The sequence below is a fragment of the Columba livia genome, chromosome 11, assembly GCF_036013475.1.
Source record: "Columba livia isolate bColLiv1 breed racing homer chromosome 11, bColLiv1.pat.W.v2, whole genome shotgun sequence".
Classification (NCBI taxonomy): domain Eukaryota; kingdom Metazoa; phylum Chordata; class Aves; order Columbiformes; family Columbidae; genus Columba; species Columba livia.
Window position 1 is genome coordinate 5278048 of NC_088612.1, and position 60168 is coordinate 5338215.

The 60168-nt window shown below is 46.0% G+C and overlaps 2 protein-coding genes across 4 annotated transcripts; one reads left to right on the forward strand and one right to left on the reverse strand.

Annotated features, from left to right (window-relative positions):
* The first annotated feature begins 569 nt into the window (after positions 1-569).
* Positions 570-6015, forward strand: RLBP1 (retinaldehyde binding protein 1). Its single transcript, XM_065076557.1, has 8 exons — positions 570-845; positions 1656-1699; positions 1984-2112; positions 2402-2603; positions 3631-3809; positions 4481-4639; positions 5287-5397; positions 5508-6015. Exons 2-8 carry the CDS (start codon positions 1688-1690, stop codon positions 5664-5666), a joined length of 951 nt encoding a protein of 316 aa, XP_064932629.1. The 5' UTR covers positions 570-845; positions 1656-1687; the 3' UTR covers positions 5667-6015.
* Positions 6016-8475: 2460 nt separating this feature from the next.
* ABHD2 (abhydrolase domain containing 2, acylglycerol lipase) lies at positions 8476-48578 on the reverse strand. 3 transcript variants are annotated; one of them, XM_065076553.1, is made up of 12 exons: positions 48481-48578; positions 47697-47779; positions 38560-38646; positions 37499-37699; positions 27309-27484; positions 25922-26089; positions 22879-23062; positions 19197-19289; positions 17388-17498; positions 16062-16131; positions 15110-15194; positions 8476-14091 (listed from the first exon to the last, which is right to left on the reverse strand). In XM_065076553.1, exons 4-12 carry the CDS (start codon positions 37690-37692, stop codon positions 13895-13897), a joined length of 1278 nt encoding a protein of 425 aa, XP_064932625.1. In that variant the 5' UTR covers positions 37693-37699; positions 38560-38646; positions 47697-47779; positions 48481-48578; the 3' UTR covers positions 8476-13894. The 3 variants fall into 3 exon arrangements, with proteins under 3 accessions (XP_064932625.1, XP_064932626.1, XP_064932628.1); XM_065076554.1 differs by having other exon boundaries at positions 47697-47774; positions 48481-48530; XM_065076556.1 differs by lacking the exon at positions 47697-47779 and having other exon boundaries at positions 48481-48568.
* Between the last annotated feature and the right edge of the window lie 11590 nt (positions 48579-60168).

Consider the following 60168-nt stretch of genomic DNA (forward strand, 5'->3'; position numbering starts at 1 on the left):
CTGGGATGTCCCAAAAAACCTTGTTTTGCCATCCCACTGCACCCACGTGTGGGCTCAGCGTAGTTCCTACCACATCCCAGGGCTTCCCTCCCCTATGGGTCCACAGCACCACCCTGGGGGTGAACAGGGTTCCAGTTCCCAGAGCTCCAAGCAGGCAACCATCACTCAGGGGCATAATAATAAATAAATTAAAAAATATATCTGCCCATGGCTTTTTATTTAATTTTAAAAGATGACAAGGGCCCTGTATGGGTGCTGGTTTGGGTGACTTCACTGGGGAGGAGTTGCAGAGCCCCAGGTGGGACCAGCCCCAGGAGCATCGTCTTGCATGGACCCATCCCCACAGCTGGACCCTGCCCATGGAGCCAAATTCATAGTGGGACCTTGCCAGGCTTTTTGGGGCAGAAGCTGGGAGAAAGACCTGGCCCGCTGGACCTGGGGGAGCCGGCGGGGGTGGCAGGCTGCCCACCGCCTGCCTCTGCTCCTGCTCCGTACTAATGAGTAAGTTACACAACGAGAAGCTTTTATACTTCGTTAATCAGGTCCGGCATCCCAGCCCGCCCCTCCACACACACAGTCGGGCTGGCTGGCAGAGCCCCGGCTCCTCCTTCCCTCTCCTCAGCTGCCTTTTGTAATGTTTTAATGGGGTTTCTTGCCTGGGTTGTGCTGACTTAATTACAAAGCTGCAGTGAGTTGATGCCTTGTGACAGTCTAATCCCAACCCGGTGACTCTACAAAGCTTTCACTCAGCTTTCTTGTGGTCCCACTCCAGCCTCGCCATCCGTGCATCCGTCTCAGCCCCGTGCACTGACCCGCTGCGGACAGTTCAGCTTTTCCTCTCCCTGGTGAGTATCAGGGACTTTTTCCACCTGAAATAACTGCATTGGAGACCATCATAAAGTCCTCCCTCAGTCTGGCATCTCCAAGGCTGGGATTGCTTTTAGTGCCTGGAAAAAGGGGAGCTTGTGGGGAAGAGGATGCCCCTGGGAAGTGTTTGAAGCATCCCTCATACAGCCTAGTCTCAGAGCTGGTACTATGGCCAGACAGGGCAGTGCCAGGCAACAGAGGGGGGATGAAGGCAGGCTTCCTCCTCCTCATGTGCAGGAACAAGCTGTTTCACCCAGAAGGCATCAGAAAGCTGCCAAGAGGCTCACAGTCCAACCTTGCAGCTGGTAATGGGCTCTTGGCTGAAGCAGAGGGGTTCAAGGGTTTGGGAAACATTTTGGGTATAACAGGGTGGTAGAAATAAAAGGCAATAAAAGCATGAGCTGGCTGTCAACTTGGGCAAAGCTGGGGTCTCACCTCTGCCTGCATGAAAGCAGTCTGAGATTAAATGGCACTGCGTGAGTCCATGGCATTGAGGGTCCCCATGAGATGCCCCCAACCTCCAGTGGAAAGGCAGATCTGGGAAAAAAAGGATGAAGGTGTCTGATGACCAATACCCACATTTTTAAGTGACTTTCACAAACATCCCTGGTGTTTCTCAAAGCTGCTCAGCCTCCGGCAGGCAGGCAGGGATAAAGGCAGTATGTGATGGAGCTGATGAGGGTTGGGGTGTCCTTGTCTGAGCAAGTGAGGCATGGGACGAAACACAGGGGATGCTGCGGAGGCTATTGGGATCCCTGCTGCTGCTGATTTCTCCTTCCTTCTCCCAGTGTCGTGTGGCCAACGGAGGACAGAGGACAACATGTCTGCAGTTGTGAGTACTGTTCCTGCATCACGCTGTCCCCTGGGCTCTGAGCATCCCCACCCCACAGCACCAGGGTGAGGCACACCCCACGCACCCCTTGCCTCCCCAGAAGATCTTATTTTGTATTGGGAAGCCTGGGTGGCACGAGCCCATCCCCATCCCATTGCACCCCTTGGGGTGTGTGTCCAAAGGCTCTGCCCTTCCCCATAGCCCCTCTAGCCAGGGGGGCATGCAGTGGGGCAGGGGATTGAGGGTCTGGCCGGTGAAACCCCACATCCCCTCCTCGCCCCCAGACCGGCACCTTCCGCATCGTCTCCGAAGAGGAGCAGGCACTGCGCACCAAACTGGAGCGCCTCACCACCAAGGACCATGGCCCTGTCTTCGGGAGGTGCGAGAAGATCCCCCCGCACACCCTGCAGAAGGTAAGGGTGGCTGTGGGGAGGGGGGGGCAGGCACTGCCTGCTGGTCCCGCTCCTTCTCAGGGGCCAGAGGAGACGGGCGATGGGCACTTGTGTTTGGCGGGGAGATGTGCTTACTCCAGAGGATCTCTGAGCAGGGGACCTGGGGGACCCTGCCCTCCCCACACCAGGATGCTGCAGTGAGCATCGCTGCACCCCATCCAGCTTTTGGGTGCCTAAATGATCCCTGGGGTGCTTTTGGGTGCATAGGGGGGCATCACTAAGCTGGATCCCTTCCCTGTACCCCCCCCAGGCAAAGGATGAGCTGAATGAGACGGAGGAGCAGAGGGCGGTGGCGGTGAAGGCACTGCGGGAGCTGGTGCAGGAGCGGGCAGGCGGCGAGGAGGTGTGCAAGGCGGTGGCCGACAAGGTGCAGGGGAAGGACGACTCCTTCTTCCTCCGCTTCATCCGCGCACGCAAGTTCGACGTACACAGGGCCTACGACCTGCTGAAAGGTGGGGAGGAGTCCCAGGCAGTGACAGCGGACGAGGATGGGGGGACACATCCACCTGCAGCTCCCAGCCCTGTGCTGGAGCCTTCCAGGCCCCTGGACTGTGCCAGCAGAGCAGGACCATGGCGCAGGATGGGGATGAGGAGAAAGGACAAATAGACAAAGGCAGGGCTGGGGATGCAAAGAAAAGAGTTGGGATGGGGAAGGAAATAAATAAGGGTGGTACCAGGCACCCCACAACATCAGGACAGTCCTATTCCTTGCTGTTTTACTGAACAAAATGGAAACACAGCTGGTTTGGGTTGCATCCCCTTGAGACGTCCATGCCCTATACACACCCCTATGTATCCCTGCAAGGAGCCAGTCCTGCACCCATCCTGATGCTTCTGTGCACGGGTGGGCTCAGCACCCCTGGGACCCCTCGGGGGCTGGAGCAGGTTGGGGGCTGTGTCACCCCCTCCACACCATGACAGTGACCCATTGGGATGGTAGGGGAGTGGGAGGGCAGCCCAGGGGGTGGCTGCTGGTGGGGACCTGCCTGGCTCTGGCTCTGATCTTCTTTGTGTCTGCTTGGGGGATAATGAGTTGTAATTATCAGTGCTGGCTCCCAGACAAGCTGTTTTGTGCGCCTGCATTTTCCCAGGACGAGATTCCTTATTTTGTGCCCACAGGGTGCCAAGGGAGGGGAGCTGGGGGATGTCACCCGTATGGGGAAGAAAGGGAGATGGGAAATAAAGGGGAAAAAGCTTATCTGCTTATTGAGGTGTTGGAGGGAAGGCAGGCATGGGCAGCCCCTGCCATGGGGAGGAGAACACCAAGTGTGCTGTGGTCAGGGCTGAGCTCTTCTCACCCCCTTGGCTGGAGAAGACCCACATGGACTCTGGGCACAGCTGGTCCCCAGCTCTTGGGCTAAGGACCAACATCTCACCATCACCAGCCTGCCCTGTTTCCAGTGGTTTCCCCAGCACTGCCCTGGCTTCCTGAGGCCAGGTGAGCAGCCCTTGTCCTCTCCGATTTCTGCATCTCTCCAGGCTATGTGACCTTCCGCCAGCAGTACCCCGAGCTCTTCGACAACCTGACCCCCGAGGCCGTGCGCAGCACCATCGAAGCTGGTTACCCTGGCATCCTGGGCAACAGAGACAAGTACGGCCGGGTGGTGATGCTCTTCAACATTGAGAACTGGGATTATGAGGAGATCACCTTCGATGAGGTCAGTCCAGCCCAGCCATCACTCCTGGAGCAAAGTGGTCCCACTCCTGGGCTTGTCCCACTCAGCGCAGCATCCCTTACACACACGTTTATGTGTATATGTCCACACACAGCCTTCAGCCTCCCAGGTTAAAGCAAATCCGTAGCCCTTTGAATTTTTCCTTCCAGGGAGCCTGGGAGACCATGGCCCATCCCTAAGGGCTCCCCTTCCTTCCCTCCAATGTGGGGCAAGGTGCAGGCCAAATTTGGGGTGTGCATCCCCCAGCTGAGGTAACACAAGGTGAGGAAAAGCACCACACCCTTAAATCAAGTTGCTTTAGGAAGGAGGGACTTGCAGGACAGAGGAGGAGACTGAGGCATGGGGCATGGAAAAGCCTTCTTGGCAAAATGTTCTCCAGGCATGTAACTCACAAGTTCTCCCAGCTCCTGTTTCTGCTCAGCTCTGGTGGTAACATGTAACTGATATAACTGATCCAGATCTGAGAGGCACTCACCTTGAAAGGAGAATGTGGCGGTTGTTGAGCATCCCTCAAAATGCTCTCCCTGCTCTGAAGACCTGGGGCTGCCTGTGACAAGCAGACCCTGCCTAACTCTTCATTGGACTCTTCCTGGGAACCTTCTGGGGTCTATGGGAGGTGAGACCTAATACTAGCTCTCTCTCCTCGCCATTAGATCCTTCGTGCCTATTGTGTTATCTTGGAGAAGCTGCTGGAAAATGAAGAGACACAGATCAATGGGTTCTGCATCATTGAGAACTTCAAGGGTTTCACCATGCAGCAGGCATCAGGGATCAAACCCTCTGAGCTCAAGAAGATGGTGGACATGCTGCAGGTGAGGTGGCAAAGTTTGTGCCTGGCAGAGGGGTCCTGGGGGAGCAGAGAGCTCAGGGAAGGGTGAAGGCAGAGCTAGCATGGTTTGGGATTGCCACCACACTGGCAACACAAGAGAGCACTGTGGAGAGGCTGTTCCCCATCACATGCTCCTTTCCTTGCCAGCTAACTGGCTTAGTCCTGCAAGATGGATTCTGTTTTCCTGGTCCCAGCTCCCTGTCCTCTCAACTGGCCAACCAGAAGCAGTACCACCACTCCTTGCAGCATCCTACAATATGGCCTGAAGGCCTTTCCCCACCACCTTCTCAGCCCAGCCTGGCCCAGAGACTCACAGGCACCCCAGGATTTCTGCCCTTGGACCAGAGGCCAAAGACACTTGGCCCTTGCCAGGGAAGGAGGACAGCTAAGATGTTGACCTTCTTGTGGAGTGGGAGCAACAGGCTGTCTGAGAGGTTCTTCAGCTTCCCTGGTACTCCAGGGGATGAGATAGTCAATCCTCTGTGTCAGGACAAAAAAGTGGCCATCAAAGAGAGAAGGGAAGGTTGGGCAAGGGGAACCGTGGCAGTGCTGGGGTGTCCATTGCTGCCCACCCAACTCTGCATGGCCAGCACCCTCTGTAACCATCCATGTCTGGGTTTGGGATCCTAGGACTCCTTCCCAGCACGGTTCAAGGCTGTCCACTTCATCCACCAGCCGTGGTACTTCACCACTACCTACAACGTGGTCAAACCATTCCTGAAGAGCAAACTGCTGGAGAGGGTGAGTGCAGGAAAGGGACCCGGAGGCAGAGGTACCTCCCTGGGTGAGACAGAGCAGCTGGGAAGAGTCACCCCGGTCCTCTGCTGAGGGCCATTCTCATCTCCCTCCAGGTCTTTGTGCACGGGGAGGAGCTGGAGTCCTTCTATCAGGAGATCGATGCTGACATCTTGCCAGCAGACTTTGGTGGCAACTTGCCCAAATATGACGGCAAAGAAACTGCAGAGAAGCTCTTTGGGCCCCGCATTGAGGCTGAAGACACAGCTCTCTAAACCAGGGTCTTCTCCACCTCCCCTGTTTAACAGGATCAGAGGTGGCCCTCTAACCCCCACCACCTCCTTACCGTAGCTTTGGTTGAATGACTGCTCGTGATGAGGCACTCCAGGTGTGTCGCTCCATGCCTGTCCCTCCCCTCCCCAAACTGGCAGCAGGCTGCCCACAGCCCTGTTCCCCCCGGGGCAAAGCATCCTTGGCAGAGCATCCTTCCCTCAGGATCCAGCAGAGAAAGGCCACCAGCCACGTCCTGCAGCATGCCCTGGAGCTGTGATGGGAGGAGAGGAGAGTGTCTGCTCTGGGAAAGGAAAGCTACAGCAAGAGAGAAATAAAGTGTTTGACAGTGGAGCTCTGAGGTCCCTTGTGGCATGTGGCGAGGGACAAGGGTGCAGCTTGTTGCGCACAGGTTCTAAGGAGGCCAGGAGTATCAGCACTGTCCCCCATCATTGACTGCCCTTTGGCACAGGGGCCAAGGAACCAGCCATCTCCATCCTCCCCAAGTCCCAGAATGAGCCCCCTGTCACCCAGGCAAGGATCCGCGATTCTCAGTCATCCACTCTAACCAGGAAAGAGAAAACAGCCCAGAAGATGCAAACAAGAAACCAACCAGCGGCTCAGGTGGAGCTGGCTCTGCCTAATCCCAGCTCAGTCAGGCAGGGAGGAGGAACAGAGGCTGCAGGAGATGGATTTTAACTGCAGGACAGTGAAAGACAAGCAAAATATACCCTCCTGAATCCCTCAAAAGCCTCAGCTCAGCTGGTTTTCCTAGCACTACACTGTGAGAGGGAGCTTGGTTGGGGAAACCCCACCAAAAGCCACCACAGAGGACAGAGGAGGGTCCTCACCTGGCAAACAAGCTGTGCCTGATGCTAATTAGCCCTTGCTAATATGGAGTCGGCAAAACAGGGGTGGTGAGGAGGGTGGCAGAAGTAGCTGTTTCAGGGAAGGGAGCCTATTCTGGGTCATGAACCAGGCATCTCCTCCAGGGAGTTGATCTGATACCTGTTTCCAGACCATCTTCTCCCCGCTTGGTGAGCAGTAGGGCTCAGAGGAGCAAGTCGCTGGTCTCCTCCCAGGTTAGCGGCTTCTCCAAGCTGGTCCCGCAGCAGGCCCCATTTCACCTCCCAGCTCTGCAGCTACGCACGGGCACCTTTCATCAGCCAAGCAGAGGACCAGATGCCCACCAGGAGTCGGCTGAGGTGAAGGGTGCTGACAAGAGCCACATTCATCAGGGCACTGGCTCGGGCTCAAACCAGACAGGATGTCGGCTCCAGAGCTGTGGGGAGGATGGGGCCTGTCCGGGCAGAGGCGACTGGGGTTAAATCAGTTTTCTCCAGCCTCAGCAGCACGGCTGGTCCATGCACAGTGGGTCCAGCTTCAGGCTGCACCCACCTTGTGTGAGGACCCAGAGGGAGAGCGAAAGGCACCTCTCTGCTGCGTTTTGGCTCCGTGATGTGTGGTGCTTCCCATGGGGCTGGGCAGCATCTGGAATTGACCCAAGGAAACCGCATGTGACAACCACACAACCATCAGGCCAGTGCAAACATGCCAGCAGAGCTTGCTTGGGACACAGAGCAATTTCAGCTCGCTTGTAAAGACAGAAAAAGACAAATAAAACCCCAGCCTATATGCACAGATGGGAGCACCACATTGCTGCCTCTGGGATTTGGACTGGGACAGCCACAGCTCTTGGGAGGTCCCTGTGGCTGCTCACCACTGTGGGGACAAATTGTCAGCCAGGAGCTTGCTTTGATGGGGATAGAGAACAGCACAGCAAACAGAGCAGGGAGCACAATCCACACTGGCCTCAGCTCACCCCATAGTGACTCTCACCAAGCCAGGAGGGAGTTTTCAAGTAGATATAACAGCTAAATCACAATGGCCAATAAACTAGAGTTGGAGCACAACACATTGCCTCCCAAAGAGCAATTCTCATGGCAGGGAAATAGCAGCAATGGTCCTGGGCCAGCCCAGCACCCAGACAGCTCATCAGTCACAGTTACCTTTCATATGTGTCTCACTTGGTGTCTAGGTAAAGAAACCAAACCAAAACAAAAAACACCCACCAGTGAACTCTAGTATCAGTCAGGGAGTGCTTTTAGCTGGGCTTTTCTATGGCCTGGCCTCAAGCAAGTGGTTAACCCTTTAGATGTCAGTGTCCCAGCCAGAGATGCTGTTGTGTGTTTGTTTTTTCTGCCAGCTGTTGGAAGATTAGGAGCTCCACTCAGTCTCAAATAAGGATAAAATAACAGATGGCTGTTTGTGTAGAGACATGAGCCAAAGGCTTTGACACCCGCTCCAGGGAAGCTGTCACCCCAGAGGAGAGTCCTTGTGCATCCTGCAGAAAGGGCCATGGCTTTGGGTCTTAGTCCTGGCACAGCCATAGGTCCATCTCTGGACAATTCCTCCAGCCAGCAACTTAGCGATCCTAGGGGCTGACACAGGACTGTCAGAACCTGCTCTTACCCCCGGCCCTTCTTCAGCATTTTCAGGGCAGGCATTCTGCTTTTTAAGCTGATACCATCTCTATTCTCTATTAGAGGCTTCAGTGACCTCTATTGGCCAGAAGACAAAAAAAAAATCCACTAGGAAAGGTTTGAGCAGCACTGGGGCTTGTGCCACATGCTGCAAGAGAGAAAGGGGGGAGAAGATGAAGTCACCCCTCAGTTAGGGGTTACCTTGTTGGCCCAATATATTCCCATATTAGATAATCCTCACCACAGAGGAAGTAAGGAGGCATGGCTGCTTCACCTGTCAAGAGAGATCTGGACATCACCACCCAAAAACATCACACACAGTCACTACATGTAGCACTGACTTCAATAAGTCCTTTATTTTTAAATAAAGAAATCCCACTGAATCAAAGATAACAAAATTACATTTTGTTTTGCAATGACCTCCATTTTACACCACACAGAAGAACAAAAATTAAAGAAGTCAAAGACACTGTTATATATTTATATATAATTTTAAAGGTAAACATCAGCAGATATAGAAAAATTGCATTGCTAGTTGCAAATCATCTCCCCTGCAGCTCTCGGCTCCAGAGAATCTGACTCAGAACATGGCAGCAGGGAGGGTGTGTTGGTACACAAGCTTTTTCAGGGCAGCATTTAGAGATGGTTCCAGAGTACAGTGTTGTCAATTTGAAGAATACTTTCATAGTAAACTGCTCATCAAGAACATCAGAAGTCACTGAGCCTGTTCTAACACAGCTGCATGGGCAAAACGAGAAGGGCACAGGCCGGTTTTTCCTGAGCTCTCCACACAAATCCTCAGGTCGGGATTCAGAGAAAGGAGTTATGCTTTCTCAATAAGAATGTCTAGTGATCTGTCATGGGGAATCACGGTCAAGCTGTCAAGTGACACGATGAGAAAACGTGCTCCTTCAGAAAGCTGTTGACTTGGGCTAAGCAGTAATGTTTGGTTATATCAAGTACAAATGGGTTTTGTTTGGCTTTTTTTAAGGCTTCCCAGTTAGCAGGAGCCATCGGAAGGGTCAGCATCCCAGTGGAGATCCTAGAAAAACGCTCTGTACCTAATCAAAGCTCTTGCATGACCAATGTGAGCTTGTCATTCGGACAGAAGCAAGACAGCTTTGTGTAGAGCAACCTTGTGTGATCAGCTCCTTGCTGGCATTAAAGCCATCTGGATTAGGCAAGGCCTTTGGGTGAGAAGGAAAGACACCTTTTGCAGATGCACAGCTGGAGCTTTTGGAGAACATCAGAGAGACTTGGAAAAAGATCAACACCAGCAAATCCAACCTGATAAATGTTGCTCTGGATTGCAGTGTTTGTGTCCATTGATTGACCAACAAAAACACAAACACAGATATTCAGGATAACCCTAGAAATCTTTCCACCAGGCCAGTGTAACAGTCACTTCCAGTGATAAGAGGAGGACAGCTGCAGGGCACCCCTTCCTTGAGTGAGTGTTGCTCTGAGTCATGATAAACTCAGAGGAAACTAAGTCCTCACACCAAGAGGAGCTGTTTGCTTTTCACCCAGAAGCCATGAAAGAGACACTGACACTGTTTTGAGTCACTGTTTTGGGCCCTGGGACCCACCCAACAGAACCACCAAAGGAGTAAGGACACACAGAACATGAGTCAAGCCGGAAATAAGATGCTCATTGCAACAAATTATACATGCAACAGTGGGCTAGGGACTTTCCTGGTCTCCTAGAAAAAGGATGTGAAGAACTTCAATAAGCTCCAGACAGGCATAATATTTCTAGAAAAACTTGGAAGTAATTCAGGTGTCTAAACTGTTTGGCAATTAACCCTGAAGCTGCTATTCTGCTCTTTCTTTTGAGATGCAGTCATTTAAGCAATTTACTTCCAGCTACACTTCTGGATATTTAATAGACATAAGAACTTTGGGATGAAAGGTAACAAGTCACATTAAGCAAAGCAAACCCTCCCTCTATGACTCAATCCCTACTGAGGAACAGAGAGCTGAAAAATGATCCACTGCTTATATACATTGGTATTTTAAGCCTTAAAATAGACTGTAGCTAGTTATAGGCTGCCCACAACGGTCCTTTAGGTCAGCGCACACTTGTACAGTGTGCGTTGCCAGAGGCGTCTCACTACCTTGTGTCTGAAAATTCCTTTACTAAAAAGCAAAGCCCCAAAAGCTCTGACAGGGCTGTTACTGAAGTCTCTAGATATGCTGATGTCAAGGGAAGAGGAGAAAAAAGGGCAAGGCACCACGTGTCAAAGGGCTGTGGTCTAGGAACTTGTGACAGACCCAGGACAGATGACACACAGGCAGCTTGGCTAAATTCAGTACTAGAGAGAATAGTTCCCAATATCTTCGCTTAATGCCCTGTCTTTAACTTACATCTTCATAAAGAGAAACCGCAGAAAAATGCGCAGGAAAAGACCGCAGGGAAATTCAAGTATCTGTCTTTACAGCGCAACTACAACACTGTCAGACCCATCTGAAAACACCTTCGATTTAGAAGGTAACCAAGGGACCATTACAAATTGCTGTGAGATCTGATGTAGTGGAAACTGCAAGTTCCTTATGTCCAGTAAGAGCAAGTCCCAGCTGCTCACCTACAAGCTTCAGATCTCTCCAGACACTGACAAAGGTGATGGTTGGACAAGCCTAACCAAACAGGAATAGTTCTGCAACCTGCAAACCAATTGAGAGTCTTTAGGGTTTATGTTCAAGTGCTGCTTACATCCAGTGATGGGAAAACAGGAAAGGTGTGTGCTTTTTCTTTAGAAATGCTTTTTCTAATCCCAGTTTGAAACTAAACAGAGCACATGATATAGTCATCATGCTGTAATCTTGAACTGCACTATCAGCCTGCACTGTCACAATCTACAAGTGCACACTTCAGCAGCCTCATGTGTCTTGACAAGAGATTAAAAAGACACCTTCACCTCTAAGACTTCAAAATTCAGACTGCATTTAAGGTTGAGTTCACTGGGCAGATTAAGACCACCTGCCCATATCACAAGACTAGTATCACCTTATTTTTGGAGAGAACTGTATTCCAGATTAGGATTGGACAGAGTGCCATGCATCTTGGTGCACCAGCATTAAAAAGGTAGCTTCCTCATACCTCAGAAACAGAAAAACATGTTTGAAGGCCTGGCCCATCAAGAATGATCTTTACAAAAGGGAAGGATGAAGTGTTTTTTTCCAAGAAAAAAAGCTTCCCAGGACAAAACTCCATTTTCAGAGGGACTGGCACAACTTAGCCAAAAATCAAAGGCAAAACATGTGCTCTGCCTCAGCATTCACCTTCCCAGACAGTACCGAGCCAGATCTGGGGTCCTGGGATGGAAAGTAGAGCTTCAGACACTTGGGGAGCTGGACAGAGAGCCCCTGATTTGATAAGGCTCTCGAGTTGAGGAAGGCAGATATTCTGCTCTCAAAGGGGGTCACTGACCTTTCTTTCATCGGTATCCACATGCTGGGTTATACAATGGGCTCTTCACTTCAACAGCAGTATCAGTACCAAGGACAACTTGTGTTCTTCTGGAGCTGTCTGAAGCCAATACTCATCTCAGCAAAGTAAAGCCGGACTGAGGAAGGAGAGTGGTGTTTCCTCAAGGCCTGTGTAAGCCACAGCTGTAGCATCCCATGAAAGCTGAAACACTTCTGAAGTTGTAACCCACTGAAGATAACAGCCACATCCCCCTATTGGATCTATTTGGTGTATACAAATGGTGTTTTACACTCTCCTCCGTTGAAGCGAGAAGATATTTAAGTTGTATCTGATGAATATTACATGAACAGCTACTTAAGCAAAAAAATCTGAAGTGTCTTGTGACATTTTGGTAACATACAGATGCAGTATGAATAAGAGGATAAAAACAGACAAAATGTCCATCAGCTAAGAATATCCTTGCTAACTGATGCCCTAAAATAGTTCTTAAGGAACAGCCACAAGCATGGCCAAGTCTTGCTATAGCTTTATCTTGCCACATCTTTGAGAAAAAGAGGCAACATGGATTTACTAACAAGGAGAACGTGCAGATAGCCACAGTTCATTGTAACAGGCCAAGGTGTCTGGCCTAAGGCAAATGAAAGGAATTTCCTGATATGATAATGCACCTTTGCTACAATAGTTAATTATTGCTTTATTAAAACAAAACCCCTAAAACCTCTCCAACCTACTGAAGCACAGGAACAGGGCAGCCCAGAAGGCTTGTTCCCCGATATTACCAGTCTCACAGCTTGTTTCACCTTTAAGCTATAAGCTAAAGTGCCTGCAACACAGTCCAAGGCTGAAGCAATAAAGTGCTAACTGATGTGGGAAAAGAACTTCATTGACACTGTGATAAAAGTCCTAAGGATGGATTAATGAGACAATATTGACAGAACAAACAGTAAAAGGAAAAAATATTTTGACCACAAAGTTTCTCCAGATTGTCATGGGACAACTTTCCTTCCTGGGGATAGACCAGAGTCTTTAACAACCATCTTGGCACAGACCAGAACAGCCACTTGAGGGAAAAGCACAAGCGAGTAGGCATCTTTCTTGCAAACAGCTTTCACACTTCACTTTGCATGTTAAAACTAGAACTGGGTGTGGAAAAGGAGTTCAAGCAAGGAAGAGCCCAGTGTCTTACTGAAGCCAGTAACCCTACAGCATTTACACAGATATGGAAGTAGTCAGTAATGCAGAGATACCATTTAAGTTGTACAGGGCTAGAAACATCCAGTTCCCCATCAGCTGCAAGGCAAGTCATGGGTCTGAAAACCATTTGATGCTTTGAAAGCTAAGGGGAAAAATTGTGTTATGATTAACCCTGACATAAGGGGAGTAAAACTACACAGATAGCTTCTCCTCAACAAATTAATCCCTAACAGAGTACATAATTCTCTACAAAATATTCTCAAAAAGAGACTGAGCTCACAGAAAGATCCTGCAGATTCTTAATCACTGGTTTCCATTTGGAAGCCAGAGCCAGCTTTAAAAAGCCCTATGTCAAACAGAAAAAATCCAGTACTAGAAAGATTACTACATTAAAAAGTGTCAAAGGTGACAAGAAGGTGACTGATCTGGTCTTGGTGCAAGAGACCACATTTACATAGAAACATTAACTGCTATTACCAGCCCACAGATTTTCTCTACTTGGAGTCCCAGCATAAAGACACCAACTCACAGATAGCTGAAGCATGGAAAAGTTCAGTGTTTTTCAACTGATTCACTTGTGTAAGTGCATTCCTAGGAACTAAAAGGCTTCCCTTGAAGTGCAAGGCTGGAACTCCACTTGCAGTCAACCATCTGTTTTCCAAGTCACACTTTAGTGGCTTACAGACTGAACCATTAGCTGGCTTGTAGCTTGGTACAAGGTTTTGCCAGCACCAGGACAGAGGAGACAATCATAGTCACCCTGTCATCTACACCTAAGCAAATGCTGCAGACCAAGTTTTTGACCAGCAGGTGAAGATATCTTCACATTTGAAACTTCTGCTATATTAAAGCAAGCAGTCTTTAGCTCAGTAACCCTGTAAGAAGTCACAGTCAGCAACCTAATTCTTCAAGCAGAGCAGTAAATTACAAACCCAAGTGACTATATATGCAAAGACGCTCTAATCAAACATTAACCTCTGCTTTAACTCCACTCTGGAAGAAAACATTGTGATCAAACCCCAGCCATAGTATATCAAGGAGAATGGAAACCTGAAGCAGCAGGTGAGGGAACAACATGTTCCCAAAGGGAGAGACATAGTGAAGTGATCCAGAGTCTTTGGATCTATTACTCCTGGCCAGATACAGGCTGCTCTGTGTCCGAGCAGTGAGACTTTGTTTTCTCCCACTGGCAGATGGCGTTGGCGTACTGCACCACAAGCTTATCCATCCAGGTGAGAGGTTCTGGGAATAGTACAGATCCTTCAAAAAACCCCAGGTGGCCTCCATGAAGGGGCAGCACATGCATGACATTTTCCCGTTTCTCTGTAAAACAAGAGGAAGCAAAGTTTCAGAAAGTGAACATCCTAGAACTGAGAATGAAACCATATTAAGTTGTGATAATCAACTCTATCCTTGGCACAGCATCTCAACTATAGGAAAAATTGTATGTAGGAAGCAGAAATCTACTAAAGAAGACCACAGATACTTTGAAGTTCAAAGCACATAACTTTACTGTTTCCCAGAACAGGACAGTCTGCAGGAACCAATCCCAGCCAGTACAAGAAGGTTGCCCAAGAAATGCCCTTACAGTAAAACCTTTATTGCTGTAAGTATGCTCATTCTTTAACAAACGAACACCTTTAAGTCATGAACACTGGAATCAGGACTGTTAGCATCATGTTGAGCCGCACCAAAGCTCTGACAGTGCATCAGCCACCCTGTTCCATGTACAGTGAGAAAAATCCCCATGCTTGCTCCTGTCTGGAAGCAGCTACGGATAAATTCTCTGCTCATGCTTTCAACCAGGAAAAGAATAAACTTCCCTCCCTATGCACCAACTGCTCGTGTGATGAAGCAGCAGCCAGCTCACTCTTACGAACTTCTGAAGGTAATTTACTTTTTTTTTCTAAACTGAAGAACTTTCAAGGGTTGTTGAGTACCAAATAACACATCCATGCATGTGCCCCCCACCCCTTCATCAGCAGAAGGGGCTGTTCATCTGCACTCAATCAAGACTATCACTGTAATAACCCATCTTCCTACTAAATCCCAATGAGGAATGAAGGCACAAGGAAGCATTTTTCCATTCTTGAATATAATGTGCTGGCTATCAACACAAGCCAAAACAGCAGGAGGTGCCTGAAAAGACTCAGGTTCTTCCTGCTCAAGGTTAACCTTGTTAGTTCTAGTGACTGGTGATTTAAAGAGGCTTGGTACATCTCCCACAGGATTAGAGATGTAAGGAGGCAAGTCAAGCTGCTTTGAAATCATGGCTCATGATGTGATAAGGAAGCTGCAGGTACACAAATATGCACAGCTGGAGCAGACTGCTTCAACATACCTGAAAGAGCTCTTGGAATTGATAGAAGACTCTCATGCACAAGAGGGTCATCAGCAGCATTAACCAACAGAAGGGGAACATAGATCTGCATCAAGAAACATGGCAGAAAAGGAAAAAAAACAAAACCAGTAAGGGCTTGGTATTTAAATTTCAGGTTACCAACTGTAAAAGCATCTTAGCTTAACTCAATTAAGACATCTTATTTCAGATTTGTCCTGTACCTGGAAAATCAGCAAAAAAGCAGAAAGAGTTGAAGTGCAAGAGTGGTAGCTTTTCACCAATGGAGTACTCTGCAGCACTTGATTTTTTTTTTTCCCCCGTACTCAATTGTATGAAATGGGCAGAGGTGCATCAGAGCAGATACAGATAGAGTCACAGATCTTTCCCATTCTCAGAATTCAAATAGCTACACCTTTTTCTGCTCTCTATTGCTTTGCACATCAGGGAGTTAGTGCCAGCTCCATTATGGACACCTTGGTTTAAGTCCAGGAAACTCCCTTGGAACATCTCCATTCTCTGGCTCAGTAGATCAAGGAAGAATTAATCTTCCAGTCACACTTCTGCAAAACTTTGGTCTGCTAAACATCTGCTGCCAGATAGCATCCCAAGTCTCTCCTACAGTATCTAGTAAGTCTTGTCTTCCTTGCAACTGCAGGCTCTGCACCACCACCTATTCCCCACTTTATCCTCACACACTCAGAGGTTCAGCTGAATTAATGGCTTTACCTACATCACTTGGGTGGTGGTACCTGTCAGTTTTGAGCTCTTAAGATCATTTAGCTCCAGTATTGAAGGTAGCAAGAACTGAAATACCACTCCAATATACTGTGTGTGATTATTTCTGAAAATCCCAGCTAAGAGCCGAGTCTAGGTATTGGTAACAGAAGTCACAGTCGATTCTCTCCAGTAGGAAAACAAAGGTACAAGAGCAGTCTCTATTGCAAGAGCTTACCCCATGCAAGTAATGCAGGCAGCTTTCTTCTTCATAGTATTCCTTCAGGGAACTGTAGCCATGGAACTTCCTGAAATACAGAAGACCTGTCATTGCAATCACCTGCTTCTAGCACCTACATGAATCTTACTTTCAAGTGAGGCCATACATGCAGAGATAGGAATGATGCCTCAATTTCCATGCACAATGCTTTTTTCCTACCCAATGCTTCTGCAAAACCCACCTTTGGCAGCACATGCCTTTATGCTTTCCGTGCTTATTCAAACATGGTAATAGTGTGGGCAAGTTAAACATGCAAGTTGAAGTCTAGCAGTCTACAGCACATTTCTTTTAAAGTATCCTATTTCACTTAACTAATTGTACGTATGGAAAAAGTTATGATCTTGTGCATCTTTACCTGAAAGCCTTTTCAAATACAAACCCACCAGTTTATGAACCTCAAACATACTGGACAAAAGGGCCTGCCTAAAAGGCCAACCAGAATTCACTGTGCTTCCAGTTCTTTGCCAAGTCCTTAGCTCTCCATTCCAAATGAAGAATTCAGTAAACCTATACTCAAGTGCATTTATTTTTTTTTTAACTTAAGAGGCAACATAGCTGTTGGCCCAAACTAGAAAGGCCTTGGGGTGAAGGACAAGCAGGGAGATTTCCCTAGGAATGGCTTTTAAAAAGCAGCCAGTAATACTCCCAGCCTGCCAAAAGTGTTATAGCTGTATAGCCAACAGTTTACAGCCTCATTTTGGAAGGGTATCAGTGCCTGGTAGAGAACATGCTATGATACAAACACTGCCACTGAAGAAAGTGCTGTGTTGTTTTCAAGGACAGAGGCAGCAACAGGCTACTGCTTAATTAAGCAGAGAGCTTAATTTAGGTAGTGGTATGACAAGCAAAAGAAGTTGTACCATTTCAGCCAACCCTAATGTTTATTGAGAAGGCACAAATAGTTTTTTTTGGGGGAAAGATTTGTTTCAGAATTCAAGCAGGGCTAAGGACATTCATGAGCAGTTTGAGCTGTCTTCCACATTTTATACTGGTTTTTGGTAGAGTTTGCAGCACAGTTGGCCTCTTTCAAGTTATTGAAGGCTGCAGATTCACATTTACTGATAAATGCCTTCTAGATGATTTTACAGAAGCTGTGACTGTCAATACTAAGTTGTTTTTCTTTTTGGTAAGTTTTGTTCAATGTGACGGCAAGGAAGAATTTCTGAGGTTGTCAGCACTGTATTTCAGACTCCTAGAGGCACAGCAAGGGCTGTGCTAGAGCAACACTTGAAAGAGAAGGTAGTTTCAGAGATCTATATAGGATCAGATAATCACCCTTCATACCTCATAACGCTATCATCAATTTGCATGAGGGATGTTGCTGTATAGAGTTTGCTCAGATCAGTATCTGACAGGCTCTGTGGCTTCTTTGTGTTATCTCCAAAAAGAACTTGCCTGAAAAAGTAACAGAAACAAAAACATCCAAGTAACATAAAAAGGGGCAACAAAGCCACGACCCATTCAAGGGCAACTAAGTTTACCAAGTTTGCCAAAATAATAATAATAGAACTGGGCTACATGTATGTGAGGCTTTCTTGGGAACAAGCACAGCTTCTTTGTCCACCTCCCTTCACACCAAGGCATAACAGAAACCCTAACAGCCTCTTCATAAAAAAATAATTTCCTCTTATATTGAAAAACTGCACAAGGGACCTCTAAATGGAATCTTCCCAGAACAGACAGTGTTCAGGGTATTTGGAACTGAGGCTGGGTTAGAGGGAGGGTTCTCTGGCTTCAGCCCAAACCTGTGGGTGGCTCGGGTGAGAGCACTTGCAGTCCTGGGCATAGCATCTCCTTCACCATCTGGTTCTGAAGTCTCCCCAGCACACATATTGGGTTAGCTCACACAGCAGGAATTACTTGGGGCATTACCTTAGCAGAAAGCTATTTACTATGGACACTTGTCATAATTAGTTGTTGCCCTCAGGAGAGGATGCGTTTCTTTACCAGAACAAACTGCTCCTCTAACAAACAGAACAAAAGCCACAATTTGGAAAGGAGTTTTTATTCCCTTTCAGCAGCAGCTGCAGGGCAGAGTGGGAGGGAGGGAAGGTTTGATTTGGGGGAGCTGACTTAGAGCACAAGCAATTATAGAAAAAAGTTTACTTAACAGATTTGCCTTCAAGCCAGCACTGGCTCTTTCTGGGTCATGAATTTAAGTACCATTTAATGGGGGCTTACTTAACTTCACATGTTAAATTTGGTCAAGTTGTCTAAATATTTGTCATTCTGGAATGAATTATGCGGATCATCCCACATGTCAGCTGCCCTAATTCCTTCTACAAGTGTTTCATGCTGCACAGAAGTGTAAACAATGAATCAAAAGTTTGCAAGTGACACTTGCTCTTAACTGGAATGGATCTTAGATATTCCTCTCCTTTTCCCTTGAGTCAGGTCATGTCAAATATACACCAATGAGGTACTTCCACATCTACTGTCCTGAAAAGAAGTATCCAGAGAACTTCCTGATAGAGGAAACAATATTGAGCATGTTACCTGTTTAACAAACACATTCCTTTGATATGTGAGAACCACAGATCACAACAGCAGCACAGGGATCCTACAAGTACACTTGCACTCCAGGAACAGCAATACTAAGTACTTTACTGGCTACATGCTCTTTCTAGAGGAACTGCTAGAAGCCAGAGCTACAGTTTGACTATTTGCTTGTTTGATAAGCAGCAGCCCCATACAGCAGATTTATCCTACCTCAGGTAGGTGGCAGAACAAGAGGCTTCTTGAACAGGGAATTCTTGGGCTAGAAGTGAAACAGATGCAGAATACTCCACCTTGAGGTCTAATTGCAATGTTTTCTTCTACACATCTTGTTTATTCATTAAGTGAGTCTCCTCAGAAGGCAAAAAGACAAAGCCTGCTTTCTTCTAACAAGATCACCAGAGCTTATTTGTATATGCTATGGTATATGAGCAAGACTGAGACAAGCTCCCCTTCTCTGTTGGTTCACCTAAAGATCACCAAGCAAGAACTGGTGCATAATTTTTCAGGAGTCTTATTTTAAAGAACCAAGAAGACAAATCTGATATAGCAATTGACCCAATCAGTACTATCAGTGTAAGTGATATACTGCAGTACCTGTGAGAAAGAATGATCTTCTTCATGTTGTCTGCCATGAGGAAGTTATAAAATCTTCTACATTGATCCCATTGCATGAAGGTTTCCTGTGCCCTAGAAAAAACACAGTGCAAAACGATCAAAGGTGTTAATGGAGATCATGAAAGACCAGATGAATATATTGCAACAACTTATGGCAGCCTAGAAGCTATGTAAACAAATCTCCAGGCCTTCCCTGACAGGGCTTAACCTTTTCCAGGAAGTGACTTCCACTTTGGTGAAGTTTGGTAGTATCAGAAAGCAGATCTGCAGTCTCATTTTGCACAGTGCAATTAGCTGTTTTGATCAGAGCATTTAAGAGCCATCAATCAAGATCTGCAACACTGACAAGAGTATTTTAGTATTGCTTTGCATAAGTTGAATGTAATTTACCTAATGGGACTATCAAGAAAAGGACTAAAACCTGTTGCTAAACAAAGTCTTGTTTATTGTGTATATTAGCTCTGCAGAGGAAATAATTTGTGCAGATGTTTCTAATATGTACAGGCACTGTTATTGTTTTAGCTTCATTGGCAGGAGCTGTAGGAACAAATACTAGTTGCAGCTGCAAGTGGCATCTGAGTTGAAGTCTTTACCTATTCTCAAAGCAAAATAGCCCTTCACAGCTTATCTGTTGTTAAAACAGAATTAAAGTCATCCAGACTTCTGTGAGCTGTGCCAGATACCAGCACTCCTTTGCTATGCAGGGTCATGGGCAGGTTATAACTTCACCCTTAGCAGGGTTTGCTGTTACTGAGGAAACACGCTGTCATTTACTGAGCAACCTAAGAATGCTGGGAGCAGTTTCAGCTACTGAAGTACTCCTACCATTTAAACATTAACATACCATGAGAACCACAGTGGATTTAGCATGACTTCCCAAGTCACAACCTGCAAGTCCCCTACCAGAGCAAATGCAAACTATGTTTTCTTGTAGTAAGCCATGCTGGAGTATGATTTTTAATTTCTTTTTTGTAAAAAGCTTATATTTTTGTCTAGGCAAACTAGATCTCCCATATTTATACCAGGGCAGGAGAATGAAGACAACAGGAAGATGCACATTTCTTCACAAAAACAAACAAACAAACTTAAAATGTTTGCTTGGAAAATTATTACAAGATGTTTGAAGTTAAAGCTACTACATTTCCCTGCAGTTCCTGTAGTACAGCAGTGCTCCCAAAACAAAGAGCTGCAAGCACTGGAAAAAACCCATGGCTTTGGGTATTTTGAGGACTATACAGGTTTTGAAGCTGAGGACTCCCCCCACAGCCTGTAGCTATGGTAAAGATGCATTCCACAAGATCAAGAAGTGGAATCAAGCCTGTGCAGGCAGAGATTAAGGAATAAGGAGACATGTCCCCATTTAGCCTCAAGGAACAAATTCCACAGACTCTGTTAATTCATTAAACTAAGAGCCGCATTCTTCTGGCAGATCCTAGTATTGCTACTACTTTATTATGCCCACCTACAGGACTCAAGCTTAATGCTCTGGAAAGGCTTTCATATTTCAGATCCCTGGTTCACCTTGTTCACCACCATTTTTTTTCTTTCACTTCCTAAAGTTATTTGGAGAATAAAGGCTGTACAAGCTGATAAAAAAAGAAATTGTAAACTAACTGTTAATGTCTACCTGGATAATCGACTTTCAAGTAGCCCAGAGGGATGAGGCCAATTATTTTAACCCACCAGACTAAGCCTAGGAAGGCAAAGGCTTAATTAATCATTCCACCTGGAGGTGTTCTGTACCTCCTCCCTCCCACTTCTATAACCAGGGACACAAGGCCCTCCTTATCCTGTCTTTTACTTAGTAGATATTTACTGATACTGCTTTTCCATAGATCTTCAGCTAATTAACATTTCAAGTAGATGACAGGCAAGGAGACAAGATCTGAAAAACGTTCCTGCTGATTGCCTGGTAAGATGTAGCAGATGTGTTGTGACTGGAGATCTGCTAGGAGAAGTTTACCCAGCAGGTGGAGTCAAGAGCTCAATAATCCACACAACCCAATGAAGACTTGCACTAAAGTCAAGCAGCTGTTATTTTTCTACACAAATATTCAAGTGCAGTATTGTTAAACAGGTTGTCCTTACCCTGCTATTCTACCAGAACATCATGACGTACTACTGCAGAAATCAGCTTAGGGAACAGCATTACTCACAACATCATTTTGGAGACCAGAAACACAATATTGCGTAACTGTAAAACCAAGTGGACCACAGCCAGATGTGATCCTTGCAAACTGTCTGATGGCTGCAGTTGAGGACCTGACTTCAAAGGGATGCTCTGTGCTCCATGGCAGAACCCCACAGCAACTAAAAACATTTTACTTGAAACAAAAACAGAAAAACTATTCCTGAAAGCATCTGTTCAGATTTTAAGGATGTGAACTCACAGGGACCTAGCTGTAGGTTACACACTTTTCCCATAGTCACATCAGATCTCAAAAAGGATTAGTTATGCTGGAATAGTACTCAAGCACATATAAAGCTTTCAGTCATAACTTAATGCTTCCAGAAAAGCTTCTCTCACTTGTAAAAGCTTAACTTATAAAAGGTATCTTCAGACTGCTGACTATTAAACTGGTCCCTGTCCACGCAGAGCATGAGCAGCATCAGCTGTCTTCACCAGGCCAGGAGGCCAAATTCCATAGCAAGCCTCTCACAGGGATGCCATAGTTTCATTATGTTGATCTGTCCAAAGGATCTTGACCCAAACACTCTAGTCTCACTCTTTTGCCTTTCAAATAATCTCAGGCCTCAAAAATGTAGTTAAATTACTGTAAAGTCAGCTATGCTATTAGCTGTCCATATGTACAGACAGTAAGTACTAAAAGTAGTAGTGTAGCCAGTTACACTGTTTTAATCTCCATTGACTGTGCATATTTGGAAGGTCGAGCCACCAGTTCTCAAGCAGCAGTGCTCTTCCCAGATCCTCTATCAGTCAACACAAGTGTAAGCACTAGGTAGAGATGCTACAGCTCTAATGAAGTGCTACAGCCTTGGTTTCCAGGTGGGGAACCACAAGTTAACATTTTAGGCAGACTTTAGGGCTATAAGCCTTCTCCTCACCTTCTGAATTGTATAGCATGGTTGTAAGCACCTCTCTATCTCATCACCAGCCCACAGCTCTGTTTCAGTAACAGACATTAAGAACAGAGCATGGACTGACAGTGTATGAGTTGTGTATCTCTTTTGAGTCTTCCCCAGATAAGAGCTGCCAGATGAAAGTGCACACTGAAGCCAGACAAGCTATTATGAACCAAGGGATACTTCTCAGAGTGATGAGAAAGTGTAAACTCTTACTTGCAAACATGGCATTATCCCAGCAATTTGTCATGCTGCTCAGCCTGCCTGGTTAGTTACACCAGGACTGCACAGGGAATGCCTCCTCTTAGGAGGCTGTAGCAATGAGACAGTTTGGCCAGCTCACGCACACAGACCAGATGCTGCCCGCATGTACCTGGCCAGGTACAGAAAGCTTATTGGTGCTGCCAAATCAAAGCTTTGGCTGCTCCTTCATGAGGGTGGCATCCTGCATGCCGCGGTCTGTCAGACAAGTTCAGCGCAGGAGAAACACCACACCAGTCACCTTGTACTTCCACATGCACCCTTGCCAAGGACTCCCAGAAGAGAACGGAGAGGATGGAGAAGTCTCCAGACCCACCTCAGTGCACTGTACCCCTGGCACACGCTGACACAGCACAGGACTCGCTCCTGGTTGGCCTGGCTTTCTCCCAGGTACTTGCACACGATGTTTCCGCCCAGGCTGAAGCCCACAACAACCAGCTGGGTCTGAGGGTAGGTCTTCTTGATGTGATTAACCATGGCACCAAATTCCCAGGTGCAACCTGAAAATAAGGACAAAGTCAATAATCATCTTTAACTTAACTAGATTTCCACTTCAAGCTTCAGTTGTGTGTTCAGCTTCTTGCCCTTTCTGACTTTTCAATAACCTTATGGTTTTTAGAGCTCTGATTCACACACATGTTCGTGCATCTGTTTTATGAGCCCTGTGGACCTTACCTCATACTTAGTTCTGACAGACTGCCAAAATCAGATGAAATTAACTTGTTTAAAAATCGCAGCAACAGCTAATCTGACAATTGAAACTCTTCCTTTCTAAAGCAGCTTAAAAAGCAGAGTCCAGCAACTCTGGGCATGACATTACTATCCAAGAACAGTGTTCCTCGTTACCTTCCTGAGGCAGTTAGCCACTTCTGAACTTAAGTGCCTGGACAGCATCTTGCTCCTTTGCTTTTAGCAAGGCTGCTGTGTATCTTTAAATCCATGCTGAGGGAGGGGATGGAAACGCAGAGTTGGCTGGTCAGGACCACTCTCAGGGGACTGTTGCAGAGCCTGACTAAGCAGGTGCTCGCTGGAATCACAGGGAAGGGTTTAAACAGAGGCAGCAAGCCCTTCTTAACCAAAAGTGAAGATACTGCAGCTTCCTAGAAGACATACTGGTATCTCCTCTTCACGAGAAGAGGTAAGTGCCTCTATACAGATCTATTCTGTTCTCAGCTGATACTCCCTTGCATCCCACAGCCTGCAGGCACTGAGGGGTCCAGTTTCTGTCAGTACTGGGGTTCTCAGACTGTTTGACAGACTTTAAGGCCTCCACATTTGAGCACCTACAGCTATTCCTCCTGCCTTTGAGTCTGGGAAAAGGAAACATGAAGAGAAGCAGCTGCAAAACTGATGGCATTATTACACTGCTATCAACTGCCTATGCACTTCGATAAACTTCCAATTGAATTTAAGACCACAAACCACACAGGAGGCATCACATGAACAACAGAAATAAAACTCCAGCTGTTTATTCCTGTCTAGAGTCTGAAACTCAGCTCTGTCCTGTGGAACTTGTCCAGGACAATAAATCCTAAGAGTCAGGATTCTACCCTGTGCCAACTCAACACTGCTCCAGTGTGGCCCCACCCCAGCTGTAGGGACCTTGCTGGACATCACACTCAGGTTTTAACTTATTGGTGTAGAGTCTGAGCACCAGGGTTTGTGTTTATTATGAAACAGCAGGCTTCTGGCTGAGAGTTTCAGCAGGGCGTGGGCACTTCCTTGCAAACATTCTTAATGAGCAATTTTCCTCAAGATGACAAATGCTGCATTGCTCTAGTTTCCCTGGAAAAAGCCAGCAGTCAAAATACTTGAGTGTTTGACCTTCATGATTCCAGGGCAGCTGATAACTATTTCAGAAATCCAAAACTAGAATAGCAACAGGTCAAGCTTAATGTAAAGGCTGGAGGATTCAGCAAATCCCAAATTTAGGCAACTTGCTCCTCAACAAATATGCCAGGAATCCAGCAAAAGCCAGAAGGACACTGGGATACTTGGGTTAGAGACAGAGTCAAGTCTGCTCATGGTCTTGCTGACACTCCACTTGACCAGCAACTCTGCCAAGTGATTTACTGTCTTACTCAAAGGAAGTGCTAGGCATTCCTTGCCTTTTCCAAGGCTATAAAAGACATGGAAAGGTATGTCTCAAGCAATGCACTACAGAATAACTCCCTAAGGTCTAAACCAAAGCTCTGTAGAAGAAAGCTCTCAACTTCTACCACAAAAAGCAAATGCTTTAAGGAGGCCAGGCTTATTTCCCAAAACATGATAGGCTTGAAGCCATTAACAGCCTAGGGCCACAATACAAATTGATGTACTCTGTATTCCTGAAATGTTTTCCACTGAGGAGTAGATTTAATAACCACAAAACAAGCAAAGCATTACAACCTATTTGCTTGCCAGACCCAGAATCTCAAAGCACAATATTTCTATTTTGACAAGTCAACCTTTCAAGATAAACATTCAAACATTTAAAATACTTACTGTTAAGAGTTTAACAATCTCTAAAACATAAACCTAACACCAGTCTGCTAAACCCGCAATTGACTCCTGACATAATGTGCCTATAGATATTTGCAGTAAAGAGGGACATGAGAGCTCAAGAGAGCTCAGGAACAAGCAGATCAGGTCACAGCCAAGAAGGCCACATTCTACAGAGATCATGCTACTCACTAGCAGCGCAGTTAAGAATAGCTGGAGTCACCTTTAACACAGTTCCAAATCCTTTATTCCTTTTAATTTTTAGATTAAGGAAGATTTCCTTATGCTCAAGGAGAAAGCCCAAAATCATGGCAGTGAAGCACTACCACTTCTACAGCATTACCGTGACACTGTAGAATGGTTGCTGTTCCTTGATATTAGTGTGAAAAATCCAGGAATCAATCCCCATGTGTCCCTCCCAGGGGAGAAACACACTTTCTGGATAGGCTGGTACAATCTCCTCTTATATAATATTTACAAAGCTTCAGGAGTGGTATTTCTCACTGAGAGCCACATTTGTTTCCTATTCCACTAAACTAACATTTCAGTGCCTCTAAAACCATTTGAGCAGGCTACAAGAGATGTTTTTTGTTTGGTTGGTGTTTTTTTCCCCCAAAAAAGTTTTCTGTCCAAAATCTGCCACCTTTATTAAGATACACATGTAATAGCTGAGAGAAGAGATAAGGAAAAGTGAATCCCAGCATCAGCCTTACCTCTTCCTCACATATAACTTCATTTTAGTTCCTAAGAAACAGTATAAAAATTATGATCCTCATTCAGACACAGCAGCTGTGTTATGCTGAAGGAGGCTGATCAAGCCCTACCCTAGAAGTTCTGCAAGCTTGAAAATAAGTCCCTAGCTGCCATAAAGTACCTACCGTACGTGAACATTCGTGGAGAAGTGAGCTCAATATTTGGTAAGGCTCCCAAGTGATTCAGGACAGCACATCTGTACCCATTTTTTTGCGCATAGTCCACAAAAGTGCGGATATACTGCTTTTCACTGTGGTTAGCAATCCCAGGGCAGATTACCATCGTGACATCCTCTGTGCACAGAAAGAGAGAAGTTAAGTAAATGTCACTTCATGCAAATCAAGAGATTCAGAAGGTTTCCATTTCAGATCCGTGGGAAACTATCTACCAGAAGTGAGCTAAAAATCCTACTAGTCTGCCAAAAATCCAGTATGGGACGGGAGACTAGCAGCTCTAGTGCTACAGATGTGAAAAAGTAATTCATGTTACAGGAGATGAACAGTTTTCTAACTTCAGGGAAGGCTGCTCAAACAGTTCTACAAGCACTGCCTAGAGACCAAGAATAAATTCTCCCCTTTGGAGGACGTCTTTGATATTACACGTTCTGCCTTCTGACAGCCTGTTGTGACTGCTAAGTGTGTGGAAGCTCTGGAGCCCACCACTCCCTCGTGCACCAATTAGACTGGCTACACTATTTTTCCCCTTCCAGAGTTGGGTGTAACTTCAAAATGAAGCTTTACTAAGCACAGACATTCTGATCAGCTGACATTAGCCACCATCTGCTTTGTAGCTAATCTAATGGTATTTGATCTGCTGACACTGTTCAATAGTTTAACAAGATATCATTTGATCAACTGAGAAAGTAATTGTTGTAATTCAAGTCAGCACAATAAGTTACATTCAGGATTAGCACACGCACATTGAATTAGCAATTAGACTCTTATGTGCAAAGCTCCAACATTAGCAGCTCCAGTCGCTGAATTTTTGCCTCATTAGGAAAATACTACTCAGATTCTCAGTGATACTGATAGAGATAACAGTGACTGTTCAAGTGCAGTGTTATACCATGAGGATGTCAAGACTGACAGTTCAGAAAAGAACTCTGCTTTCCTGAAGGCCAAATGGGAGTCACAGGTTTACAACAAAATCATCTACTGCAGGGGTAAATTGTACTGCTGAAGTCAAGCCACAGTAACTCAGTTTTAAGAGTTGCTGTTACTAGTAGTAACAGTAAGTGTGAAAGCTGACACTCACTCTGAATATACATACATGATGTTTTAAGGAACCACCATGATTTTCTACATTTTCATGGAGTTTTCTTCTGAGATATAGGTATACAGAAGATGGCCTCATAGCCTCCACACATTCATCAGTATTGCTTAGCAGTCCCCCTCCACCACGAGAATTAGCATCTATCCTTTCCGATAAATCAAGTAACCGTGTCCTCATCCATCCCCCAGAGCACAGAAGCAAGGTTAGCAGCTAGATGCAGCCAGCAGCTGTTTGACTGACCTCCAATGCAGTGCTCGGACCGCGGCTCAAAGAGATCAAAGGTGGCTGTCGCTCCATCTGGCATCGTGAGGTACTTGCGAAGTCCATACGGATGTGGTGATCTCACTCTCCCCATTTTTCCATAAAGGGCAGTCTGGATATGTCCACTCTTTCCCCAGATCAGGGGTGGAATGTACCTGAGAGAGGCAGTAATTTAATCACTTATCTCTGCTGTGTTAACAAGCCTTTGAGAACAGATAAGCACTTTAACATATCTCCTTGCTACCAAATACAGTAACAAATATGACATTGGTTTTGCTATGACTGAACCAGCAGCATTGATCTTCGCAGCCTTACACAAGGCAAGAGACTGACATGCTCCCGAATCTGACAAACCAGCACTGATATCAGCAGAAGCCAAAACCCAGACATTCCTCTATATTGAAATGTTACATGCACGAATATTTCTCACTAAATACGCAGAGGCCTCATGCCTCAGTGAGAATGGGACAGCATGTTGCCAGCCAACCAAACTGACCTCCAGAACCCATAAAGTGTTGTAAATCTGTTTTAATTGAAACACTGAAGCCTGCTGGGCTGAGCCACATGAACTTTTGTAAGCACTTGACTGTACAAGACAGTGGCAGAAACAACAGGATTCATAGTGAGTTCTAGAAAACAGAAAGCCCCAAAACTTGCTTGTCAGGGCAATTTTGCAAAGAACAGCTTTTCTAAATTAAGTGAAGAGCACAGTAGAGGGTGATTTTACCTCTCGAGAAGAGTTTGGTAAAGCTGGGACAGTTTTAAAAGGACCTCTCAGAATTGGCCAAACTCCACTGAATAATAAATCCCTTTCAACATAAGAGTGGGGAGTCTAACAGTTATGTTTGTTTATTAAGGGCATATTAAAGCCAGGTGACAAAGCAGATTGTTTGTCTTTTCCTGGCTTACAGGCCCTCAAAAAACCCCAAACCAAAAAATATTTGGGAGAAAACACAGCTATTAGCTGAAGGCATTAAAGGCTTAGTTACTGGCGTTTTTTTTTAGTACAAGCAGAGCTGCAAGTGGTTTAACAGGAAACATTACTGTTGCTCACATGGTGGTAGGGCAGTCACCTGGCCACTCTGTAGAGGAGAGACTGAACCAATGCCTTGAAAAAGATAGTTACATCAGCTCTCAATAGGAAAACACAAATGATTTATTGTTTAGGAGAACTGCAGTCCCAGGGGACACGCTTCCAATTAAGGAGCTATAGTCTCTGCTACACAGAGCACGATCTCCAAAAACAGTTTGAGAGCTGCTGATGCCACCTTGGGTCCTGAGAGATCAGCAACTCCCTCCCCATTGTGTTTCTCAGCACTTCCTGCAATTATTTCTTTTGACTTCTTGAGACCAGATGAAGCAGAGATCATGTTCTTCCCTGTTCACAGAAAACCAGGCAGCTTGGGACCCAGATATACTAAAGAATGTGACAGAAACCTTACCTTTGCTCTGACGCTACCTGCTCACACAGTGAGACCTTCTTCCCCACGCCAGCTCTTATGTATCATATCCACAACTCCCTGTTCCCCACATACTCCTCAAAAAAACAATACTTCTTATCTTACAGGAAGTCTATCTAGGCTTGTTTGGCAGGACAAGATCAGCAGTTTGCTCTTTCTCTCTGTTCTCCTCCCTCATTTATGAAGGGGACTTCTTACAGTCAAAGCAACATAGCAGCTCATTGTACAGTTTCACTCAGTTTTTGCAAGTGTACTTCCCAAGGAGACCCAAGATTCCTGTAGAAATAGATACAACTTCAATAAAGGCTGCAAAAGCTTGCAGCTGATACTTGTAGCCTTGTAAATTAGCTCTCAGTGCATCTGGGATTTGATCACTCAACTATAAAGCTTTCCAAAGAATCCATGTGGGGCTAGCAGCATTATTTATCTTCTATCAACCCAGTATCCTGCACTGGGAGACAAGCACTGCAGGTGATCTTGCCAAGCGCAACACACAGTGTTTACCAGCCGTGCAGAGATTCCCAGCAATGACAGGGGCTCCGCACACTCCTCCTCTGCAATTGCTGGTAGAGATGGAAAGTAGTTGGTGGATACATTCGCACGATTTAAAGCAGATATCCATCGGGATAGTAACATCAATGTAAACAAGCTTGACAAGAAGAACTACAGATGGTTCTGCTCAAGTCACATGCAGCTCACTGCAGAGGATTTTGAACAGCAACTATTGTGCCAGATGGAAGAGACTCTCCTAGCACAAGAAAAGGCAGCTTCACCCCAGTTGTTTATCACCAGTTCAGGTCAGTAGCTGTACCCCACGCTAGATGGGGCTTGACTGGCTCTTCATCTTCTTCCACAGAAGTCCTCTGCAGATAGGTTTTGCTAGCAGCTTTTGAGTAGAGCTGTCAAATGCAATCTATAATAAGAATTTGCAGCTCTCTTAGAAAAGACTCAGATGTCAAAACTGTTGCATGGTTTCTATTCTTAGGTTAAGTGCATGCTTTGGAAAATTATGGCAGTTCTGTTTCTGTATAATGCTTTCCAAATCAAAAATTATCCCAGATAGAACCCAAAGTCTTACCCCATAGTGCTAAAAGGGAAACAGTTTCTTCAGCTACAGCAGGGGTTATAAGTTATACAGCTGTGACTAATTACTGCTACCACCTTGATTAAAAAAAGAAAAAATAATCAAGGATCTCTGCAAGCACCAACCCTTCCCTCATGTTTACCTCCACTTTAGCTTCCACCTATAAGTTAGTCATCCAGGGCAATAGATGCAGCAGCTGCAGCAGCACATATCACAGGATGTTGTTAGAGAGGAAATTAGAGTCTTCAAAGCCTCATCACTACTGCTGCAGTTTAAATGAAGACAAATGGCTTCAAGCATCCTGCTTACCAAGAGTGTACTGCTTACCACAGCCTGCCTTCTCAGGTCACAGCCGGTTTCTTTGGGAAAAAGAATACCCAAACATGCCTTCGAATACCCCAACTGGAAGTTAACTGATCTTCAGTAAGTCAAACCTTTCTGCATCTTTTACATAGGCAAACAGCACATGCAGTTCATCGATATGTGCCTCATTAAAGGCTAAAACCATGGCAGGAATCCCTGTGACTCCACACATAACAGACAAATGATACCTACAGATTACACATTTCCCTCAAAGCTAAAACTGTGTTAAGCCCTATGGACAAGGGTGGTTTCACGACTTGCTCCCTTCAGAGGGCACAAATCAGTGTTTCTGAGCATTCTACACACCAAGTAAAATGCTCAGCTTATCTTATGTTAATTCCAGTCAGTTTTTTAAACATCACACTGCCTGCAGTGAAGATGTGTTAGTCACTCTACATGTAACTACACTCTTCTACATAAATATTCAGAGGTCAAGTTCCAGCGTGGGTAATGTGCACAGGACAGGACTCTGATTCAGAGATTTGTTACTCCCACTTAGTCATACTTAAGCATGTTACGTGTATTCCTGCAGTTTGCATTTAAAAATAAAGCACTTATAGCTCTGAAAATAAGCTGCTACCCTAACACTGGCATGTATCTCACCTATCTTTTCCTACTGACCATCAGCCTTCAAGCAATAGGCTAGTGGTGAGATTGATATCTTTAAATACCTTCAGTATCCAGATTCCAGAAGACTGAACATCACAAGATCTCAACAAGGAGAGAGAAAGAAGTTGCCCAGATTGTACAGATTTGCATAATGAGAGAAAAACAGAAATTAAAACTCACCTTACCAGACCAATGCAAAAGCAAGAAGCTATTTAAAAAAAACCCACTTACATTTATCAAGACAAGTTGGCAATCTAACCAACAAAACCCTATAAAACCTTAGCAGTAACAAAGCAATGCATCTGTATCCCTGCATTCCAGTAAAAGCTGTCCTCAGCTGATGGACAAGTTTGAACTTGCAAAGCATCCTCAAATCTATAGCAGAATTGGGTGCATGATCTCTGTCAGGCTATTTCTGTTGACCATTTTGGCAATGGAAAAAATCTGGTTTTTAAAGTCTTCTATGAGTTTCTATCTATATCTTTCAGCAAGGCAAAGTCCACAAGAACTTCCAAGACCAAGTACTGGGCACAACAGCACAAGATTGTACAGGACTGAAGGACAAGACATCTGTTTATCTAGGGCTCGTGAGGACTTTCAACTTGCTTTTACTTAAAGCATTCAACAAGGAGGGAACAAAAGGACTCTTCAGTCATGAAGGTGTGTGATACCACACTGGTGTGGGGGGAAAAGCTTGCCAGGAATTGCATAAGAGTCTTCACCCTCTTAAAGTGCAGATCAGTTAAACTAAATTTTGCTTAAGCCCGTTATGTGAAAAACAGTTCCAGAGATATTTTAATACTAAATCCAGCTGGAAAAAAACCACAAAAACCCAAAAACAACAACTATCCAGTGCTGATAGGAATAGCTAGCACAGAATGTTTTGTATGGGAGCCAACATGCCTCATGGCAAACAGCTGAAAAGAGATGCCCCTGTGAAACACTCATCCTGGAAGCAGGAGAGCATGTACTCTTGGTATTTTTCTTATGGCTTCCCTTAACAAAACAAGCTCAGCAGGGTGTGACGTTGTGGGAACACGAGCTAGATATCATGCAGACTGAGCAACTAAGTAGTATCCAGTTTAAGAAACATTCAAGCATTGATTGCCTTTTAGATTTTATGCTAGAACTATCAGTACTGCTAAATTTAACCATGTCTTCCAAAGAAGACCCTTTCATTCATAAAAGCAGGCAGCTTCCCTCCAGCATTAATATTAATCAGAAATAGGGAAAGTGTTCAAGGACCTGATGGACTTCAACTTCTCTATAACTCCCACTATAAACTAAGGGGGTTTTGAAAAACAGCATGCTGTAAAGATTACCCAGCAAAGCTAATTTCACTGTATAGAGATGACTCATTACACATTCCTTGGTGTGCCCAGTTCCAACAAAGCTGCTCAAAGATGTACAGGAGCCCAGGCACAGACACCATGTCTATAAGCAGTATTTCCACTGTTCTGCAATAGGGGTTTACAGTTGACAGGAGCTGAGCAGCCAGCTGGGTGGTGAAGAGTGGTCAGGAAGATCTCTTGCCAAAGTGCAAGCCCACACCAGGACAATGTACTACAACAGCACAGACAAGCAAGTACTGGTAACATAGGAGATACAAAGGAAAAGTAGTGTCGCACTGGAAACAAAAAAAATCTCAGTTTCTGTGAAACAAAAGTGTTTTCCCAGGTTTCTCCAGACCCAAAGGCTTTTAACCAAGTCATTTCTCTGTCTGGCTGTGGTCAGTTGCAATAGATATCAGGCACTCTGAGTAAAAACATATTCGAAGCAGTTATTTATGGCTTCCAGTACCCAGACCCATAACTTCCAGTAACAGGATTCTGCAACAGCACGCAGACAGGAGAACAGGTCTGGGGATGCCAGTTACTTGCTATGGAAGCTGACTTACATGGCACAACAAGTACAGAGCTCGTGAGTCTTAACTGGCTAAGTGAATTCACAGCCAGTTACATAAATCCGCTCACAAATGTTAATGTTTTAGTTTTAAATGCTGCATTTCAGCTGTGCAGCACAGCCCCACATCTGGATAGGTGGCTGTCCACAACAGTGCCCAAGAGCAAGAGAATTCCTACATATCGCACAAACATTCTCCCAGCATTTTAATATTAAAAACAATTCCAATATGTAATTGTAGATTAAGTTTTAGTGGCTCTCAGGCAGCAGATTATGAATTTAGAGCACGTACATTGCCCAGTATGCAGGAATTTAGGAAAGCAGCAGCTGTATAAGCAGCTCACAAAAAGCACATGAAAACTGTGCTATTTTTATTAGCAAGCATCAGCATTCAGGTCCTCAAAGATCTGAAGTGGAAGTTCAGCAACAGGCTTATTTCTGGAGCATTACTTCACTTCATCTGAGGAGATTAACACTTTAAACATTAACTCTTACATCACCTTTGATGTGCTATTGTGCATCAGATACTGATGACAAGAAGGCAGAATATACAAGTTGCCCATGTCAGGGGACACCCTGAGAATTGCCACCTGCACTACAACAGGTGACAGGTTTTGTGGGGTTTTTTTTGCCCCTTTCCAGAGCAGTTTGGAAGTATTTAAGGGATGCTTTACAAATCAAAGCTTGTTTGAACATTGTCTCTTTTTCGATGGTAGGGAATGTAATTTGAACTCCAATCAAGAAAGCTCATCTACAAGTCTGCAGGGTTCAACCCCCTCCCCCTGCAACACATTAAAAGCAGCTTATTCTGCATCAGCTCTGACTGTTCAACATGATGAAGACACAGCAAATATGTAACAGCAAAAATTTAAAGCATCTCATGGAGTTTCCATGTGGCCTGAGCCTCTGAAACAGAAACTAACGTAAGTGGAATAGAAGTGCTGCTGCCCACGGACACTGCATGAAGTCAGAACTATTTAAAAGTACAGACCGGCCGCCTCAGTTAAACCATCTCCTTACCAGTTTAGGCAGCTTTTATTTAGCAAAGTGCCCATCATATCCCTCCCTCAACCTTCAGTGATTACAATAAGTATTCTAGTCAAACCAGGGCACAAATATTAGAGTGCATCATCCTTGCTGATAAAAGCTGGAGAACTCAAGGCTGTTGCCAGTGCCACAGCAGAGAACCCAGCAAGGACATGGATGCCCCAAGGCCACGTCTCTCCTCAAGGTCACTGCTTCAGTTTACCAACAGGGAGCTGCCATTCTCCTCTGCCTCTCAACATGTTCACCTGCCAAAGCTTCAGGAGTAACACTGTTCTTCTAGTTTATTATTCTCCTGGAAGTGTTCTTCACAGAGTAAAACACTAAAGAGCTGACAGGAACCAAACAGTGTTTGCTATTTGATAGAGGCAAAGAACATTTGAAAAGCTTGAAGCCAGCTTTTCTGACTCCTTGCATCTAGGAGAAAAGCAATGACAGTGCAAAAGAGTCTTCTGGTACCAGGCTGCCTGCTTATCCAATGTAGGTTACTGTGCAAACACAGGATAAGAAGGATCTAAGCTGGATCTTTGACAGTGTTTACTAACAGGCTTGACAGTCATCTGCTTCAATCTTTGAGAAGCTTGCCTTTATTAAGGATAAAAGTGTGCAGACAGCAAGAATAAATAATTATTTTCTGTAAGGATGACACTTGTGCCACAACTCTACAGGAATAAAGATATACACATGCACTTGATGGTAAAAGAACTTAGGAATAGCCAAAAAAAGCCAAAAACCTCCAGCCCAGCACAGCAAGCACTAGTCAGATTTGTCTTTGTGAATCAAAGAGCCAATGCTGCATTTCTCTGCAGGGATAAGAGCCAATGGCAGACTTTCTGTACCAGTTTGAAAGCCAGGAAAAGAAGACAGCTGCAGGCAGAGGTTAAACCTCAGGGCTCGAGGGTACCAGCAGCTGCACTTGTTTGCAAGAGCTCCCATGCAAGAAGCAGTTCTTTGAATGAAAGGGGGTCTGACTGTGCTACTCCACTTGGTAAAGCCAAAGTACAGATCCGGGCAGTGGCAGAAGAAAGGAAATCTAGAGGTAACAAAATACGAGCTTTAGGAAGACGCTTTATTGCTTATCAGTGTTTGATCGATATGGAGAAAGCTTCAGGCAGTTTAGAGAATTGTAAAAGCAGTACTAACATCTGCAAGTACAAGGTACCTGGCACGCAGCCATCTCAGGCAGTTTTACTTTCCAAAGCTCTTCAATTATTCATCCACTGCCACTTGGCTTACTGAATGACACTACAGTTACAATCTATTGAGTAAGTCCATAGGTGAGGACAGTGCCATAAAGGGGAAATAAATCCAAAGGTGTTTCTTCCAAGTATTTCTAAACAGCTGCACAGATAGAATAACTTTCCTTATTTCTATTTCTCTCTGCCACCCTGTTTTTTTTCAAGCAATACCCTCACTTCTTCCCTTAAACATAAGGGAACCGAACACACCAGGTCTGAAAGCCAGTTCACAGCTGTACAGAGGAACTGGTCTTATAACAGATCATACAACAAACCAAGTACTGATGTAACAGGAGGGATTGCTGGGCTACTTCTTTTGCTTTCATGGTAGAATTTGAAAAGAGCTGCTTAATCAGCTTTCCTAACACTCTGAATAATTAGCAAGTAATCAAAGCCTTGCAAGATTTTTTAGCAGAGTATTGCACAAGCTGTTTTCACACAGCTTTTTGCTAATTAGTCCTACAAACTATTTCATGCATAATTGCAGGAATTTAAATATATTTGTTCCCTGTTAGTCTCCAAGTGACTTTCATGCCTGAGGACAGGGTTTCTTTGATATTTTAAAAATTTCTATATTGAAAGGAGTCTGTGATAACCTCAATAGAATAGAAAAAAAAAAAATCACATGTACATCATCTTAGATTTGTCTTTTCTGTAAACCCTTTCAGTCCCCAATAGCAATTACATCCCTGTCTCCCCTAACACAGGTATACAGGTAACAAGACTGAAAAACTACCTATTGACACATTTTATTCTAGTGTGTTTCAGTTGAGTTTGTTTCCTGGGGACATGCAAGCCTTTCAGGCAATGTCCTGCCCAAGATCCATAGGTTGGAAATCCCTGTTACAGTTTTCAGACAAGTCAGCAAGCCTGAGCTCTGAGCTGATCCAGAGAAAGCAAAGAATACAAGATTGCACACTTGACACAATATCAGGGTTCTGCAAGCAGCTCTTACTCCTGCAATTAAGGCACAACATGTGTACTGCAATTTTTAGACACGTTCTGCATTTTTGCTCCTTTGGGACTGCTCTGTTCTCCAACTGAATAGAAGTCAAAAACATGCCCATAATACAGTAGTGCAAGGAGCTTCTGCCATGAGAACACAGCTGAAACAGGAGTATAACATACTCTGAATTAGCTTACAATCTGCTTCCAAAGATTGGACTGATACTAACATGCCTTCGAGACTGGTAATCAGTACAGCTTCATGCTTGCTCTTTCAGTGACCAGGGACATGTCAATCTGGAGTGCCAACGCTGAGGTGACAAGTGTCTAAGATACACTAAGGAGGTTCTAGTTACTTGGTATTTTTTAGGTAAGCAACTGCTTTGCAGTTAAGGCACTAGCCAGAATCAAGAATCCAATTTCAATGCCAAGCTTCACCACAAACTTATGTTACTACCAAACTCAAACGGCATCCAGGAACCCTCTTTGGGCTCCAATTTAAAACAGATAATGCTTTGTTTCCTCTAAGAGTTTACAGACCCTATGGACTGAGATATTACACCTTGTGTAATCAAGGCACCTGACACAGCATTGCTAAGCGCCTCTCATCTCCCCCAGAATGACTATCATTAAGTCAGTTTGACTTTTGAGATCCAAAAGGAAGGTTCATGCAGCTGCACTCAGTACTTAGTAGATAATTGATGTATTTAGGGCTTCTAAATAGGACTTGCAAGTTTTCAAAGTGATTGCAGAAGAGAAATACTGTAATCAAAGTCCTTGTCCCTCCAAAGCCTCATGAAATTGTAGTAAATGCTTCATATTATTGATGAAGGCAAGGGCAGCTGCACAGATTCTGGAGGTCCTAGAATGGGAGGGTAAAGATCAGCCTGCTCAAATACACAGTTGACAAAAAGTCAATTTGAAAGTCAATTCACCTGGCTTAGAGCTAGCCAGTATGTCATTACTTTATTAAACTAGTTATGATGATGTGCTCTACCCAGTAATAGATTTCATTAGTCTTCAGTCAACCTAAGGTGCTTCAAATAAGAGCAGGCACTTCAAAACTAATAGCCATCCCTGTATTCATTCTAAGTGCACAGACACACAGCAAAAATGCTTCCTTCCTGTGAGCCCCGCCAGATTTCTTCCCTAACAGAGAGTACATGAACAGGAACAAGGGCTGACTGCATCCATCACTCCCCCATTTCCACAGACTGTGGGCTATATAGTGCTGATATAGTATAATATCAGTATATAGCTTCTAAACAAAGAGGCAGGGATGACTTTTCCCATATATATCCATGGAGATATATGCACAACAAGACTTGGTCCTAAAGCCAGGTACCTGGCTACACTAACAATAACAAAATGTTTCACTTGGAACATGTTTATTTTCCCAAGAGAATACCCTGACATTCATTTGCATTCAGGTGCAAGAAACTCACACACACTAGGCTAAAGAATGGTTAAGTGCAGGTCTTCTCCCTGTAATGCAGGTCAAGATGGAAAAAGCAGACCACTTACTCTTTGGTCAACAGTGGGCAGGATTTGAGTAGAAAGCGGGCCAGAGCAGAGTCCTGGTAAATTAGTTCAGGAGGGGCAGTTGGGCTTTTTAAATTCAAGCAGCGAACAATCACATAGAGAACAGCAGCAACCGCAGCCAGCTTCACCCCATCAAACACCGCTGGCAGCTCAGGGGTTTCCAACATCGCACTCATTTTGAGCCTGGAGATAAATAAAAACAGTATTAGAGCTTTTTGCAATAAACTGAATATCAATTGTCATATTAAATATAAGACTCTGCTAACCAACTCAATTTGTCAGTTAACACTGCTACAGAAATCCTAGCATATCAACTCAGACTAGCAACTTTTAAGATGAAAGGCAGTTTATTCTGTACTGCTCTAAACACCCTGACCACTGCATGAAATAGAAACTGGGTATCTGTCAGGCAAGAGATTTATTCCTAATCAGTGCTGCATTAGAATTGCAACAGCGTCTCAGGTGTCAAACCGACCAGTCTCCAGCCAGTCAATACTTTCAGGATCTTGGCCAAGACTACCCAGCTCAAATAGAAGCTGCGTGTAAAGCCAGGCTATAAAGTCACATCAGCAGCTTCGGGTGTGCATTTCTTCCCAGACATACAAGCCAGGCTCAAAAAGGAGAACTTGAAAGAATGACTGTATTAGCTCCTCAGCCTGAATTTTGCAACTCCAGGAGAACGTTGGTACTAACACCTGCATGTATTTAAGGTGGTCACTTTATGTACCAGGGAGTTCAGCATTTCTTTTAATTCATCGTAGTTCTGCAGCTGAAGAAGGACTAGATTAATATTTAGTCTTTCAAAGACTTATGAGTAAGGGAAGTGTGGCAGGGGAGAGAATTAAACTACAAAATAATATCCTTCCAGCTTGAAATCAAATTCTTAAACTGATCCAGCTTCTTTTATAGCCAGCTATTTGAGCCATATGTTTCGTTATTACAAGGACATTCCATCCATGTTGAAGGGGCCGGTTTTTCCCCGGATCTTTCCTCAGCAACATGGGTTACCCAAATAAGATCACAAGTGACAAGTCAGGTCTTACCAATGTCACTTTTCCTTCAAACTAGAAATAACTGCCAGTCCTCAGTAGAATTTTCAGTGTCTGGACCCACGTGCTACCCAAGCTACCCTGTGAAGGGAGAAAAAGTAAATTAATTATTATTAATAATGCTGCATCTCTCAGCTAGAAGGGAAGAACACGAATTTATACAGACATCTCATTGCAGACATTGCAATTAATTTGTCTATTCAGTCATAACTGCTCCAACACTGATCCACCTGCAGACCTCTTGCCTATGGACAGATTGCAGACTAGATCAGTTGCCTACAGCATATTAGTTAATCTGTGGTACATAAATACTCCTCCATGAGCAGAGATAAACAAAAAGCAATAATGAAAACCAGCATAACTCCAGAGGAAAGCCAAGCTGTGAACTTCCAGAAGACCACACAGTCCATATCTTTGCAAGACAGTGACATTGTCCCCAGTTACAAAAACTACACAAACCCTTTTGTATTTAAGGGACTAAAATTAACAGGCTACTGTTCTTCTCAACTTTGTGCAATATCTACACTGTTACTAAGCGTGAAGCAAGTCTGAAGTAAGTTTCCTGCTACTTTTACTGAGTACAGCAGTTCACTCCTACTTGTAAATAGTCTCTGCTTGTTCCCAAACTTGCTTTTTTGAGAAGTTACCACGTATCACACTTCAACAAGATGGTAAGAGCCACCAGGAGGTTCAGATACAGCCACCTAATTACATGAGCGCACACCCCAAGGCTTGTTACAAGAATTTGATGATGCAAATAAAAAAAAAAGATGGCTTTCAGCCTGTAACCACAATATAAGTGATATTTACAATTAGAATTTGATTCCCTACAGGCACAAACAAACTGATGGGGAATTGGAGCTTCCAGGAAAAAGCTCCAGAACCATCTGCTCCCTACCATGGCTGTTGCTTCCAACTTGGAAAACACACCAACAGGGCAGGCCATACCGAAGTCCTGTTCTTCTCTCCCTAGCAGAAAGACAAAATGTACTTTTTGTACTCAATGCAGCTACACCAAAATCCCTTGGAAGAAAACAAGTCTGACACCAGCTATTGATTAACAGCATGCTGGAAAGCCACAGGTTTCTACCACCATAACCATCTGCGTTGCAGGAGAACAGAGGGTGAAGAAAGGGGAGACATTTCACATTAGACAACTCCAAAGCTTTTGTTTTCCAATTCTGAGTGTCACAGTAGAAGGGAGAGAGGAGCAGGTTATGAGAAGCCATTTATTCTTCTAATCAGGAGATTACATTGGCATCATGTGTCTCAATGAAGAGTTAGAGTTCAATGTTTATCTGTACTATGTTACCTACTTTACCAAGACTGCCACCAACACTACCTCCAGCTGCACAGAAGACACGGGCAGATTATAGCAATAGTTTCTCCAGTGAAGGTACAATCAGCAGAAGAAAGAACCAAGCTCCTGAACTCAAGGACAACCGGGTGCTCAAGCAAATCTTCTCCAGTTGAAACTTCCAGAGGTTCTGTTGGCATCTTCCTTTCATTGTTTTATTTCGAAAATTAATAAAGACACCAATACAAAAGTTACCTAAGAACTTCCTGCCACCTGGATTTTAAGTTAGCTCACTGTTTACAGCTTTTACGTTAGTGAGTTTGTTAAAAATAAAACTGGACATGATGAGTCATTAGCCGTTTATACTAGTGACTCAATATAATTGATCCAGCTAAGCTGTATCTCCCTGGAAGTCTTCTCTCCCACATAATTTTTAGATTAAACACACACCACACCTTTTCTGATACTTTTATCTCTCACTGCCTTAAAAAAGCATACCAGCTTGGAGTTCCTTTCAGAAAAATCAGGTGTTGATAGGCAGGATTATGCTTTTACACTTGTGGACTAGTATTCTTCCATTTCAGACAGCCTAAATACACATTCACTGAACTTACATGTCTCTAGTATGTGCTCAAGGTTCATGTGTTTGTCAGGATCTCACCTACAAGCTCAGTTGTGGCACTTCAAGTAATTCCTCAGGGGTCTGGTATTTCTGAAGACCTAAACAGACCTGTCTCAGCCAGGGCAGATTTGCCAGAACACTCTGCCCTAAAATTTTAAGGGTTTAACTTGCAGAAATGGATTTGAGAGCTCTGGCCTCTAATCACATCAGACAAATTCCTCCCTATTTACAAGCAGGGATAAGGTCACCTTGCTTCTGTTTTGTTAAACCCTTTTTGCATTGACCCAATACACTTGTCTGTTTACTAAAAAAAGGGCAGACAAAAATTTGACTGGCTCAAAACTAGTTATCTAGAATCTCCTCTAAATGGCTCAGCATTAATACAAACAAACAAACATTTGTCCTTTTCTGCATACAGAACATTAGATTCACTTTTAGAAGCCTAGATAAAATTAACAAGAGGTAGTAAGTATATCACTGGGAGCAATCATACCTGCCTTCTTATCCATCCCAGGGTTTGAGATTGACATTGAGGAACACAAAGAAGTTGAAGCTCTTGTGGCCAAAGATGTTATTTTTGAAGTACCTTAAGTACAGTTCTTTAAAAGTCACCTAAAGGCATGACAGCCTCAAAGAACAAGTCTTTTCATGCAATATTCTGAAGTCCCATTTGTGACTGAGGATTAACTTTAAGATCAATTATTGGAAAGAGTGCTGGATTTGTTACATCTTTTCATTTGTCCTTTCATCACGGAATAAAAAGCTGAAAATCATGTTAAAGGAAACACTTCAGTGTTACTGTTAACAGAGTGCACCTCACCTGTACAAGTATAGTGAGAAAACCCTATGTGTCTCCTTTCCAGACAGGAACAGAAGCAAGTACAACAAAAGCCAGTAGAGCTACAGCAAATTCCTTATGTATCATTTCAAAGACACCGGGTTTTGGGAAAGCCATCATCAAGATATTTATCTGTACAGTAAGCGAAGTCACAACTGACAACAAATCTGAGACCTGTACACACTTCTGTTCCAGGTTTCCTGGGGAAGAGGAGACTTTTCCAGGAAGAAAAGGTACTTCATTTCATGACTCAACGCAGTGTGCACGGGATCTGGTAGCTACCAAGCATCACAGCTCCTCCAGCCAGGCTGAAGCTGAACCTGACTCTGCATACTGGAAAGCCAACAGTGAAAAAGCAAAGACATTAAAGGCATCCACTCCCACAGGGTCCTTCCCTCAAACCTTTTCATGAACAACTGAAAGCCTGGCAGACTCATTTCACTGAGGAATTAGAAATGCTTTGGGCTAAAGCAAAGATGCAGCTCTACAAAACTGCTCACAAAGGAGTAAAGACAGCCTCCTTAAGAGGCTCCACTAGCAAGATATTTTATGCTCCATTACATTCACTGAAGAATGCTGAAAGAATCCCATTTCCAGGAATGACAGTTTGATACAAAAGCCTCCTAGATGCCCTCCCACCAGGCAGTGTCCTGGCTCACTGGTGCTCCCAAAGTTCCACTGGACACCAAACCACTGGAGGTTATCTGGCTCAAACTGAACACATTGAAAAATCCCCTTTCCTACCATTTCACAGCTTCTACCAAATAGTGTAATACCCTTTGTCTTCTCCACCAAGATTCAGATGAGACAGATTAAGCAGACAGACTTCATGAACTAATGTACCAGACGTTTCTTGGACTGGCTTAATTTATTTGTAGTGCCTGGTTGGGGAATGAAGCAAGTCTGCTAAACATGAGGAAAGAAAACACTCTAAAGAGTTGCACCCATGCAGCCAAAGTTAATGCCTCTTCCTAAAGATACACTGCAAAACCAGAAGTTACAGGCCTCTTGCTACCAGGTAAGTTATTTAGAACCATATTATGGAAGAGGGAACTTTAACAAGAAAAGGGTGGAAAGTCAGAGTACTACAAAGGTCTTTAAACAAAGTTAAGTTTTATTCCAGCATATTATTCAAATGTCACTCTAGGAAGTATACAGAAGTATCTCACTGCTGAGCATTCAATGGTTTAAATACAGAGGAGGACGTCTGGAGGCCATTTGGATGAAAACATACACAGGGAACATATACACTGGGAAAGACTGAAGCAATATGATTGATGGGAAAGGCTGCCAACTTAAGTTTTTGTAAATCACTGCAGAACAGTCTGAGGTCACACAAGCTACGTGAGTACAGGAATCTGTGCAAGGGGAATCACGAAAACAACCTCAAGCTTTATTGTGCAGTCCTGTATCCTGCCTTTTATCCAGCACTTTTTGTATAAGAGATGCTTTCGTTTTTACAGAAAAAGAGTTCCCCAAAGAATTGCATAAATATGAGTATTTTAGGGCCAGATCAGTACTATGCCTCATCTGTTTAGGCACACAAAACAAGGCATCATGCTGCTTATTTCGAGACTGGCATCTAACCAACCTCACCCCATGCAGAACCCCCCATCATCTTCAGTGCTAGGTCAGAAGCAAACACATCAGAAGCAAACTCCAAGATCATCTTGATGTACCATTTGGTACTTCTGGCCATTTAAAATAGCCCATTAAGTCTCAGATCTCAAAGCATAGAGAGTATAATTGAGAATTAGCTGAACACTTCAAGCACTTAAGCTTAGGCTTTCAGGAGATGTGGCCATGAGAAATCACATTCAGCCCTCACCAGAGTCATCAGGAGGCTGGCAATGCCCACCACATTTTTGCGGTCAAACATCTGACAGATTTTTATCTGCAAATAAAGAGGGCACACTGACATGCCCCATCTCAAGGATGCTTAAAAGAACATTATTTGGACAGCACATGGAAGTGCTTTGTGCAAATCCCTCTGCCTCGTGCCAGAGCCAGCACCCAGGCCAGGATTTGGCTGGCTGGCGAGTATAAAAAGCAGCAGGTACTGTTTACACCGTGTTCCAACAAGGATTTATTGGCTGGTGCCGTCACTGGAATTTGACCTTTTCATAAGATACAATACTTGGCTCATATACTAAAGTTAGTTACTGTGAGGTTACAGGGACAAAGTTCATAGCATAAGGCACCATCAGCACAGTCAGAAAGACAGGTGCTTTTAACCAAAGCTTTTTTCCCTTTTTTGACTTTGAGGAGTCCTATGCCTTCACAGCAGAAGTCAAGCACCTAATAGGGCTGGGTGTATGTGCCAAGGCAGCTGGCTTGGGAACACACCTGGGAATAATTCTATAGCCAACAAGGACAGACTCTTAAGTCTTTCACTTCCCAAGACTAATTTACAGTCTAATGAGCCTTGAATTTCACTTCCTTCCAACTACAGGAACTCCTTTTATTTCTTCACAATATCATTTTAACTGATCAAAATGGCTCTACTACACAACAGGCAGCTTCTGTATGTTATCTAAGAGGGTTGCTACATAGACTACCTGTAAGTCACCTTATCTGGTTCCTGCTTGTCACAGATGGGTTGAAAAACACTGCATTAGCTTTTATTGCACACACCTGATCTACAAGATTAAGCTAAGACAAGACAAGGCTCTGATGACTCCACAAAAACCAACTAATTGCATCTTATCTTAAAGGAAAGGCTCATGTTATGTAAGCAAACAATTAATAGATTACTGCAGAGACTTGAGACTTTGTCACACTCAAACCGTTGCCTTACAGAACTACGGGACAGCGCTTCAGTTCCCTGTAGAAGAGGTTGAGCTTAATTTTAAGTACTGAGAGAGAAGAAATAATGACTAACATCCTTCCACAGTCTAACAGCATTAGCAGGCGTCACTTACCTACCAGTTAAGTCCATGTCAGCAGGCAGCATTAAGCTCAAGGGAAGAAACTCAAACACATTGCAGAGAACCTGACAACCCATGCTCGGTAGCAGAGGGAATACTACTAGCATCAAGCCAGATAGCCAAGTGAGACAATGCTAACTGCAGTACAGGCTTAACCCACCCTCAAAGAGTCTGCTGTATTCCTTAACTGTATTTTGAAATGAAGCATCATACTGTTAAAGCACCATTTACCTTCAGACCCTGCACTGTCACAAACATGCACATCAGAGGAGCAGTTCAAAGTCCAAACACATCACAGCTGTTTACTCAGCTCCACACCAGATGAGCTGCACAGCAGGGAGAGAGCATCTATCAGCAAAGCACAAGTTAAGACAGCTAACAGAACTTTATCCACAAGTGCTCCAGTTCAAGCCATCAGAACATATCGATATCTGAACATGATCAAAAGCTGAGCTGCCATTTCACTCCAAAATCTTCACACGCATTATTTCCCCCCACTCCCCAGTGAGCAGCTCTGCTCCACAGCAGTACAGGAGATTTGCAGAGTCATTCTCTCAGAGTCTGTCCAAGACAGAACACTGACGCTGAAGTAGTTTAATTCACATCACTACATTAAAAATTAAGCAACAATGCTTCAGGACAAAAGAACCAAATACAAAGAGACAGGACCTGACCAACATACAGCTTCCACTACTACAGAATACTTGAGTTTTGTCAGAATGTCAATAGAAAAAAAAGCCAAAACAAAACCCCAGTTTGGAGCACTAGAGCAGTCACCAAGCAACTCAAAGTTTGAAGAGCTGCACTGCCCACCATCCTGCAGAATCTGAGTGGAAGGGCAGGGAAATTAGGGGCACACATCTGAGGATATTTTTCTCCTTACCTCTTACAAGGAAGTTCACTGTACATGACTCTCCATCTGCTTATTTCACTTGGTACAACCTTTCATACTCACATGTGCTCAACCAACACTCTACAGAACTAGATGTCCCAGTTACAGGACAGTGAGTCTTTAACATCCTCAGCATAATTGTTCTGGAACCTGTATATCTGTGCAAAAGTATCTTTGAAGATGTAAATAAGTTTAGAAGCAGGACAAATTGTTGAACAGTGAACCCCTCACTAGAAGCCAGTCACTTGTCCTAGCTGACCCTTTCTATGAAGAACCCGTATTACACCATTTTGAATACTCAATGCTCTGAACAGGGCTGTTGTTTAATTATTAGGAACTAGTATATTAGAAGTTTCAGAAGGGTTTGGCATTTGCAGGAGCTCAGTCCATATTTGTAGAGGAAGTTGTCATCGCAGTTTTAGTTGGACTGAACCTATGATGATGACAAACTCAAGTATCTAGCAACAGCAGAGTAAGCACTTCGGCAACTGCACTTCTTGGTCAATCTAGACATACAGACAAAAATCCTCTGTACATTGCAAAGTACGACACTTCCTTCCACTGCTGTTACCTCTAATGGAGCACAAGCACAGAGATGTTTCAAGCACCTGGTTTGTACAGAACTGCTTTGCAAAGCATTTTGAATTACTGCTGTCTGATGCTGGCAGAATTAAGGCTGGCAGTCAGAGACAATCTTTATTATCAAATCAACTGATATAGCTGGAGAAAAGACAAGCCCCTGGGCACACAAGCCTTCCTAGAGCTAAAAAGAGGCTAAGATAGCTGCCTGACTCACGTAGCATCATTGCCACCCACATATGTTGGGCAAGTGGGACTTTGCTTCTCCATAAGGGCAGACTGCCCTTGTACATTGACATTAAATCAATTGTTTTGTAGTGAACTCCATCAACTGAGTTTTATCAGATCTTTTAAACTGCACATAAGCTTAATCTTCACAAGCTATTTAGGCTGAAGGGCAAGTATTTGCACAGAAGTTCACCTGATCCATAGTACACATTAAGAATAGCAATCCTGAGCATAACACATCACAAAAAAACATCTTCCAGAGAAACTTGAAAACGTACACTTCAATATACTAGCAGAACTACGATGATTTAGGCTTTTGCTGAAAAGTCCAGAACACCAGTTTCAGGCTGGTGTCTGCACTTTTCAACAGGAGTGACAAGCACCAAGACACGAGCATGTACACCCTTACTAGAGTCTTTGCTAAATCCTGTTCTCCATTAACGTAATCCAAGTTCTCACACTGCCAGAGCTGGCAGCATGAAAGTAAGGATGAAGATGACAAAGAGAAAGAAAGGGGAGTAGCAGGACAATGTGAATCCAACAGCACCAGGACACTCCCATTACTGAGTGAGATTAAACTACAGGAGGCCAGAATGCCACTGTTTTTCTATAGTGCATCACATTACACCTAAATGTACAGCTGGAACCTAGTAGATTTGGAGAGCCTCTCTATATGCCTGTGTCAATGACGAATGATGCTATTCTGCCATCTCTCCCTCCCAGTACCACATCTCAGAACAGTGACATTTCAGTGTGTTAATCTCTGGGTTTCACATGACAAGTTTAATAATGCAGCTTTATGAACCACTAAAAGCCTAAGCTGCTATTCATCCCTGAACAGAAAAAGACAGCTTTCACAAGAAGAGCAGAACAAATTAATTTAACTTCTTCAGAAACAGTTTTGCAAGATGGAAGGTTTCATCGCCAACCTCCAAGTTTTTTTCTACCTCTAGAAAAGACAGTCTGGTACAATTCTAGGTCAGCCTCATCTTCTATCCAGCTAATTCATTCAAACAGAGAGCCTCCCATGCAAAAACTGAAGTACAGCTACTTTTAAGAGTAAGGCAGGAGTACAGAAAAAGCCAAACATTAGCTTAGTTCTTTTTCAATATCCTTCCTGTTCTTACTCTTGACTTTTGAGACAAATAAACAATGGCTAGAATCATAAGAAAGGCTGCATGTCCACCGATTCCAGAAGAGACCAGAGAAACTTTTCAAACTTCTCTCGTGATATAAGAACTAAACAAGTGTCTAGGAAATAATGTGAAGTAGATGAACCAAGAAAAGATAACAACAGAACAACCAGAGGTTGACTATCAATAACAAAACTCCCTGCACAGGAAACAAACATTATCAAAGAAGGTCTCTAAATGAGATACCACAAATGCAAACCGCTGATCTGTGTGTTCTATGAACACCATATCAGTGAGGATTAGAATATACCACCTTAAGCAATATTACAAACGTGGCTGAGCATTATAATCATTGATAAACACGGCATGTAAGATGAACACACTGTACCAGTTAACTGATTAATAAGCCACAAACGTTTGTTACAGAAGGAGGCACTGAACAGCAACCTCTAAGCGGCAAACAGGAATCTTTAGTACTTATTGCACCAGTGACAACAGTACATCAGCAAGAAGAGGAAGCTGTTTGACTTCTCTGAGGAGACCTGCATGAGAATGCAGCTGCAGAACACCATCCCTCCAGCCATAACAGTGGGAATAAAGCTGCTGCTAACATACCTCTTTGAAAAAGTGAGCACCAGGTGAGGGATTTCACCAGCTGTAACACATCACATGCGATATATCCATCTACCCATCCTGCACTGGAGTAAATCACAAGTTATACATGAAGTTACAGAATAGAGTGGACAAAGCTCTATCACACAAGCTTACAAGCAGGTATATGGTACACATCAACAAAGGAAGTCTAAAGTCAGTGCAAAGTGCTAGTAGCAGTGTTAGGGCACAGAAGCATCAGTAACAGAGAAGAGCCTCATTTAGGGGGAGCAGGGTGACCTGATACACCTGGCTCTGTCTCCCCCCAGCACCATCCCCTCGGGGTGCTCTGCACTCAGCTCCCCACCTGGGCCTTCACCCTGTAGCACAGGCTGCTCAGGCCGCCCTCCCTGCCCCGGGAACCCGCGCAACTCCGTGAAGCGATGGGAAGGCCAGCACTGCCCCACAGGCCTCCCAACCCCGACACGAACCGAAAGCGAAGGCACGGGGAGGGAACGGGACCGCAGACCACCACAGCCAGGCCAAACCCTCGCCTCCACCCCAGGAAATAAACACATAAGGCAACCCTGCTGCGGAAAATAAACAGAAGGTGCTGGGGCGGCACAGGGAGCCCGAGGCCGGAGTGAGAGAAGCAGCGCTGACGGCCCGGCGCCTGACAGACCCGGCCGCGGGGCAGCAGCCGGCCAGCCAGCAAACACTCCCTCAGACCTCGCACCGCTGGGAACTGAGTCAGACCAGACCCCCTCAGCCCTGCGGGAAACAGCCTCCCGGAACGCGGCCACCTCACCTGCGGGCCCGGCCGCGCCGCCGCCAGCAGCTCCCACCCGTCTGCACCAGCCCCGCTACGCGCGGCCCCTTAGCAACCGCCCTCGCGCTCCCATTGGCCGCGCCGCCGCGGTGCTCCCGCCCCAGCCCCAGCGCGGATTGGCCGGAAAGCGAGATGAGGGTGGGAGAGCGAACCAGGCGGGTTACATGGGTACCATTGGCTGGTGGAGACGCAGCAGGGCGGGACACTTCAGCTCTGTTGGCTTGGGCGCCTTTCAGTCAGGCGGCGGGCGGTGATTGGCGTGTGCGGGTGGGGTGGGGCGGGGCTACCGGCGCCTGCGGGGAGCCGGGGTTGCTGGCGCCATGACAGAGCGGGGCAGCGGTGGGTGGAGCGGGGTGGTGCGGAGTGGGGAGTGGTGACAGGCGCGGTGACAGGCGCGGTGACAGGTACGGTGACACGGGGATGAAGCCTCGGCGCTGTTCACTTCCTGCTGCCCGAGCCACCACCCGCGCCGCGGGGTGGAGGCGGCCAGGGAAGCGGCTCCGGGTGGGGTGCGTGTTCAGCCCTCAGTGACGTGGAGTTCGGTGGTCCTGAGGGCTGGGTGGGCCAGAACCTCTCCAGCCTGCCACAAGGTGCTGAATACTGGTCGTGTAATATTCCGTTGCAATCAAAAATCATTTAAGAACAAGATCTTAGAGCCTTAAGAATGGTGGTTGGGCCTTCAGAGGTTTTGTGTCCCGTGGAGCCCCACGCCACCTCCGTGTGGCCAGCCTGGCGCTGGGGAGCGAGCTGGGGTCACCTCCAGGGCCTCATGAGCAGGGATGAAGGGGTCTGTCCCCAGCCCCTCAAGAGGCACAGGAGCACACACCGAGTCTCATCCCAGCAAGGGGGATGTGGGACAGGGACAGCAGAATCTGCCCGGAGGTGGACAGAGCCTGCCACATCTGGAAGGTGCTGGAGGAAAACAAATAATAGAACAAAAAATGTCTGCAACGCGATGTTTATAAACTTGCTTTTCTTGTAGCTTTCCAAAAGAGCCAGGTTGGGTTGCTAGTAACATCAGCTGTTCCTAGCTATGTTAGTGGTTGCTTTATATAACTGGATGGAAAAATCCTTTCCCTGATTTCAGACATTTTGTTTCCTGTGTTTACCGGGAGTTGGAGCTTCCTACGTAGCGAAAGCTCTCGAGGAGCAAGTCACATTTTCCACGGAGAGTTATGTATCTGGAGAGATGACTAACTGCTGTAGGCTGAGTCATGGCGAAGAAGGGAGCTCTGAGGAAGGGCAGCGAGGGGGCTGCTGCAGTGACAGGGGCAGAACAGAAACAGCGGCAGCCCCATGGCGAGCACTCCTCTCATCTCTTGCTACAGATGGGATGCTGCACCATTCAGTCAAATGGGAGCTGGATTCCTTATCTTCAGCTTTTAATTAACCATGTGAAAATAACCAGGGTTTATGGTGGTTGCTAAACTGGTTGGAAACTCAGCTGGGCTGAAGGCAGCTGAGTTGATGCTTGTGATCAGGCTATGAGATAGCATTAGTGGATAAACTTCTGGAATCAACCTCCTAACTAAATATTTGAAGAATGTGTTTGAATTTGATTACAGAAAATTGCAGTCCAGTTGATTTCAGGTGTACTTTGGCTCCTCACCATCAATCCAAGCAAGGAAACAAAGATCCAAGCAGGAAAACACGCCAGGAACTGGAGCTGACCCTCCAGGCAAGGCTTTTATTTTAAATCCTCAAGGCCATTGGAGGTTTCTCTGACCTGAACAAAGCTGTGCTGCTACAGGAGAGCTTTCTTATGCACAGCCTCACAAAGCAAAGCAAACCAAGCTCTTAGCTGTCCACCTCTTGTTGAAGTGAAGCATAGGGTGATCTTTATACCAGGGGTGCTCCCATCCATCAGTGAGGAATGTGAGGGGAGAACCAGAGGGGACTAACACCGGAGAGGTGGCAACATAAATTCACAGGTGGCCATGGCAGCGGGAGCCCAACTCCTGAGCTGTCTGTATTGCAAGAAGGTGGGATATGGTGGGAAAAGTGCTGTATCCCCAGAAAGGGAAGGAGGAACCGGTATGTGTCGGTGTTTTGCTCTGGACAATATTGGGGTGTTCTAGTGCAGGAGCAGAGATGGCTGGGACGGAGCAAGCATGTTTGTGAATAAAAACATTGCTTAGGGCTACTAAAACAGCTGGTGAATTGTGGCTTGTGAGGGAAGCCGCCATACCTCTTGAGTGTGTGGGGACCTGATGTTGGCAGGGCGGAGCGGGTGTGATGATGAGCACTGTGAGGAGCGGTGGCCTGTGCAGGAGGTGGAGTACGCTGGCCCAGAGCCAGGAGCAAGGCTGTGCCACTCGTAGCAAACAGCTCATGCTCAGGAAATGCCATCTGAGCGGAAGCCCCAACCATCCCGTAAACGAAGGGTGATGGGAAGAGCTGAGCTTCGTTCCCAGCCTTGTAGGGAGGGATTTGGCAGCTCCAGCCCAGCAGATGCTCCTGTCTGATGTTCCTGTGGAGAAGTGGGCTGAGGGTGTCCTGGAACACCCTAATGCTTCAGGGACAGGAGGATCCCTCTGTGAATAGTGTGGATGCTGCGAAAGAGGCCACGTGTAACTGCTGGAAACTGCAGGCACAGGAAAAACACACAGCTTTGCCTTGTGCTTTGGGGATGCACTTACTTCTGTACAATGAGGCCATGAAAAAGGACTGATGATAATTTCACCTTTTTAAACCCAGCAATTGGGAAAGGCCCAGGCAGAGAGAACTCTGTGTGATGCTGAGCCAGCCTGAGGCACCCCTATACAACACCATGGTGACAGTCACCTTTTGTTCTTCACATCCCCCTCTTGGCTGTTGCTGCCACAAGGAACTCAAACTCTTTTTTTCTGCTTCATTTCCTCTGGCCCAGCTTTTCTTCTGCTCAGCAGACTCACCGTGCAGTGAAGGACTCCCAGGGACATTGCACCTCTGAGGAAACCTTTTTGCTGGAGGAGACATCGGGGTGTTGATCTCTGCCAGTGTAGCAGGAGCAAAAGTGAAAACATCTCTTACGACAGCATTTGATTGCCAGCTGAAAAGAAGCGAAGTGCCTGTCAGTGACATGTGAGCACAAAAAAGCTTTGCAGATGGAAATGAAGGCAAAGCTTTTTCCTCTTTGCCTGCTCTGCCTTCCCTGCAGAGCCAGCGAGGCATTGGCTTGTGGGCTGCAGAGCCGTGCTGCTTGAGAGCCTCTTAGATCTGGATGCTTGGTGCTCTTTGGACTCTTACGTACTTTCTGAAAATGGTGTTTAAAAGCGTAATGGGCACTTTGCAGATCTCTAAATAGACCAGCTTCTGTCCTGAGGAGCTGACAATGTAGGGAGACAAGTGCCAGGGGTGAGAGAACGGCTGCATCATACAAACCAGCCGGGGAGATGGCACGTGGCCCACCTGCTCAGTATTTTTCCATCACATTCTTATTCAGCTGCTCCTTGCCAACTTCCAGCTCCGTCACCCTCCTCAAAAGCTTCTGCCCTGGGTTTATTTAGCATGCTATTTATTTCCTAATTATAGAACTTAACTGACTAACCTCAGCCCTGATGTGTTACTGCTGTCCACCTTTTTGTCCTGGGTAGACCAGAGGCTCTGGCCTCTTCTTATGGCTAAAGGCAGTTGCTAGAGACTTTCTGACTCCTTTTTTTTTTGTTTGTTTTTTCTAGCAAACCCAGGCGGCCTCTGACTGCTAATACAGGGAGCTTCACTGATGGTTTCAGAGCAGATGGGCTATTGCATTCCCAAATTCTTTAGGCCAGAAGAGAAATGCCACTGAGCTGAGCACTTTACCAAGCTGTGCTCTGACGGTTCTGTCCGTGAATTCCCGACAACCAACTCCTTTTACCCCACATCCAGCCACAGCTGCTGGCTGGAGGAAAAGGTTTTGAAAACCACTTCTTGGCATCAGCAGTGCCACTGGTCCTGTGTGTGGATGCTCCATGGCACTTGAACACTGCCTGGCACCACAAGCAGCCTCGGTGCTCTAGGGGAAAGATATGTCTGCATCTCCCTGAGAGATTAATCCATGTCACAACACCCCTGAATTTTCCAGGGAGTCCAGTTAGGTGAAACTCCCACCCCCTGCACCAAAATCTGCCAGGTTGAGCACACCTATTCCCAACAGCAGCCACTTCCAATGCCACCTCTTGTTTGCTCGCAGCCATTTCTGCCCTTTTATCACACTTCTCGGTAAATGAAGACACAGCTGCAGGAGCCAAGCGGTGTGGCACCTGTCCCTAAAGCCATCTGCGCAGGCAGGGAGTTACATGCAGGGGGTATCTGGCAGGCAGCAAGAGGTGGTATTTTTGGTGGAAAGCAGGATGGGTTGGAACAAATGAATGTAGTAAGGCCAAAAGGATGTATGAGCTTCTCCTGGAGTGTTTCCAAGATGTCATAGTGAATAAAAGAAACTGTTTGTCTTCTGTTTAATTTTGAGTGGTCTGTCTGACATTTGCCATTATACTGTGTTCCTGAGGTTGGAGTTTGGAAAGGCTATGATTATCCGGCCTCAGAACGCCAGTGAGGGAGACTGCTAAAGCCACATTATTTTCAGTGGCTGCTTGTGAAATACTTTCTTTGGAAAAGTTGCCACAGAAGTAGTGGTTCATGGGGAAAACGAGGTGTTGCAATCCCACAAACTGAAATGTTCAATGAACCGAACAGTGGGATTACCAGTCCCCCTGGAAAAATCGTGATTTTAGTAGTGCCTGAGGAGTGGGGAAGAGACTCTTTCTAGAGAGCAATATTTATGGAAATAAAGTGAGCGGAGGCGGAAGCTACTGCCTCGTGCCAAAATAGTGGGAACTGGGATAGGTCTGGGAGGTGGGGAGCACACAGCGGTGTTTGGATGAGGGTGAGTATGAAGGAAACAGTTCAGTTGTGACTTGGGGGAAGGGGTGATGGTGTTAAGGTGCAAAGAGCTAGAGCTCTGATTCCTGGAGGTGCAAAAGGAAAGCAAGGCTGTGAAGAAACAGGCTGGATTCTGGTTTGAGGAGGTGGGTTGTGAGTGAGGCTGGTGGGGAGTGGGGGAGTGTGTTTTGGGGGGGAGGTGGGTTGGGAGGAGGCAGCAAGGAGCAGTGGGGTGGCCAGAATGATGCTAATCCAGGATATCCCCATCTTCTGGATGCTTTCCTGGAGATGCATTAGCTTTGCAGGAGCAGCACTACCCTTCTGAAAACGCTGCCTATACCACCACTGAGTTAAATTATTGCATGGGCTGGAGGGAATAAACTGCTGCTGACACTGTGTAATGGTCGCTTCTCCGGGCTGACACCACCTTGGCTCACTCTGGGCTCCACCTTGCAAAGCTGGTGCCCCTGCCTTTTGGAAATGACGTCTGATGCACTACACATCTGCTTAGAACAGACCAGCTTTATGATCTCAATCCACAAAGTTCTCAGGAAAACCATCCTTGGATTTGGCAGTAATTCTGCAGGAGGATTTTTCCAGTTGCAGGACTGGGAGGACTCATGACAATGATGGTGGTGGAGGTCCTCCTTCCAGGTCAGCAAAGAGCTGCTGCCCCGGCGGAGGCTAGAGGGTGCTGTGCTGCAGGGAATGGGTGTCCTCTGCCCTCCCTGCTCAGTAACCCTTCAAAGGCAGGTAAAAATTTGCAGGAAATGTTGCTTTTGAGGTGAGATGAAGACCAAGGTGCTGGCTGTAGTTGCTAACAACCTCCAAGGCTTTTTAAGACTAAAGTACCAGCCACATCTAGCCCCATTAGTTAGCACCCAGAAGGTGACATACAGAAAGAGTGGCTTTCCTCAGATGGATGAAAAAGCAAAAAGGAGGGGACAGAGAGGAGTGGGGAAAAGGAGTGAGAAAATCATGGACAGATCAGAAGATAAGGAAGCTGAGTGGAACAAAACCAGAGAATAGAAGAAAAAAGAAAGGCAATAGAAGAATAAAGGAAGGAAATAGAAGATTAAACCAGTCCAAGGGTCACATCAGCTGCTGTGTCAAATTAAGGGCTGCAAACCTGCTCAATGATGAAAAGGGAAATCTGCTTGGGGGAAAAATCAAGGAGCTCTTCTTGCTGAGCACTATGTCCCCCAGCCTCATGGTGGCTGAGGCTCAAAAACGTTCAGCTGATTGAGCAGGATGAGCTCCTGTTTACCCAACTGAGGTGTGGCTAATCCTGAGCCTAGCAAAGAGCAGAGCTAAGGAGAGGCAGAACAGGCAAGGGGGGGCACGGGAGACAGGGCTGTGTTTGTACAGCGGCTGACGGGCAGCTGCAAGACCAGGCAAAACCAGGACATGCTCCCAACAAGCAGCTCTCTGAGCATATCGCTGCTCCCTGGAAAGCCTGGAGCTAACCACAGGCAGCCCGAGCGAACGTGCCTCTTGCGTGGGGCTGCACGTGTGCTGCAAAACACAGCCCTGCCAGCCCCAGGCTGTGGTTGGGGTGTCACCATCCTTATTGCTGGTAAATCTGCTCTGTCTGCCTGCCTGCAGCAGGCGAGGTGAATGCGCAGGCATAGCTAGAAGAGGTGGAAGCACAGGTAGGTGTTTCTTCACCTTCCTAGGTCTTGCAGAAGGCAACCTACCAGAAAGGAGAAGATGCAGATCTTACAACAGAGGAAGACCACAAAGGAGACCTATTTCACAGCTATGTAAGGGGACTGCACCTAACTCTGGGTCATGGTGGGGTTCTGGTGCTCCTTTAGGTGAGCAGTGTCTGTACAGTGTTGTGCCTGTGAATCCAGCCCCACTCATGGAAATGGTCTTGAATGTAGGTGACCTCCCTCCTGGTTTCTACCTAGAGCTTGAGGTGGGATAGCAAGGACTAGAAGAGAGCATTTTGAACTAGACACATGGGGTTAGCACCCAAGCCCCTAATAACTGCCCTGGCCCCACCATGTGCACTGAAAGTCCTGGGGCTGTGTCTGTGGGTCCCTGGGGAACATCTCCAGTAGGCACAAACAACCGTGGCCCAGAGCATGGACCAAAGGGAGCACTCTGGAGGGATGTGAAGCCTTGTTGGGAGATAAGAGGGGCTGTGAAATGCGCATGTTTTCACTCACTGTATCTACTCTGGATCTCCCCAGCAAGAGCCATTGGTTTTCTTGCTGGGATGTCAGAGCAGCAGCCCATTGCCAGCTGGGAACAAGAGGAGACTCAGACTGCAGCTGGGGCTATTAAACTCCTCCGAAAGCCACAGGGAAGATGCAGAATAAGTGGGATTTGCATCCAGTATCAGCTGGGTCATGGAGCAGGACAAAGAGGTGGGCGGGAACAGTGACATGAAAATGCCTGAAGAGGTTTTGATGGCACAAGGAAAATCGGTTCGTGCTGTAATAAAGGCTCTGGCGGAAGCTGGACAAGATAATTGGTATGGTGGGAGATCCCACTGAGAAGGGGGGGTGATTGAAGAGAACCTATGGGGTATGGCTAACAGAACTGATGTCTTAAAAACATGTCAGTATAAACTTCCCAGCAGGGAGCGAGAAACACTTGAAAGACTTTACAAGGATCTGATAGTAACCCAAGCTTTAGGAAATCTTGTTTGGAGGAAATTTGTGAGGCAGCCAGGGGATGGGTGGTTACCCCTGCCACTCAGGACACTCTCATTCTTGCGAAGGAGGTCTTCACTGTTCCAGTTTGCATGGCAACTGTATGGAGATGTGGATGTGCAGAGCTATCGCCTGGCTTCTTGCCCGGGAGCTGTTGTCACTGCTGAGACAGGAGGTAACACAGCCCCAGGCAGAGCGCTCAGGGAGGACACAGCCACCTCACAGTGTCCCCTGCTCCAGCCTCATGTCCCCTTGGGTGATGCTACCCTCGGGGCTGGCTACGTGCGCTCCTCCATGGCGGGTCTGGACGTCCTGACCAGGCAGCAGCCCCGGTGGGGCCATGGCTGTGGCTCTCACAGATGGGTTTCATTGAGGACACATGTCTGGCTTGGAGCTTGTTTTCATTTCCTTTTGAGGAAAGGAGGAGTCATGGGAGAAGAGTAACTGAGTGGCTGAGCCGGGTCTCCTGGACACTGACAGCAGAGCCAAACCAGCTCCTGCTGTGGTTTCCACTGTGGTTCTGGAGGCTGCAGCCCAAGGGGCAGGAAGCGGTGGAGAAGGAGCTTCAACCAGTGTTCCCGTGGTGTGGGATGCATCCAGGATGGGACAGCACCTTGTAATCACAGCAGGAGACTCTGCCGGGTCTCAGGGTGGGGGGGCTGTGTGGCTCTTTTCCATCACGGGAGCTCCTGCAGCAGTTCCAGCTGAAGGCACTGGCAGCTTGTCCTACGGGAGCCAACGTCCTGCATCGATAGTCACCAGCCACCCCTCACAGGGGCACAACTGGCTCCAAGTGGCCTCTAAGAGCCACTTTGGGCTGCAGGAACCAAGAGAATAAGGAGCTGTGTTTGAGGTGCAATCACCCCATATGCCCCCCTCTCTGTGCAAGAGAGAGGGAGGTGTGCAGGGACCTGTGCTTTCCTGCTACACCAGCCATAGATGTGGCTACTGAAATCTATCTTAAAAGACCTGAAATATGCCTCTCTTCAGGAAGAAACAAAACCCAGAGCGTTGGCAGATCTCCTCTTGCCTGCCAGGCTCTGGGGGAGCAGAGCAAGTGGGAGGCAGGGAGTGTAGGGGGGGTGGGACAGGCAGAGTTCAAACCTTCTCATTATGCGCCGAGATACAGAGATCAAAAGGCAACTTCACAAATTAATGAGGCCCTGGCCCGGGCAAAGCCTCTCCCCGTCACGGATGGGTGGGAGGGGAGCATGCCATAATGAGCAAACTGCCTCTTCTTCACCAGCCGGTAAGACAGGTTCTGGGCTCCTTGCAAACCCAGCTCATTAGAGTTCATTAGTGTTGTTACATATTCATATAGCATTAACACCTGTTTAAATCGGGCTGCAAGCTTGCCTTGAGCCCTAGAAGTCTTGCAGGACCTTCCATCCTGAGTATGGCGGAACTACATGCATCAAATCGATGGCTTGAGTAAGGAGGGGTCTTGAGAGCGTGACAACAGGATCTGTCCCTTGACACAGAAACCTGGGTTATCAGAGGGACCTCGATGATAAAGTTATCAAGTACACAATTTAGCACTTTGTCTCAAGGCAGGAGCTTGCCCAGAACTTCCTGAAAAAGAACAAAAGAGCCATGGCTTATCTGCCTGTGGCATCTGCTTGGAGCTTGGGCACAGTTGGCTGCTTGCTGCTGCTAATCCAGACGGGGTTTCGATTGTGCATCCCGGCATACCATGGGGTGTCACTTTGTGTTATCGCGTGGGTGCTTTCAATCAACAGGACATAGAGTGTTGAGATGAATCTGAACTGTGGGCTCTACTGCATCTGTCCTGGGCAGTCCTCTGAGATGGGCACCGCAGGGAACCACCACAGACAGGGGTTTTGTCCTGGCCAGTGGTCAATGCTGATCTATCGTCAGTGAGAAGAAGGCTGTTTCCCAGAGTGATTCCTCCTGTGATACAAGTGACCTTTGGAAGTGCTGCTCTTACCACTGGCTGCAGAGGAGGCGTGTGTAAGAGGCCAAGCCTGCATGCCTACCTTTTAGATGGACAAAATAAAGGGAGACACATCCTCCCCTCAAGCCTCTCCAGCCCTTGGTTTCCCATCTGTCAAATGAAGAAGAAGGCAACACCTTTTCTGTGGAAGATACGCATGGATAAATCCTTAAAGTCTGCAGAGCACTCCAATTCACAGAAGGGGGTTATATAAAGGTGCTTATATTAAGCACCTTACACAGACACACCAGCTCTAAGCTGGATATAATCTTGTTTACTGAGGTTACAGCAAAGGACTTGAAGTTAAACTGGCCGAGATCTCATCTGAGCTCTGACACAGTCAGTAGAGGGAATGGAGCAAAAACGGGGGCGGGAGGAGGACAGTGCTGTCCTTTGCCTTCTGCCTTTTAAATCACAAAGTTTTATGTACCCTAAGGGGCACTCGGTAGTTGTACAGAGCTTTCCATGCCCTGAGGATATTCAGTAACTAGGTTTCGTCAGATAGTCCTGAAATTCCTGGTACCTAAGCATTACCATCCCTAAATGTAAAGCCTGAGCTTAAAGAAACTGCTGCCTTTTTGGTGGAAATGGCAGAGAGTGTGGAAAGCTTTTTTTTTCCTCTCTAGAAAACAAACAGAGAAGCCCAGCCACGTGCAAGGATGGTCCTGGCCAGTGGATGTTTTCTGCAGCCATCGGAAACCAGGCGCTGGCAAGCCGCCCGGGGCTGCAGGTCAGAAATGCTGGCGCTGAGCGCTTGGTTATCCTGTTAGAGGGATTAGGAGCAGACTGAGGTTTAATCCTCTGTGACGGTGCTGCAGATCGCTTCTCCTTCCCACTCGGAGAGACTGACGTGTGGCAGGACAGTGGGCTTGATCCCACGGGGCAGGAAACCTTTCTAGGACCTGTGCTGTGGCCTGAACCACAACTTCGGGTGCTAGGAAGAAGCCATGCCTGCAAGGGATGGGGCTGGCTACCTCTGCCAGGTGTTTCTGGGTCCTCGATGCTGGGGTGAAGGAGGAAAACCGTGTTGTAGGGAGACTTCTGGGAGTGTTTTGGGTGGGGAATCCCTCCAGGCTGTAACAGCTGCATTTCTTTTGAGATAAACCTAAACCAGTGAACCTCTTTGTAGAACAGATAGCTGAAACAATAGGGGCTGCTACCCAGAAAAGATCCATGCAAGGGCTGAGCAGGACTTTGATGGAGTTGGGGGTGTCACGGATATCTGATGGCTGGGAAAGAGGTCATGTAGGACAGAGGTGAGTGTTGGAGAGGGTATGGAGAGAAGGAACATGAAACCGTGGTGATACCTGAGCCATCACTGTGAACTCATAGACCATGAGACACACCCTGGCCAGTTTTATGGCAGATGGGGGCTTTATGCTTGAACAAGGGGCAGGCTTTGTATTGTTTGTCTCAGTCTTTAATGGGAAAACACCTTTGTATCAGCTTGGAAATAAAGAGGATTGCACCAGAGAAACAAGCAGCCCCATCACCTATTTTCCTCTTTATCACCCCAGCTGCGGGAACCAGCATATCAGCTATCTGCACAGCTCAGAAAGGGTTACAGCACAGCAAAGCCTGCCAGATCTCCGTGCAGAAGAAACCAAACCCAGTGGTAAATCCTGCTATAACAAGGCCTAAGTAGTCCCTGCAGAAGGGAGTGAAATTATGCCTGACCTTCGACCTACCCAACTCTTTCAAGTAGAGCCATCCCTTGTGAAAACTTGGCGGTTGTATGAACCCGGGGTGTGGTGTTCGCTGTGGGTGCTGTCTCCATTCCTCACTGCTTCCCTGACTTTAACAGGTTGCTCCTCTCTCTGCTCTGTCTCCCATATCCAGACCTTTCCTCTTCCATCTGGGACAGCACAGGCTCTCCCCAGCCCCGATTTCTCATTGGGGCCCCCACTCCATTGCAGGTCTCCATTCAAGGAGCCACTGGTGCCTCCAGGAAGCATGGCCCCCATGGAGAGCATAGCTCCGCCTGGCCTCCACCACTTGCTTTTTAATATCCTTTCCCACGTACATTCCTCGGGACATCGGCATTTGTGCCCCTGGGGAGAGAAGGAAAACATTTAGCTTTCTGTTTTTAGAGAGGCTGGTGATTTTTCTGCAGCTCCCTCAGGGTCTTGCATCCTCTCTGAGACCAGTCCAGGCAGTAGCCCCTTGAGACGCCAAACACCCTTGTCCTAGTTGCTTGTGCATACCCCT

Excerpts from the sequence above, each read along its gene's own strand:
- ABHD2 (XM_065076553.1), bottom strand. The coding sequence starts at position 37,692 with ATGAGTGCGATGTTGGAAACCCCTGAGCTGCCAGCGGTGTTTGATGGG. Across the intron at positions 19,290-22,878 it reads CAGGGGTACAGTGCACTGAG|GGCACAGGAAACCTTCATGC; the intron begins GTGGGTCTGGAG and ends TGTTTTTTCTAG. Across the intron at positions 17,499-19,196 it reads AAGATCATTCTTTCTCACAG|GCAAGTTCTTTTTGGAGATA; the intron begins GTACTGCAGTAT and ends TTACTTTTTCAG.
- RLBP1 (XM_065076557.1), top strand. Across the intron at positions 2,604-3,630 it reads GGCCTACGACCTGCTGAAAG|GCTATGTGACCTTCCGCCAG; the intron begins GTGGGGAGGAGT and ends GCATCTCTCCAG. Across the intron at positions 3,810-4,480 it reads AGGAGATCACCTTCGATGAG|ATCCTTCGTGCCTATTGTGT; the intron begins GTCAGTCCAGCC and ends CCTCGCCATTAG.